Raw genomic sequence first — 72,089 nt, forward strand, 5'->3', positions numbered from 1 at the left:
GTTTATTGGGATTGGAGGAGTCTCTGCAATGACAGGACTCAGGTTTGATGCCTGGACCAGCACAGTGGGTTAAAGGATCTGGCATTGCTGCAGCTGTGATGTAGGTCACAAGCACAGCTCAGATCTGATCCCTGGCCCAGGAACTACATTTCTTGGGGGGTAGAGGGGTAAAAAAAAGGAGAGAGAGAAGACTTGCCCAAGAATCGTCACAATTTGTGCCTTGCCTGTAGGACCTCAGCAGTGTTCCTGAAGTTGCTAGTCATGCTCCATGCTGCCCTAATTCAGTGCCAGCTCAGTCCCCTTTCTTTTTTTCTTGTCTTTTTTTTTTTTTTTTAAGGGCCACACCAGCAGCATATAGAGGTTCCCAGGCCAGGGGTCCAACCCGAGCTGCAGCTGCTGGCCTACGCCACAGCCACAGTAATGTAGGATCAAAGCCTCGTCTGTGGCCTACACCACAGCTCAGGACAACGCCGGATTCCTAAGCCACTGAGCAAGGCCAGGCATCCTCATGGATACTGGTTGGGTTTATTAACCACTGAGCCACTATGGGAACTCCTCCGTCCCCTTTCACATTTGTAGCTGTAGGAGCCACACCATCATCATGCTCTTGCCAAAACTTTGTCCTCTAGTGCTGAATAGAAACTTGGAGACCGAGTTTTGGGTGAAGAAAAAAAAAATAGCTCTTATTGCTTTGCCAAGGCAAAGAAGACTACATCCGGCCAATGACTTAGAGACTATGTCCTCCTTTGGAAGAGAGTAAGAGATGGTCTTATAGTTTGGGAGTAGCGAATAGGGCCACAGATAAGGATCAGAGTATTGCAAGCTTGCATTCTTCAAAGCTGGTGTTTAGTGGCCCTGGGGCTGGTGCTGGTAGTCCTCCTTCTTTCTGGAATGAAGAAGGCTTCATCATATAGTTAACATCTTTCATTTGTTGGGGGTTTTAGTTCTGCAGAAGAACTCAGAGATACTATTATGTATATCCCTTGAGGAGGAACCAGGACCCTGCCCCAAGGATGCACTATTGTTTCTTGACTGTTCCTCCCTTGTCTCAGCACATCCACTTCCTTCCCTGATTAGCAACAGTTTGAACCTGCCCTCTAGAACTCAGGGAAGGCCATGGAGGCTGAAGCTTATTCCCTAAAAACAAGACATGGGGGACACAAAGGCTTTCATGCCCAGGAACCCTACAGGGCCTTGCTTAGTTTCGGTACCCCAGAAAATGACTTCCGTTGTTACAAGCAGAGGAGAAGCTGAGATGGCCTGGGTATTTCCTGTCTATGAGCTCATCCTCTAAGAGGATGAACCTTTATGCAGTTTTTAAGATAGTGAGTCCCTAGCTGATGGTGTGAGAAACATGGAGCTGGTTCTCTAAGAGAGGACCTCCCCTCCTTGACACTGGATGTTTTTGGGCTGGATAATTCTGGTTGGGTGGTAGTGGGGGAGGACTTTCCTGTGCCTTGTAGAATATTTAGCAGCATCCCTAGTTCCTACCATTTTAATTGAATAGCATTTTTGGTAACAATCAAAAATGTCTCCAGATTTTGCCAAATATCCCCTGGGGGCAAAGTCAGCCTCTAAAGGAAATGCTTTGGGTATATGGACTTCCACTTTGTCAGAATGCTGTCCTTGAGACAAAGAACTGGGTGTAAGTAGTTAATTTAGGGGGTCATCTCAGGAAGCATTGTGAGGGATTGGGGAAGTGAGTCAGGGAAGGAGGAGAGCCAATAAAGGTGCGCTAACTAGCAGGCTGCTGCTCCAGACAGTAATAGGTCAGCTTCCTGGGGGCCATGGGGGACTGTGCAGAACACACTCACTGGGGAGGCTGAGCTATTTATTCTCCATCAAACCGTAGGGGAGTATGTCAGCCTCCTGTCCTGACTCACCTGACTCATAGGTAGTTGTAGAAGTCCCGGTAGAGGACCATAGATAGACGGAAACCTAGGGAACTTTGGGAGATCATTGTAAGTTATAATTGCTCAAGAAATCCATCAGAAGGAAGCAGGCTTGCTTAACTATAAAACCGTAAGTAAAAGCATGAGATATGCCTCAGGTCATTAAGTGAAAGATAAAATGAGGCCTGCCTTCAAGTTCAGGAAGATAATGATCCTTAGGACCAAGGATAGGAATTTAAGGGAAAGATGACATTCCAAGGTAGGACACTCTCATTAAACAGAAACCTGAGATGATTCAACACATTTTAGCAAATGTTACCATCCTTCTGCTGATTTGAATAAGTGTCATGAGAGTCCTAGTCTGACCTCATAGGGTCAAATACTGTCTTACTATTATATTGTGAGAATTAACATATGTCTTTTCTATCAAAGGAAGTTTTGGTTACTCCATTTTGTTCTTGCTTTGTCTGAGATACCCTCCTCCAACAGCCCCCCTTCCCTCTTCTCCCAGTAACAATTTGTTTCAAATTAGCCAAATAAGAAGAACATGCGCCCTGACCTGACCAATGGGAAGGGGACAGGGATGCCACCTCATGGATAAATACGGAGGGTCTTTTCTTCTTTGTGCATGCTTTTTGAGTACCTGCACCCTTCTGCAGGAGTAAAGAGCCTTGTCGAGATCCCCCCGTGTTCGTTTGTCTCGCTTTCCGGCACTGGTGATCCAAGCCAGAGTCATTTTAATTCTCCAACAATATGAAGCAAGAGCTAATGATATAAGCCTGATGTCTACTCAAAGAAAGAGGAAGAAGGTGTCCTTTCCCCCTCCCCACTTTCCTTGGTTTATAAAAATGTAGCCTACCTATGTGAGTTCTGTTGTGGCTCAGTGGGTTAAGAACCCTACTAGTATCCATGAGGACTCAGTTCAATCCCTGGCCTCGCTCAAGGGGTTAAGGACCCACCATTGCTGTGAGCTGTGGCATAGGTCACAGATGCAGCTTGGATCTGGCCTGTCCGTGGCTGTGGCATAGGCCAGCACCTGTAGCTCCTATTCATCCTCTAGCCTGGGAACTATCCATATGCCTCAGATACAGCCCTAGAAAGAAAAAAGAAACATGTAGCCCGCTTAATCCTCAGGGCAGAGCTTCTTTGCCTGCCTGCTTGTATCCCTCCACAAGAGTCCTATCTTAATAAATCTATTTCTTGCCTTTCCCTTTGTCTCTCACTGAATTCCTTCTGAGAGAAAGAACCTGAACCTCACTCAGTAAGTTCAGACACCAGGTGAGTGAGTCTAATTTAAAAAACCATGGGTTTAACTCCCAATCTGGCTTCTGGCTGGGTTCAAGTCCTAAGTGTTGTCAATTTCACTTTTTAGCCTTATGATAGCAATGCATATCTTTTTTTTTTGGACACACCCTCAGCATGTGGAAGTTCCCAGGTCAGGAATTGAACCTGCGCCACAGAAGTGACAATGTCAGATCCTTAACCTGCAGAGACACGAGGGAACATCTTTTTTTTTTTTTTCCCAACACCTGGTTAATACAACTATTTTTTTTTGAATAATTCTATTTTTTGGATGTTCAGATCTACTGTAGCTAGGCTAGGAATTCTCTAAGTCTTCCCCAGCACCAGCATTCCAGGACTCTACCCTGGGAACTGAGGCCAACCTGGAGGAAGCTGAAGAATAAATAGAAAGAGCACAGTCTGATCCAAGGTAGGGGGTGGGTGGAAAGTTGCTCATTCTTTGTCTTGCAAATTGAATTCAGAAACAATTGCAAGAGAGCAGGCAAGACTTCCCGCATTGTCATTTCTCACTAAAGGCACTTTTGTAACCCTGACTTCACTTCTTCATTGACACTGCAGTGGCTTCGCTGACAACCTTGAAGAGATACCATCAAGACTTTGACACATAAATTGAACAATTTAGACAGAGCTTAGGTGACAAAAGAATGAACTTCAGCTGGAATGTGGTGGGGGCAGAGGAATAAATCCTCACAAAATTAAGGCTGTGCCAATTCAACCTCCCTGCATCTTCTTCTCTCATAATCTACCTTAAACCTGTTATTGAACCGTTTATCAATTTGGGGCATAAGGAAGACATGTCCGGAAAATCAAATTTCAGTGTGAAAGAGAACAGTAGCTGTCAATCATCTCAGCAAATGATGGACTGGTGAGTATCCTTTTGTTGTTGTTGTTGTTAATGGCATTTGTTTTCTTAACAATAAAACTATTTAGATAATCCCTCGTGAATCATAAAATGGTAACGCTTTCTGGCAAGGAAAGCTTCGATATATAGCCACTGACTTGGCCATGTTTCTTGATTTTCCTCCAAGGAGTTCAAAGCACTTGAACTTATGCATTGTCATCTTATTTAGCTTTGTAAAATTGAGGCAAAAGAGGAGAGGGAGAATGGACACATATGGGTCTTTATTTGACCAGTGGGAATGTGAAAGTACATGACTTGGCCAAAGTAACCCAGAGAGTTCTGAGCACCTGGCCAGGAGTTTCCAGAATATATACTTTCCTTAGAGCCATATATATTCCCTGCATCTGGAACGTGACCCTGGCAAGGTTTTCTTTCTGAGAAACCTTTAAGTGGGAAAATAGGTCGAGGATTCTGAACAGAATGCACTGCCTAACAGTTTGAAAAAAATGCACCCCAGATCAGAGTTGAGGTCTGTAGCATGATTCTTATCGTGGCCAGAACAAAGAATGGAGAATTTAACACTAGCTGAGGGTTTTTTTTTTTTTTTTAATAATGAGAAAACGGGAAATAATCATCCCCTTTCCTGCCAAATATGGCAACGCAAAGACCAGCCAAACCCACCTTTCTTGAAAACCCATGATCTGCTTTTCAAGGGGAAGATGAAAGCGCCAGGAATAGACAATGGTTCTGAAACACGGGCTGACTTTTGAATATTCATGACTATTCTGATGCAAATGAATATTTCAAATAGAGCTGTTTTGTGGAGGTGCTGCTGGAAATGTATAGCTTATGAAACGGCTTTCCTAGTTCTGCAGATCCCCAACACTGACTTCCTTTGCTTATTTATAATTCCCCTAGAAGGTTTCCCAGGTGTCAGCCTTTGGATGGAGTTTCAGCTGATTTCTTGTCACCAAAAACTAGGACTACAGTTTAGCCTAACACACAAGGAAAAGCCCAGCTTTGTTTAATTGGAGCCAGGTCCTTCGAATAGGGCCTCCTTGTTCTGCCGGAGGCCAGAGAATCTTATCACACACATCAGATTGTTTTTCCTTTGAGGTAACCTCAAACCAAAGCTCACTGTTCCCTGAAGAACAAAGAGAGTAAGAACGCTGTGCTGGTGCCTGGGTACACTCAGATAATCAGGAAGTCAGAAGGCCTGTTGGGATGTTGCTGACTTTGCACAAGAAGGGCCTCACTACGGTGGGCACTGCGTGTGCCATGGGTTTTTGCCAGGTCAAAGGACTTTGAAGAAGACAAATAGAGCCAGTGTCTGGTGAAGATTTGACCTCCAAGGCACAGTAAGTGTTCAGAGTCCCCTCCTGGGAATCCATGGGGCCCACTACAATTTTCAGGCTGGATGCAGGCAGTGACTTGGTCAGGCCCAGGAGGAAGTTGGGGGTCAAAGGAGGTGGTCATTGCTGGAGCAAAGAAATGGGGCATTGTAAAATCAAGGTCAGTTTCACAAGAGAGAGGGCAGTTCCTAAGGTCTGTCCAAGGCCAGTGAAGGAAGCTTCCAGGGAGCTTCCTGTCTCTTAGTGGGTGTAGCAAACCTATGCATCTCAGACACTTACCGGGACAGGGCAGGGAAGACCCACTGGAGGAGAGGATGCTCTCTGCTTGGACTTTGACTCACCTGGGCTCCTTGCTCGGCCCACAGTGACCCTCCTGCAAGAGCATGGGCGTGGCCTCTGACACCATTCCTTGGACGGTCCTTGCAAGTACCTCCTGCCAGACAGTCTTCCTTTCTCCAATCCAGCCCTCCACTCACAAATACTCCATGGGTCACTCTCTCCTTATGCCCGCACAGAGGACCCTGACTCATGTTGATTCAGTGAGTGCGGTCCTTCCTATGGCCCAGGCCCTGTGTTGGGCTAGGGCCGTGGACTATTCGGTGCTCTGGTCTGTGGATCCCAGCTTTTTTCCCATCCCCATGACTGTTCTCACTACTACATCTCTTCCTGGAGTGTTTTCTTTACTGAGGGTACCCTCTCCTTTCAGCCTCAGTTTTGCAAAACCTATGCTCACTTTCGTGGTGTGCAGGAGTTGCCTTTTCCACTCAGCCTCTTTTTTTCCTCCCAATCTCTGTAACATCCCTCTTCTGGGTAGTTTAGCAGATAATTTCAGTGGTCTTTGTGACTGTTTTAGGTGTGGGAGCTTGTCTTTGAGGGTCGGAGTCATTTATTACCCTTAGACTGAATCTCTTCCTTCCTACCCCAAACACTCAGCACATATTAAATGTCAATAAATACTGTTGGTTTTTAGAGTCAGAATGGCTCTGATGAAGACAATATACTTGTCCCGACAGCTCTTCAATAGAAGTGGAGATGGGTAGGTGGTGGGAAGTTGAGGAACCTGTCTGTAGCCCAAGCTTCTGGTCAGATAGAGTAGCTCTGTTCCTAAATATGATACAAGAAAGATATCAGCAATTCATAACTAGAAGTTAGAAAACACATTTATATAGAGAATAGATCTCATTCATTTGCATCTAGATCAAGGAAAATTTCCATTCGATAAAAGAAAGTTGTACTTGTCACCAAGGGTGACCCTTGGTTGACCTTTGGCAAATTACTTAAACTTTCTGAACTTCACTTCTCTCATAAAATGGGAATAATAACAACCTACCCAGTAGGGTTATAGGGAGGGTTAAATTAGATTATATATAAACCATTTAGCCCAGAATCTAGAAAAGAGATTCAATTAATGATTGCTGTTTTACTTCATATCATTGTTGTTCCATTAAATCAGTTTTTCCCTGGTCTAATAAATGCATTATTTAGTGGTACATAACACAATTTTAGGTGGTATATTGATTGACTTTTTAAAAATGTTAATGCGTGCTAGGAAAGCTATTATTTTATCACATTTATGATGTCATGGCTATTATTTCTAGGTACTTACTGCTGCATAACATACCGTCCCTAAATTTAGTGGCTTTTAACAGTGATGACTTCTTATTTCTTTTGTTTATGAACTGGGCCAGGCTCAGCCAGTCAGTCCTGCTCCCCTTCATGCATATGGCTGGCAGCTGAGCTGGGGTGGAGGAACAGTGGGGGCTCAGTGGCATCTCTCTCCTTCTGCATGTTCTCTTCAGGCAGGCAGTCAAGACTTCTTTGCATGGTGGCTCAGGGCTTCAAGAGCATGTGTTTCAAAAGGACAAGTCCCATTGTGCTGGTGCATGTTAATTCTCTGCTTGCATCATGCTAGCTAATGCCCCACTGGCCAAAGCAAGTCACATGGCCAAAATCCAGAGTCAGGGTGGGAGGGACTCCATAAGGGTGTGGACACTGGAAGGGGTGGTCCATGGGGGACCACCCATATATTAATCTTCCACAGTCATAATATGCCTGAGCCCTCCCAGCTATTAAGTATACACACTGAGATCTGGAGCAGCCTGGCTCCAGAATCTGTGGTCTTAACCAATAGGCAAATCTCAAGCAGAGTGTTTCAGTTCCATTTCCAAAAGTAATGACTTAAAGCCATGAGCATTTTACTACATTAGTTGATTTTGTGGGCCACGGGTTCAAATAGATCACAGCAGAGAGGTACCAGAAAGACTCAAATTACTAAGAACTGATGAGGATGGTTCAGCTGGAGTCCTATATCTGCGGGCATGGTTCTAACCTTTAGCTGGGTTCTTCCATTCTCCCCACGTGATTAACTTCTAGGCTTCTTCACAGCATGGTGGTCTCAGGGAGGTCAGATTTATTACATAGTTGTTGACTTCTCTTCGGAGAGCAAGGTAGAAGCTCCCTTGGACTCTTCTTCCAAGAGTCAGCCTCTTGGAAGGCAGACTCAGAACTGAAACTATTTCACCCTGCCATGCTGTTTTGGTCAAAGACAGTCACAAAGCCAGTCTAAATGCAAGGGAAGGAGAAATGGACTCTGCCTCTTAGCGAGAGAAGAGCATGAATGTGCACGCAGGGAAGGAATTGAGCGAAGCCATTATTTGGATATTTTCTACCGTAGTATGCTTAAAGTCTAGAAGGACATTAATTTAAGGTTTTGTTCTGTTTTTAAATACAGGGTTTTTTGTGTGTTTTTGTTTTGTTTTGTTTTGTTTTAGAGTATTTTAGGTTCACAGCAAAATTGAGAGAAAGGTACAGAGAATTTTTCATGCACCCCCTGCCCTCACTAATGCGTACCCTCCCCCCACTAATGCATACCCTCCCCCATTATAAATGTTCCCTGCTAGAGTGGTACATTTGTTACAGTTGATGAACCTGCATTGACACATCATAATCACCTACAGACAATAGTTTACACCAACATAACTTTTGGTGTATGTTCTATGGGTTTGGACAAAGGAATAATAACACATATCCATCATTATAATATCTTACGGAGTATTTTCACTGCCCATAAATCCTTCATTATCTGCCTATTCATCCCTCCCTCCTCCAATATCATATAGTTGGAATCACAGAACTTGTAGCCTTTTCAAATTGGCTTCTTTCACTTAGTAATATGCATTTGTTTCCACCATGTCTTTTCATGGCTTGATAGTTCATTTCTTTTTAGCACTGAATACTACTCCAGTGTCTGGATCTACCACAGTTTATTTATCCATTCACCTACTGAAGGACATCTTAGTTGATTTCAGGTGTTGGCAATCATGGGTAAAGCTGCTCTAAACATCTTGTGTGCAGGTTTTTGTGTGGACTGAAGTTTTCAACTCCTTTGGGTAAATACCGAGGAGCACAATTGCTGGATGGAATTTAAAGTTTTAAAGCTAGAAAAACATTAATTAAAAAAATATTATATCGAACCATATGAAACCTCTGACTTTGTAGATCATGCCTAAATTTTTGTAATTTTATATGATTTAACCAAATTACTATTAAATTATAGCAATTCTATAATATGGTAGAGGATTTTTAATGTGATAGGCAAATAACTGAAATTTGGAAAGTATCTTCTAGTTGAAGTATTTAATCTTCTGGTGGTTTTCATTTCCTCATGTCTTTTTGGACAAAAACATGGACGATGCTTATTTGGACAGTTTATTTTGTTGTTGGTGGTGACCCAGATTGTTTGGAAAAGGGTTGATGGGAGCTACAACATGACAATGAATATGTCTATTGAACATACTCATTCATCAAAATGTCCTTGGCCCGAGGGACCACCATCTTCCCAGGCTTATTGCAAATCAGAAATTTGGGAAAGCCGGCAGTACTTTGATCTTTGTAAGGAGAATGTTTTTCGTTCTTCTTGATACCCAAGAACAACAGTATTTTCCACATTATCAGGCACATCAACAGAAACCCCATCAGCTTGGTGGGACATTATGACCATTTTCTCGGTGCAAGACAATTGGAAAATAGGGAGTTCCCTGGTGGCTCAGTGGGTTAAGGATCCAGCATTGTACCTGTGATGGTTTGGGTCACAGCTATGGTGCAGGTTTGATCCCTGGCCCAGGAACTTCAGCATGCCATGGGTATGGTGGGGAAAAAAAGACAGAAATTGGAAAAATTAATCATTTGGAACATTTGGCTATGCTGTGTATACATCTGAGGAGGTTGTTCTCCAAAACAAACTGCCCAGCAATGAGAGAGACTGTCTTAGGCTGAGTTCTGATGATGAATCAGAGATGTTGAAGGTCTGATTTAGACATTTTGCAGAATATTATTTTGTAGTTAGTCTCTGCCAAATCAAAAAAAGAATAGTTTCCCATCACCGCCCTGTTTTTTTTTTTCACCCTGGCAGTCCACTGTGGTGGAAAGATTGTAACCAAATTGGGTAATGTTACCCTGTGGATCTCCAATAAAAATATTCCAGTGTTTGAAGGTTTGGAATTGGTAAATAATTTGAGGGATCCTTCCTTTCATCTCAACTCTTTCCGAGTAAAAGTTGTAGGAGAAAATTTTTCTTCAAAAACAGCATCCAGAAGACTTAAATGTTCCAAATGGAGTCCAAAAAAATAAAACCCCAAACCCCGAACTACTTTCCAGTAGGATTTCCTGAAGGAAAGCTTCAAAAGGTCTGCACATATCCAAGATGGCTTAAGTCACATGCCTCCCTTAAGCCTCAATAAATGTACTTGCCTCACCCTCTCAGTAGCTTCTCAAGTTATTTTGGCTGCTCGGCCCTGACAGTTAAATAAAAACTTGATGATAGAAGAGGTTCCATTATGAGTGCGAATGTATTTTCTTCAGCTCATCAGTGAGTGGCAGACTAGAAGGTATTCAGTGGCCCAGCACAATACCCTCAAAGCTAATTCAGTCCCTTGCAGGTCAAGGCTTGTGACCACGGCTCTAGCCTTTGTCAGACAGACAAATGCATAGCACTTCTGTGTGCATCTTTTCTACACATAAAGTCACACCTTAAAATAAGTGGGCATTGATTTCTCTTGCTCTCATCTGCGTTTATCTTCAGCTCTTTCTCTGGGGATAATGCAGAACTAGTGTTGCCCTTGCCTGGCCAGTGATGCGAGCACGCTTCTTTTTCCTATGACATTTCAATAGCCCATGCTGGGATCACATGCTTATTACTCTGTTGTGGTAGGTTGAATTTTAATATCACATTATTTTTCTCTTATTTGGATACCCTCAAACATCAACATACTCATTTAGGGATCATCTTTTTTAGGAACATACGCTTATACTTAAATTTTGGATCCATTTATTCTTAATTTTTTCATTCTTGATACGAGTTAAATAGAGATGGCAGGTTTTATTTCTTTGGACCATTAAAATGGTCTTAGTGGAGTTCCCTGGTGGTGCAGCGGGGTAGGGTTCCAGCGTTGTCAGTGCTGTGGTGTGGGTTTAACCCCTGGCCTGGGAACTATCGCATGCTGCAGGCATGGCCAGAAAAGACAAAAACAAAACCAAACCAAAAATAAAATGGTGTTAGTTTTGCATCTTCATCCAGAAGAATGTCTACATAGAGACTTATATAACAAAACAAGAGTATGCAGAAAAATAATAACAATAACATTTTCTCAGAAATTGCACGACTAATTATTTTCCAATTAATGGCAAGTAGAACTAAAATTGCCTAGTGAAAAACGGTCTTCCTCTCCATGGCTTTAATTGATGAATCTTATAAACCTAGCAGAGAAAAAATATCTAATTTCTTATTATAAACATATAAGGTGGAGTGGCCTTGCATGCTAAATTTGCAATTAAGAGATGCAAATAAATAGTCACATCATGGTTCATGATACCAGCCATCTGTTCCCAAAGCTTTGCAGATTTTCCTTCACTGTAAGAAACAGTTAAGTGAAAGAGAGGTCTAAAGCAAATTTTCAGTTTTATAGCCAATATCAGATTAGAAACCATTCCACATATATTTTAATGTTATTATTTTTAAATTATTTTATTGCTTTACAAAAATGATTGCAAAATGTTCTTTAATATTTAGGAATCATAAAGTAGAAAGTGAGAGTATTCTGTAATTTCTCTATCCTCATACCCACCTCAGAGGCAGCCACTTTAAACTCTGGCATGTAGGCATGTATGTATATTTATTATCCATTTGTGTCTTTCTCTCTCTCTCTCTCTCTCTCTCTCTTTTTTTTCTTTTTCTTTTTTAGGGTCACACCAGTGGTACATGGAGGTTCCCAGGCTAGGGGTTGAATCAGAGCTGTAGCTGCTGGCCTACAGAACAGCCACAGCAACACCACATCTGAGCCGCATCTGTGACCTACACCACAACTCACAGCAACACTAGATCCTTAACCCACTGAGCAGGGCCAGGGACCAAATTCACATCATCATGGATACTAGTCAGGTTCATTACTGCTGAGCCATGACAGGAACTCCCATCTTATTGATTTCTAAGAGCTTTTTATATATAATACTGAGCTGCATTAGATTTGTAGGTGAGAGAGAGACCATCATGAGCAGTGAACAAATCTTGTGTAAACAAGAAAAAGAATAGAAGTTCCGGTTTTGGCTCAGCTGTTAACGAATCTGACTAGCAGACATTAGGATGCAGATTCAATCCTTGGCCTTGCTCAGTGGGTTAAGGATCTGGTGTTGCTGTGAGTTGTGGTGTAGGTCACAGACATGGCTCAGATCCTGCATTGCTGTGACTGTGGCATAGGCTGGCAGCTATAGCTCCTATTGGACCCCTAGCCTGGGAACCTCCAAATGCTGTGGGTGCAGCCCTAAAAAGCAAAAAAAAAAAAAAAGGATCGACTTCTATGGAGCAGTATCTTTTGTGCAAGACGCCCTACAGGTTTTACTTTGATAAAGCAGTCTGCCCCCATTTCCCCATTGTTAAAGAAGCCCTTTTAAAGGCTGGGTACAAGGATCACATTTCACCCACATCTTGGCTCAGGCGTTTTGGGACAGTAAGGTTTCGAGTTGAACCTGTTCCCTAGTGGACATTGCCTGCATACTTGCACTTTACAAAAATACCTGCTTCCCCATCAAGGAAGTGGAGTACCTGTGGGCTGCACCTTGTGACTTGCTTTCAGAAAGTATAGGGAAAGAGGGAAATGACCTTTCTGTGGAGAAGTGTGGCAGACACTCCCTCAGCTAGGGATCAAGGTTTACATCCACAGTGATAAGGCATGTTGCTAATATGCATCCTTGAGATAATGTGATGAGAAGGACACTTTATTTTTGTGGTCTTCCTCCCTTAAACTGCCTAACCACCACACCAGACAAACCTAAATTGAGGACATTCTACAAAATATCCAATCAGTACTCCTCGAAACAGTCAAGATCATCAAAAACAAGAAAATCAGAGAAGCTGTCATAGACTAGAGGAGGCAAAGAAGGCACAGATGCTCAATGAAATGAGGTTTCCTGGATGGGATCCTAGGACAGAGAAAGGGCATAGGCAAAAATGAAGGAAAGAAAAATCAAGGGTGGCGTTCAGTCAACAGGAATGAATCATGGGCTCATTACTAGTAACAAATTTCCCATAGTAATATGAGATGCTAATAATAGAGGAATCCAGATGTGGGGTATGCAGGAACTCTCTGTACTATTCTTGTAAATTTTCTTTAAATCTAAGACTAGTCTTAAGGTAAAAGTTTGTTTTGAAAAAAAAAAAAAAAAAAAGGAATGGCAAAATATTCCAATTGAACCACTTCTGCCTTGAAGCTATAAAATTCTCACCTGACTTAGACTGGTTGTGACTACAAATCCCCCAACACTGAACCTGAACTTTATTAGACTAAAAGCCACAACAAACAAAATGTAACTTGAGGGGATTTTCCAGGGAGGTTGATGTTGGCTGTCTCAAGCACTGCATGTCCAGATCAGTGGAAATACAGAGCTGGTAGAAATCATAGAGATGGAGCCATCAAACCATTTCATTTTACAGAAGAAACCGAGACACAAAGGGAAGGAGGCATTCATTGCAGGCCTTGCGAATACTGAGTTGGAACCCACATCTCTTGCCTCAGTGTTTGTATTCCTACTGTGTGCTTTTTCCAGAGCCTTTCTGCTTAATTCCAAAGCCCTTTTGGTTACTGCCATTCTTTTGCTTTCCTGTTTCATCTGAAGAGCTATGGGAGGTCCACTATCCTAAATTATTTTGTAAAAGACAGGGAGAGAACACAGGAAATCTGGGATCAAGCGGAGCTGGATCTGAATTCCCAATTTCTTTATTGTCTCTGGACTTCAGTCCTTAGCTAAAAAATGGCTCTGATAACCTCTCAGATTAAGTAGGATCTTGTATATAAACTGAGTCCAGAGTCTGGCCACAATGGGCCCTCAGCAATTGCATTTGCTTTCACAAGAATGCATATTCATTATGTACCAATGGCAGCAGCCAGGATGTCATGGGTCCTTAAATAAGGACATATGAACTGGGTAATAATTCCATTCATGGAAGCTTTTCCTGACCTGGGTTCTTCTGTAGAGTCAGCCCCTTCAGCAGGCCTTCCTTCACACCACAAATTATTCTCCACTAGAGTCAAGGCTGGCAAGTGGGGAGAAACTGCCCTTTTACAAGGCAAATTCACTCATGGGTTCAAGAGACAGTCCCCCTCCTGTAGGGGCCTGGGAGACAGCAGCCTGAATGAAGGCATCATCATTAGGATAAATTGTTTTTAATTGCAGGCTGGGAGAAATGCCTTTTGGAGCTTTGAAATACTTAGCTCAGTCTCTAAATATTACATTGGGATTGGATTGTCTCTTTTCTCCAAAACTAATAAAAACTAAGGTCTGTATTTCAGACGGTCCTAATGAGGATGCTCTGTCTTGTGATTGGATGGGAAAGCCAACAGCAGGTGGTGCAGTCTGTGAGTCCTCTTGTGGCCTGCCTTTCATAGCCAGCCCCCATCACCCTCACCTGTTCCAGGGTTCAGGCTCAGAAGTGTGGAAAGAGAGTTGGTCAACATTTAAAAGATTTTTCCAAAGGAATGAATCAGCAGCTTTCACTGTGGGATCCTTAAGGAATGAAAACCACTCATCTTGGATTGGAATCCTGAAGCAGTCTGCTGTGGGATCGGGGTGCAGGTAGCTTCTGTGATCTCAAGACAGGAGGGAAAGTGAGAAAGGGCAGTAAAAGGCATATGCGATTTCATTTCTGAGGGTCTCTCTCTGGCATCTCTCTAAGAAACCATGTCATAATCATGTCACATGTCTCGGATTTTTCCCACGGGGGTTGGGGGGGACAAGAAGGCTGGACCAATTCCCCCCTGACTTCTGTCCTTCACTGTTGAAGATAGCCTCTGGCAACATCAGCTCTCCATCACAACTCCGTCCTTTCAGGTGTGGCTGCGCGGACTTCACAGCCTCACTGAAGACAGACCAGAGGGTTAGGGTTAGGGTTAGGGTTAGGGACTAGGCTCATGGGGGTGGAACTGTGCACCACAGCTGCACTGGGTCAGATGGAATGATGGGCTTGGGCATCTGCTACCACAGTACATTCTAGAACAGTGCTCTCCAATTCCATAACCATGTTTAAATTAACTAGAATTTGAAACTCAGTCTTCCCTGCACACCAGTCACGTTTCAAGTGCTTAATACCCACCCAATAGCTAGTGGCTATTGTCCTGGACAGAGTGGATATAGATCACTTATTTCCATCATTGCAGAAAGTTTTGTTTAGCTATTCTAGAGGATAGTTGGCTGGGTGGGTATCTTCAGTTCTATAGACTCCTGACAAATTTGTATGGACTGAATAGCTGTAAGTCAGGATAGACTCAGCTTTGCTGAAATAACAAATAACTGCCCCCCCCCAAGCCTTGATGGCTTCAAACAACAAAGGTAAAGCATCAGTTCAACAGATATTTGAATACTTGCCAGGCGTAGTAGTGAACCTAGGGGCACAGAGCCTGCAAATACAGGCATGATTCTTGCCTTTATAGAACTTAGGTACCATTTGCTGGTGAATAACCATTAAAGAGCAGTTTCAGTGAAAGGGGTAAGTCTCCTGGTGAGGATGCTTTCAGTATCATCAAAGCGAGCAGTTTTCATGCCTATCAGTGAGATGACTAGAACTGTATTTGTCCAGTTCAAAACAGTCCCTAGAATAGGAAAGTGAAGGTCTCTGTTTATCTCCCTTGCCTTCCATTTGCACATTCAGTCCATTCCTGAATGGAGCCCCAGAGAGGTGTTTAGCTAGCCCTTGCCCAGTGGTGACCTAGATGCCACGTACCTTGGGCAGGTGCCTGGGGGTTGTGTGGGATTTGCCTATGCAGGCAGGCACACTGGCTCACGCTCACAGATTCACTGTGGCACTCAGTGCTGGTGTCCCTGGCACAGAGCCGGAGCTAGGCAGCAGGACTGGGAGCCAGCAGGCCCTTCTGTGTTTTCTCCTGAGGGGGTCCAGTCAGACCAGCCAAGAGCCCTGGGCCACTAGAGTGAATGTCCATGGCTTGGAGGGTGGAAAAAGCAAGGATTTGTGGTGGGGGGCAAAGGGGGTGCTACCTGGTGGCTGTGGGCACAGTACCCTTTTCTGCTAACCTGCCCATCCTCAGAGCAGGACCTGGGGATAAATGTTCCAGTTCAGTTTCTGTCTTCTGGTTTAGGGGATGTCTACAAAGTGCATGTTCATGAAATTCTGTGTTTTAATGACATACCTTTTTCTTTATTCTTTGCTCATTTAAATCCATTAATTAAAAATAAACATATCAGAAGGTAACATGTTGGTTAAGCTCATGGGCTCTGGGGCCGGACTTCCTGGGTTTGTATCCCAGCTCTGCCATTGGACAAGTTATTTAATGCTCCATGCCTCAGTTTCCTTATCTGTAAAATGGGGATAAAACTTGTCTCTACTTCAAATGGCGGTTGTGAGGGTTGCATTGATCACTAGATATAAAGTGCTTAGAAAGGGGCTGGGCACTCAGCATTCAGTAATGACTCTGACAGTTTTCATAGGGATTGGCTAAGAAGTGCATGGACTTAAGCCTATAGCACTGAGAGAACACTCATTTGGATCCAGCTGTAGAATAATTATAGGGAGAGAAAAGATGGAGTGGACATGAGATGAGAGAAGGCCAAGCAAACAGTAGAGGGTTGTGCTTAAGAAAAGCTGTAGGTCAATAAAAAAAAAAAGAAAAGAAAGAAAAGAAAAGCTGTAGGTCAACAGAAACAAGGGTCCCAGGAAGGAAGCAGGGACAGAGGGTATGGTCTTGGAAAGCTTCTTGGAGGAGGCATCATGGAACATGGGCTTTGAAGGGTGGGTAGGTGTCGACCAGGCAGGGAGGGAGGAAGGAAGCATTCTAGATAGAGGAGGGGAGAGGCCCTGAATACCATCATGTCTTTTTGGGTGGACAGTGGGGGAGCTATCGAAGGATTTAGAGTTGAAGAGTGATTGGGATCAAAGATGAAAGTGGCAAGGTAACTGCACAGAGCAGTGGGGTCAAAAATGTATCTCTAAAAAAGATAAAAGAAAAAATGTATCTCCAATAGAGGAGAGAAAAAGAATATATTGACATTTAGAGCAGTTACTATGTGCCTGGCACTATCCTAAGAACTTCCTTGGATTAACTCATTTTTTTTTTTTTTTTTTTTGTCTTTTTGTCCTTTTTTTTGTTGTTGTTGTTGTTGTTGCTATTTCTTGGGCCGCTCCCGCGGCATATGGAGGTTCCCAGGCTAGGGGTCCAATCGGAGCTGTAGCCACCGGCCTACGCCAGAGCCACAGCAACGCGGGATCCGAGCCGCATCTACGACCTACACCACAGCTAACGGCAACGCCGGATCGTTAACCCACTGAGCAAGGGCAGGGTCCGAACCCGCAACCTCATGGTTCCTAGTCGGATTCGTTAACCACTGTGCCACGACGGGAACTCCGGATTAACTCATTTTAATTTTCATGGCAATCCTATTGGCTGGGTACCGTTGTTATCTTCATGTTACCAGTGGCACAGAGGGGTTAAATCACTTGCCCCCAGTCACGCAGAGAAAAAGTCCAGGTCCAGGATTCAAGCTGCAGACAATCTGGCTCCCAGCTTTTTGAGATGCTTTATGGGCATTAGGGGAGGAGGGGGAGAGACGATGTACAGATCTTGAGAAATGTTGCTGCTCCAGAAAGAAATGACAGAAGAAGAGATTTAAAGCACAGCCGGCATGTTTGTCTTGAGTTGGAGGAACTCTTGTTTTCTGAAACAGGAGAGAAGGAGGACCTCTGAGTATAAGGCAGGGAGAGAGATGAGGGTAGGTAAGGATTCTCCTGGGAATCAGCTTAGATATTCTCACTCATGGAAAAGCTGAGAGGGAGGTGGCAGAGGAGCAGTACTAATTAGGGACTTCTGAAGAGGAAGCAGGTTTTTGAAATAGCGTCCCTGGCCACACAGTCTAATCACAGTGTTATTGTGCCAGACTATAAACTCTCTGCAAAGGCAGTGTAGCTAGGATTAGACAGGCTGGATCCTAGTCCAAGCTCTGCCAATCCTAGCTGTGTGACTTTGGGTATGTTGCTTACCCTCTCTGTGTCTCAGTTTCCTCATTTGACAAATATGGTTACCTACCTCATAGGATTGTTGCAAGGACTGGAGCTGTTAGTTTATGGAGAGGGCTTAGGGGAGATAATCAACGCTGTGCAAGTATTAGCTATTATAATTGCCATTTTCTCTGAAATCCCAGAAATCGTTTTTTTAATTTTGTTTTGTAATAGCTTTATTTATTTTTTTAATGATTTTAATTTTTTCCAACATAGTTAGTATACAGTGTTCTATCAATTTTCTACTGTATAGCAAAGTGACCCAGTCTCTCTCTCTCTCTCTCACACACACATACATATACACATATACATTCTTTTGCTCACATTATCCTCCATCAGGCTCCATCACAAGTGACGAGATATAGTTCCCAGTGCTATATAACAGGATCTCATTGCTTATCCATTCCAAAGGCAATACTGTGCATCTGTTAACCCCAGAAAAATCCCAGTAATCTTGATAGCCCAGGTATCAAGGGTACTGGCAGCTGGTGGTTGTAGGGCTCTCTGGGCCTACCCTCACAGTCCAGTGGCTGGAGTCCAGAGACATTCATGAGGCTTTTGTTTGGACATGTGTAAATAATACATCACCCTTTGGTCAATTAACTTCCTCCTTTTTCTACTGGCACATTCTGGAATCACCACGGTTGTCTTCAGATTCAGGTTCCTATCGTGAGAACAAATGTGTGCAAGAGAGTGCTTGCTAATAAGATACCAAGCCCAGGGAAAACATGGAGGTGCTTAAAAAAAAAAAAAAAAAGCTAGACGTACAGAGAAATTTGGTTCATCTGTGCTTCAAACCACAGATGCTGCCACCCCCTCAATCAAGGTTTCAGTTGGTTTAAAAACTTCCCTACCAAATTTCCCATTTCAGGGCAGACGTTCTGTCACACCAAAACATTCCCCTTCAGTATCTGCCCCAACCCCAGCCCAGGGTCATTAGAGTTTCTGATAACAGACAACACCAAGGATGTCAGGACAGGTCACTTACGAACAAGTCTCCCGTGGTAGAGTAAGTCATAATGATTGCATTTTCATTTGACAGCGTACTGCGTTTTTAGGATGTCACTCAGTTGATAATTGTTCGCTCTCCCAGCACTATTTCTGAGTCAATCTGTCAGCATCTCTGATGAGAATTTCAGAGGTGCATCTTTTGATGCTGGAGAGCATGTTAGAGGGCCCCACCCTCTCTTTGGCCTGGGTCACTGGAATGGGTTAGGTTCAGAGATGGGGGAAAAGACATTCACCCCAGCTCCCTGGTCTATACCCCCACAACCCCAGGCCTTCACAGGCGTCTCCCTCTCATTAGAGATTACTTGGATTTACAGGTTTTTTTTTTTTTTTTTTTTTTTTGTCTTTTTAGGGCTAAACCCATGGCAAATGGAGTTTCCCAGCTGGGGGTCCAATCGGAGCTGTAGCTTCCGGCTTATGCCAGAGCCACAGCCACGCCAGATCCGAGCCTCGTCTGTGACCTACACCACAGCTCATGGCAACGCCAGATCCTAACCCACTGAGCGAGGCCAGGGATTGAACCCATGTCCTCAGGGATGCTAGTTGGGTTCGTTAACTGCTAAGCCACTACAGGAACTCCCAGATCTCTCTTTTAAGAATTCATGCCTATGGAGTTTCTGCTGGGGTGCAGTGGGTTAAGAATCCCACTGCCATGGCTCAATTTGCCGCAGAGGTGTGGGTTCGATCCCCAACCCTACACAGTGGATTATAAGGATATGGAGTTGCCAACAGCTGCGACCTATGCCTCAGCTATGGCTCGAATTGTATCACTGGCCCAGGAACCTTCATATGCTCTGGGTGTGGCCATAAAAAAAAAAAAAAAAAAGAATGCATGCCTATGAGGTTTCTTGCCAGTGTATCTTCCACACCCAGCTGGATGAGGAGTTGCCTGAATACCCTGAAGATGGGGCAGAGGTGGAAAAGGAGTGCAAAGACTGGCAGCTCCCAGAGGCATTTCACCTTCTTTGCAAATTGGCCCATTACATTGTGGCCATCTGCGCTAAATGCTCCTGAGAGAGGACTACTTGGGGAATTTCATAAAGAGGTTACAAAATAGGTGCTTAAATGAGGGAGAGGATTTTAGTGTCTTTAAAAATCAATCCCTAAGAGATGCAGCTGCAAACCACAGAGCAGTAAGGCTTCATGGCCCCCGCTGTAGCTAGGATTAGGCAGGGAAGGGTTCTTCCCTAGAGGCTTCAGAGAGATCGCGGTTCTGCTGACAATTGATTTTGTCCTTCTGGGGTCTCCATAATTGTGAGACAATGCATTTCTATTGATTTAAACATCCCTCAAGTTAATCACTAAGAGGACCATCATTTATTCAATAAAGACTTCCATCAGAGATTCTGCATCTTGGCTCCATACTGAAGTCATCTGGGGAGACTTGACAAGCTCTGATGCCCAGACACACCTCTCCACCAACCCCCAAAATCTCAGTGGGGGTTGGTGGAGACCCAAGCTTCCAGGAGCTTTCATGGCACAGCTGACATACTGGGTGCTTGCCGTGTGCTTTATGCCTTTTCACACCTTGAATCCTTGCAGCTATCTTATAAGAGAGGTACAGCTTCTGTTCCCATTCTATGGATGAGGAGATGGAGGCACAGCAAAGTCCCATGCTTTGTCCAAGACCAGATGGCTGGTAATTTCCAGGATGTGGATTTGAACCCAGGCCATCTGGCTCCAGAGTCCAGGCTCTTAGCCAACAGGTTCATTTCCTCTTGTGACTTGGGAAACATAAGTTCTTGGCAAAGCCACACAGTGTAAAGTATCCATGGAGCCGGGTATGGTGAGCCTGAAGCTGCCTTCTGGGAAGCCCATTATAAGATCTTCCCAAGCAATGCCACATGTATAATTAGCAATTCAAAAAAAAAATTCTACCAGAAAATGCAGACTTTCCCATTCCTCCCACAGACTGAGGATAACATTTCCAAGCTTTCCTTTTCTTCTTCATATCCACCCTCAAAAGGTCGAGAGCTAGATTCCAGCCAGAACTGAGTGGAGGGGGGTGTAAGTGTGTTGGTCAGGTCTTCTCTCATTGGTTGCGTCCATCAGGCTGACACGTGCGCTGGGGTGGGGACTCATCCTCTGCTTGTCTGCACTTCGTCTGCTGCTACGAGCAGGACCAAAAAGCCAGGGAAAGAGGATGGGGTGGGAAGGCACACTGTTTCTGGTCCCAGCCCCTTCCCCAAGCCAGCCAGGGCGGGCGAGGGACTTCACTCCCCCACAGGCCTCTTCCTCAAAAAACGAAGAGAGTTGGATTCCATCTGAGGCCACATCTCAGTTCAGCCAAGAGACATGTTTTTTTTGGCCCTCACTTTCAAGTGCTTTGAGTTAATTGCCAACATTGAAAAATTGGAATCATTTACATGAAGTCTAGATTTCCAGCTTCTCTTGAATAATTGTAAGAGATGCTTTTGCCTTAGGAGGTAACGTGCGTAACCATGGAGCCCTCTCTTTAGCTGTGGGGACCTCTCTTTAGCTGGGGCTCTAGGTCCTCAGGCTTTCACATCCCCCCACCAGCCAACGTCATTGTTTACTTACCTTCTGGCCCCCTCAGGGCCTGGAAACCAGGTCGTCTCCCAAGCCTTCTCCAGAAGTTGAGACTCATTGACTTACAGCCTCTTAAAACCTGGGCGACAGGGATAAAGTCTTAGAGATTCAGGCTCAGTCAATATTTTCATATAAACATAGGGACAATCCAAGTAAAACTAATCAATGGCAGTGTTCTCAGCCAGACACTTGCCTGTGTTTTCTCTCTCACCTTGACACATATAACTTACAATGCTCAGCATACTCCCTGTGCATTTTTATATTCTGGCTCATTTTTTGAAGGCATCAGCAGAGACAAAACAAAAGGCGTAAAAGGTGATGAAATTGCATGGTCAAGAAGGGAGAGGACATGGGATAATGTGTTCTCAGAAGGATAGTCTGAAATTACAGAGGAACTACCTGTTCTTCAAAACAAGATAATCTGAAATAAATTCCAGGAAAATATGTCAGGTGGGTGCTGAGTCTCATGTTGTTTTACACAGACCACATTCAATAAAGCCCTCTTCTCTTGACGGGGTTTGACGTTCTCAGAGAGCTGGGCTATTTATTTAAGAACTTTAAGATGATCACATAGGCGTTTGAAATCACACATAAATTTTAAGTATTCTCGAGCTCTTCATATGGGACATTCATTAATAGAAATACAGCTGGCTGGAGATGGTAAGCGATTTTTAGTCCCTCTGACTACTCACAACTTTCATTCATTTCCTTTATTTTTTACTGGACTAATTATGAAAACAAAAGTATATATGTACAAATATCAAAGAATAGAAATATGAAATGAGAAGGAAATGTCTCTTCTCCAGCTTATGTTTTATTTTTCTTGTGGTAAAATGCACATAACATAAAATTTACAATCTTCCCTTTTAGGAGTACTCCTCAGTAGTGGTGAATATATTCACATTGTTGTGTTTTCTTCCTTAACTCCAATGTTAATCACCTCCGTCATTTCAGAAAATTATATGTACATTATTTGTGAATACAGATGTGTTTTTTCCACATCTTTTAAGGTTTCTACATCAGCATAAATCAATCTCACTTGTTCTTTTGTGGTTGCCTATTATTCCATTTCTACAGATAATTTACTTAACTATTCTTTACTAATGGATACCTCGGTTCTTTTGAGGTTTTGGCTATTACCAAAAAGAAAGAAATCCTGTAATGAATGTATTTGGTATATATATTGGTGTTTGACCTATGTGCTAGTGTATCTTGTGGTTAAATTCTCAGTAGCTTGCAAATGACAGACATGTATCTGGTTGACACTTCTCTATCTGAAAACAGATATATAATAGTTTCCAAGAGTTTTTAGATTGGACAGAATATTTATCATAGACTATAATGGCATAGAAAATAAATTGTAGCAGTAACTGAGACTCTTAAATTAAATGACTAACTCCAAATTTAGGCCCTGTCAGACTGATTGTAAAGCCTTGGGCACCTTGCTCATAACATTACTTGCCTCAACTTGCTAATCTGTAAAATGGGTTAATAGTAATAGCTGCCTCTGAGGGTTGTTGGAGAACTAAATGAATAGCATATATCAGGCATTCCATGCATTCTTATTTTAGTTCTCTTAATTACTAAATTTGAGCCTCACATTTTAAACATCGTAGCTTACAATGTTAAGATTTTATTTATTTATTTATTTAATTTATTTATTTTGCTTTTTAGGGCTGTACCCGAGGCATATGGAAGTTCCTAGGCTAGGAGTCCAATCAGAGCTATAGCTGCCAGCCTACACCATCCACAGTAATGCAGGATCCAAGCCACGTCTGCGACCTAAACCACAGCTCACGGCAACACCATATCCTTAACCCACTGAGCGAGGCCAGGGATTGAACCCACATGCTCATGGTTCCTAGTTGGATTTGTTTCCGTTGTGCCACAGTGAGAACTCCCAATTTTAAGATTTTAAAATCCCACATTCTGTTCTTTAATTCCGTTGTAAAAGTATGGGTAAAATAGACAAAACCCAACAACATCCAAAACTGCCTTATGCAAAATCTTACCGTATATCTCCACAATTCTTGTTTTCCTCCATTTCCTTAGGAGTACTTTGGAGTTCCCTTTCTTTTTTCTTACATTTGACATGGAAATTGCACTTACTTTTCCTGAACTTACTCTGGGTCAAATAAAGCCAGAGCCTAGAGACAATCTTTTGCAAGAACAATTCTTTCCGCTTTCCCAATATCTGCAAATGTCTTCTGTACTTTGTCTAATAATCCTGACTTTCCTTTGTCAGATTACCTGAAGTGATTTATTTTCCTTTAATAAATGAAGTAGAGTCCGAATAATCCCTGAAGTACCTTCTCCCACGGTTGCCCTGACTTGAGTGGGTGGTGTTGGGGGGTGTTGAGGGAGGATACAGTTTTACTAACAGCCCATCACCTGGGTCGCCCCTGGCTGCCTGCCAGGATTCCAAAAATCTTCCTTTGTGTCAAGGAGCCCAAACCACTCATTCTTTGCTCCAGACTAGCTCTTCCTCTTTTTAGCTTTACAGAAGCCTCCTCTTGTCACTCTTCATTGCTCTGATTAGTGATCTTTTCTTAATCTCAATAAAGGATGTTTTGAGTGAAGCAGCAGAAACACTGGCCAGGAAGAGGTTGTTGGCAGGAGATATGTTAACAGGAGGCATGTGGACAGGTCTTTGTTCAGGTGGAACCTGTACAGGGCAGTGGCTGTAGCAACTCTTGAATGAGTCTTCATTCTAAAGAGTCTCACCTGGATGTAATTAATATTCAAAAGGCCCCTCAGCTCTTGCCACTGCTTTGCAGCCACAAGAGGTCCCTCTGCCCTAGATTGTTAGTTAGTGGGAAAAGACACAGTCACGATGGTCAGGGAAGCAGTAAAAGATCTTCTATACCCCCATCTTGGAGCCTGAAATGCATGTTGATTGGCTGTGAATAGCTAGAGGTGGAAAGGGATTTTGTTGTTTGTTTTTGCAATGCCTTATACTATCCCTGAAAAGGTATGCATCCTGGTATGGTGGCCCTGGGTGCCCTGAACTGCTCTAGTGCACCTGTGGCCTTAATTCCAGGTAGTTCTGGGTCTTGAAAGCATGCTGAGATCAGGAGGATGTCTCTTTGAAGGATTCATCCTGAAAGCTAACAGAGAATGTAAATATTTATTGAGCACATACTGCGTGCCAGCCTCTGTTCTAGAAAACCTGGGAAGGCAGTAATAGAAAAGAGGAAGCACCTGCTTTCCAGGAGCTTATATATCAGTAAGGGTCGTTATAAATAGACATCAAATATGTTTGGTAATGGTAAACTCAATGAAAAACAATAGAGGTAAGAAAAGTCAAGAGTAGGGAGTTCCCGTCGTGGTTCAATGGTTAACGAATCTGACTAGGAACCATGAGGTTTCAGGTTCGATCCCTGGCCTTGCTCAGTGGGTGGGGGATCCAGCATTGCCATGAGCTGTGGTATAGGTCACGGACATGGGTCGGATCCCACGTTGCTGTGGTTCTGGCGTAGGCTGGCGGCTACAGCTCAGGTTAGACCCCTAGCCTGGGAACCTCCATGTGCCACGGGAGTAGCCCTAGAAAAGGCAAAAAGACAAAAAAAAAAAAAAAAAAAAAAAAAGTCAAAAGTAGCAGGAACAAGAAAATAAAATTAAAAGACATCATATTGGAAATAAACTATTTGCAGATGACATGATCTTGTACAGAGAAAATCCTAAAAAACCCACTAAAACATGGTAAGAACTAATAAAGGAGTTTTAGCAAGGTTGTAAGATACAAGATATACAAGATATGCAGAAGTCAGTGGTATTTGTGTACACTTGCAATGAGTAATCTGAAAAAGAAATCAAGAAATAATGCCATTTATAATAGCATCAAATAGACTATAATACTTAGGCATAAATTTAATAAGAGAATTTCAAAACTCTAGGAATTATAAAACATTGTTGAAAGAAACAAAAGGAGATCCAAATAAATGGAGAGACATCTCATGTTCATGGACTGGAAGACTTAATATTGTTAAGAAGATAGCACTCCCCAAATTTATCTATGCAATCCCTATCAGAATACTTGTTGGCTTCTTTGCAGAAATTTGTAAGCTGACCATGAAAATGATATGAAACTGCATGAGCCCTGAATAGTCAAAATTATCTTGAAAAAGAAGAACAAAGTTGAAGGACTCATTTCCTAATTTCAAAATTTCAAAAGCAGCAGTAGGAGTTCCCGTCGTGGCTCAGTGGTTAGTGAATCTGACTAGTATTCATGAGGATACAGGTTCAATCTCTAGCCTTGCTCAGTCAGTTGGGGAATCTGACGTTGCCATGAACTGTGCTGTAGGTCACAGATGTGGCTCTGGATCCTGCGTTGCTATAGCTGTGGCTTAGGCAGGCGGCTTCAATTCGACCCCTAGCCTAGGAGCCTCCATATGCTCTGGGTATGGCTCTAAAAAGACAAAAGACAAAAGTATAAAAATAAAATAAAGCAACAGTAAGTAAGACAGTGGTACTGGCTTAGGATAAACTTACAGGTCAACTGAACAGCAATATGTAAGGGAACATATTTGAATCTTTTCCTCCCACCATATACAAAAATTGACTCAAAATACAGCAAAGACTTAAATGTAAAGCTAAAACTTTAACTCTTAGAAGAAAACATAGGGGCATATCCTCTTATCTTGGATTTTGCATTGGATTCTTAGATATGACACCAAAATCACAAGCAATAGAAGAAAAAATACACAAACTTTACTTCATTAAAATTAAAAACTATTGGACTTCAGGGAACACCATCAAGAAAGTGAAAAGACATTATTTTGTTCTTTTTTTTGGCTGAGTAGTATTCCATTGTTCATATATACCACATCTTAATCCAATCATCTGTTGATGGACATTTAGGTTGTTTCTACGTCTTGGCTATTGTGAATAGTGCCGCAATGAACATGGGGGTGCATGTGTCTTTTTCAAGGAAAGTTTTGTCCGGTTATATGCCCAAGAGTGGGATTGCTGGGTCATATGGATAAGCAATGAGATCCTGCTGTATAGCGCTGGGAACTATGTCTTATGATGGAGCATGATAATGTGAGAAAAAAGAAAGTATACAGGTATGTGTAACTGGGTCACCTTGCTGTGTAGTAGAAAATTGATAGAACACTGTAAACCAGCTATAATAGAAAAAATAAAAACTGTTATAAATAATAAATAAGTAAATAAATAAATATGAAAAGCGACTCACCAAGTGGGAGAAAATATTGCAAATAAAATACCTGATAAATATATCTAGAGAATGTAAGGAACTCTTACAACTGAGTAATAAGAAGAAACCCCATTAAAAGATGAGCAAAGGATCTGAATAGTCATTTCTCCAAAAAATGTATACAAATGGCCAATAAGCACATGAGGCTCAACATCTTTTGCCCTCAGGGAAATCAAGCCACAAAGATATCCCACTTCACATGATTCAGAGGAGTTATTATCAAAAAGTCAGATAATGGGAAGTGTTGACAAGAATGTGGAAAAATCAGAAGCTTCATATGTTCCGAGTGGGAATGTAAAATGGTGCAACACTTGAAAAACAGCCTGTCAGCGTCTCAAACAATTGAACACAGAGTTGTGTCTGACCCAGCAATTCTATTCCTAGATATATACTCAAGAGAAATGAAAACATGTCTGCTCAAAAACTTTCATAGTAATATTATTCATAACAGCCAAATGCCCATCAACTGAGGAATGGTTAAACAAAATGTAGTATATCCACACTAGACTATTTATTCAGGTATGAAAAGGAAGCACAGGGACAGGCTACAACATGGAGAAGAATTGACAACATTGTACTAAGTGAAAGAACAAAAGGCCACATATTCTATGATTTTGCTTATATGAAATGGCAAGAATAAGACATTGTAATAAGACATGTCTAGAGACATAAAACAAATTAGTGGTTACTTAGAATTAGGCTTAGGGCTAGAACGGATGGAGGGGATTTGAGAGTGATAGCTAACGTGGATGGGGTTTCTTTTTGAGGTGACAGAATGTTCTATAATTAATTGTGGTGGTTATTGCCCAACTCTGTGAATATACTGAAAAAAACCATTGACTTGCGACTTTCAAGTGGGTGGATTGTATGGTATGTAAATTGTACATCAATAAAGCTCTTAGAGAGAGAGAGTGGGAAAGAGAAGAAAGAATGGAAGGAACAAAGGCAAGAGGGAGGGAGAGAGAGGAAGGAAAGAAGGAAGGGGGAGGGGAGGGGAGGGAAGGGCCATCATCAGAATTTTCAGAAAGGGGCAGCATCTTGGAAGAAAAAAAAGAGTGACAAGGATGGAGAAGAGGGGGTTATTTCACAGAAGAGGATGTGTCCTGAAGGCCCCTTGTAACAGAGTGATGTTTATTTCAGCTGAGACTTTGATGGGTACCTTTGAGCAGATGCAAGCCCTGACTTCCGTTTTGCCAAGGTCACTCTGGCTGCTGTACAGTGAATAGACCCTAGGAATGGAGGGCAAAGGAAGCAGCAGGGTCGGGGGATGTCCTGAAAACAGTCCAGGTGAGATGCCTTTGCGTTTTTTCTATCGTGCTTTAGATTCTCTCACATAACTAAAGGGATAAGACCCATGCTCTGAAAACTGCACAGACTATTTAAAAACAGAATTGCCCAGGGAAGAGTGTGGACAAATGACCCCTCACCCCAGAGTGCACAAAGCTGCTTGCTTTGAATTTCACTTTCGACATCCACAGGTTATTAATTAATTGTGTAAACCTGTATGTGATGTCTTTCTCCCCCATTAGACCAGGAACATTGTGCTCTCTGCTGTATCCCTGTAACCCTAGCATCTAGAAGAGGGTCAGGCACAAAGTAGGTCCTCAAAAAATATTCATCACATGAATCAATAGATGAGCAGTTGTCTGCAGTTGTCTTGTCCCTAGTGGTTTCTGTGGGTGACAAAAGCAGTAAGTGACACCTCACATCTGTGCCTTCCTCTATATTTTCCAGCCTCCCTTGCAATTAATTGTGGCCATATAACTGTTGGCCACTGAAGAGTGAGCAGAAATAACATGTACCAAGGCAGTTAATAGCTGGAATATATCTTCCATCACTCTATTCTCCTTCTGAAATGCTCTTGGAGACCACAGCTTCCAGGTGGCATAGCTGCAGTATGGAATCAGACTGCCTGACCTATGCAAGACTTTGCCAGGGCAGGAAGCACACTTCTGTTGAGTTAAGCCAATGAGATTTATCTTTTGAGGCAGCAAATACTTTGATTATACCCCATTATGCTCCCCCACCATTTTTTTACAAGTATAGAGCTTCACAATACACACCACTGTGCTAGACAATTTTGAATAACAATCATTGGAAATTAACCATCGCCCCTCAAGTTTAATTATCCTTGCTATTGAGATAGTTTTTTGCTTTCTCAAATATTCTCATCATATCTGACACCTCATGATAGTAGAAGGGAACACACATTGGTAGTTGGACCAAAGGCTCTCTAGTAATGGAGACAATATAGAAAAGTTCTAATAAATGGGGCTGGATCTTCTCCCATATTTTTTCCAGTAATTACAGGCAAAAATGTGAAATCTTCATTTAGTGGAGAGGAGGTTTTTGCTGCTGTTTGGAAGAGATGAAATTGACTGAGCTTCACCTTAAATGTTCCTGGCTTTATTTGTTCATTTAATCTCCTTATTCTGCCCACGCAACTCCATTCTCACTTTCTTGCTAGCTGGAAACTCGTCTATGGGATCTAGAAATAAAATGGGGAGAAAGATAGTTAGGATAATCAAGGTCATGTTTTATTTTTAATGCTAAGCCAACAAACCCACTATTTTTACCTATCATATTCTGATTAAAAGAACACATTCTGAAGATCCATGTAACAATAGCACATTTAAGTCGGGAAAGGAACAACCAGGCAGGACAGAATTCAGCTCCTGAAAGCATCTATAGAGCTCGACCTTAATCTAACCATTTGCCCTGTACTGATGCAAATACTTGTAAGGCTTTTAAATAATAATAGTAGCTAATATTTTGGAAAATTTGTATGCCATCCCCTTCCCATGAAGTAACTCACTCCATTGGTTTCTAAGGAGCAAGTGGTTGCTGGGGTCAGTTGGACAGGGTGCTAGTGGGGGTAGCCCCAGGACGGTCACCAGGGTTTAGAGGGTAACCCAAGCTGCAGTCATTCCCAAAGCCAGCACTCAGCTGGAACTGCTGTTTCCTCTCACATCTAGGCAGGCTATTTGGAGCCTTGGAGGGGCCCATGCAAGTGAGGAGCCCACAAGCTTAAACTTCATTAGTTCCAGAGTAAATTTACCCCTGTTCTCAACATATATTATAGTCTTTCCACAGTCCAGAGGTTGGATCTTATTAAGATTTTTATGATCAAGAAACTAAGGACCATGGAGCACAGTCCTGTTGCCCAGGTCCTACAGAGAGTAAGCGGCTAGGAGAGCCACCGTCATCCCTGCCACTCTTATTAGGAGCATTGGGTTCACAGCCACTAGTTTCATTGTTTTGGTCTTTCTAGCTGGGAGACGCCAAGGGGCAGCAGGAGAGTGGTGTGGACAGAGTAGGGAATGGGGGACCTTGGCACTTTGTCCTCACAGCCTTATTCTTGGTGTGACTTACCATCAACTGAAGAGTATCCACTCTTCACAGGCATAGTCTTTCATCCTCTGCTATCAATAGGTCCTTGGTGCAAAGTTTACTTCCTTTGCTCATATAAAATTGTTGGGGGCAACACAGAGCAGGGCCCCTGGGATGGTTACTGTTATACCAGCTTGATGAGGCCATAGTCCCTATGTGTTCAATCAAACCCTGATCTAGGTGTTGCTAGAGGTATTTTGCAGACGTGATTAAAGTCCATAACCAGTTGCCTTTAAGTAAGAAGAATGTCCTCAATACTCTGGGTGGTTTTGGATCTCTTGAAAAGCCTTAAAAGCAGAACTGAGGCTTCCCCAAAGAAGAAAGTGTAATGCAGCTCCAAACTCTTGCCAGTCCCCCTGACAGCCTGCCCTGTGGACTTGGTTCTTGCCCAGCCAGCCCTCTCAATCACAGGAGCCAGTTCCTTGTAAAAAGTCTTTTAATCTGTCTCCTCCTAGTTCTGATCCTCTAGTTAACCCTGAGTGATACACACTCCTTGATATACATGAAGCAATCTGTTCCAGTTATACTCAAGCCTTCAGCTTGCAGAGAAACACAAGAGTCATGTCAAAATGGGCAAAGCATGAGTTCCCATTGTGACTCAGTGGGTTAAGAACCTGACTAGTATCCACGAGGATGCAGGTTTGATCCTTGGCCTTGCTCAGTGGGTTAAGGATCTAGCGTTGCCACAAGCTGCAGCACAGATCACAGATGCTAGTTGCATCTGGCACTGCCTGTTGCCTGCAGCTGCAGCTCTGATTTGATCCCTAGCCTGGAAACCTCCATATGCTGCGAGTACGGCCCTAAAAAAAAAAAAAAAAAGATTGACAAAACAACTCAGCCTCTCTGGTGATCCAGCCCACAGTAGAATCTGAGCTAGGGATCACCATTTTATTTGACTTCAGAGTTTCTGGGGGTTGGTAGAAAAATGGAGATAGAATTCAAAATGGAAAAATTAGATGCTATTCTCCAGGTTTTGATAAACCACCAGGAGGCAACAGGGCCTTGAATAGCAAAGTCCCCATCAACAAAACAGAGTGTGGGTTATACCAAAGAGGGCTTGTCTTAGTTGCTTTTAGGTACCCTGTGTTTCTCTATTTTAGACATTAAAAGTGATACCTGGTTATATACCATTGAGACCTTCACGGACATCAACCTAGAAGTTGTATAGTCAGGATCTATTCTGGGCTCTTAAATCCCAGGTTTCCATCTCCTGATGTATAAACTCTGAGGAGTGGGCTTTCCCAAGTTTCTTTCTAAGGCCAGCGTTCTATGATTCTCTTTGATAAACCTAACAGCTTGCACTATGAATTAGAAAGTTTTTCAAAAAAAAAAAAAGGTCATGGATTTGGATGGGCTCTCCTCAGAGAATCTATGTTATAAAAAAAATCAGCCTTACCAGGGTATGTGTGGGCTGCAACCCCCACTTCCAACATTTTACAAGTCTACCTCCTGAGAGACATTTGCACAGTGATGGGAATTCATCTGAATCTGAAAACTCCACCAATTACTGTTTATCACTGTTTCTCTAATTGCTTTTTTTTTTTTTTTTTTTTTGTCTTTTTGCCATTTCTTGGGCCGCTCCTGCGGCATATGGAGGTTCCCGGGCTAGGGGTCGAATCGGAGCTGTAGCCACCAGCCTACGCCAGAGCCACAGCAACGCAGGATCCGAGCCGCGTCTGCGACCTACACCACAGCTCACGGCAACGCCGGATCATTAACCCACTGAGCAAGGGCAGGGATCGAACCCGCAACCTCATGGTTCCTAGTCGGATTCGTTAACCACTGCGCCACGACGGGAACTCCTCTAATTGCTTTTTGAATACCAGATTGTGAGAGAGATATCTTTGTTGCTGAGATAACATTGGTTTTCACAGATTCTCACTGAGTAAACAGTAACCTAAAATCTAGAGTAAATATGTAGAGAAACTCCTAGAAAAGGAAGGGCTGGGAGTTCCCGTTGTGGCTTAGTGGTTAACGAACCCAACCAGTATCAAAGAGTTCATGGGTTCAATCCCTGGCCTTGCTCAGTGGGTTAAGGATCCAGCGTTGCTGTGAGCTGTGGTGTAGGTCGCAGATGTGGCACAGATCCTGCACTGCTGTGGCTGTGGTATAGGCCTGTGGCCACAGCTCTGATTTGACCCCTAGCCTGGGAACCTCTATATGCTGCAAGTGTAGCCCTAAAAAGACAAAAGACCAAAAAAAAAAAAAAAAAAAAAAGGAAGGTCTGTGTGAGGGAAAGGAAAAAGTCATCCTCTACAAACAAAAGAAATAAAAGCTACCAAATTGGAAGAGAAGAAGTAAAATTGTCACTGTATGCAGGTGACATGATACTATATACATATATAGAAAACCCTAAGGACTCTGCAGAAAAACTACTCAACGGATCAACAAATTCAGCAAAGTAGCAAGATACGAGGTTAACATTCAGAAATCAGTTATGTTTCTGTATACTAACAATGAAATACTAGAAAAGGAACATAAAAATACAGTACCTTTTAAAATTGCACCCAAAAGAATTAAATACCTAGGAATAAACCTGACCAAGGAGGCGAAAGACTTATATACTGAAAACTATAAAACATTAATCAGGGAATTAAAGAAGTTTCAAAGAAGTGGAAAGATATTTCGTGCTCTTAGACTGGAAGAATTGGTATCATTAAAATGGCCATATTACCCAAAGCAATCTACAAATTTAATGCAATTCCTGTCAAATTACCCATGAGATTTTTCACAGAATTAGAACAAATAATACAAAAATTTATATGGAACCCAGAATTGCCAAAGCAATCCTGAGGAAAAATAAAACCTGGAGGCATAACTCTTCCAGGCTTCAGACAATACTATAAAGCTACTGTAATCAAGACAGTGTGGTACTGGTACCAAAACAGACATATAGACCAATGGAACAGAATAGAGAACCCAGAAATAAACCCAGACATTTATGGTCAATTAATTTTCAATAAAGGAGTCAAAAAGGTAAAATGGGAAAAAGACAATCTCTTCAGTGAATGCTTTTGGGAAAACTGGACAGCTGTATGTAAATCAGTGAAACTGGGAGACACCCTCACACCCTGCACAAAAATAAACTCAAAATGGCTTAAAAACTTTAAGCATGGAACAAGACACCATAAAACTCCTAGAAGAGAACATAAGCAAAACATTCTCTGACATCAACTGTATGAATGCTTTTTTCCAGTCAGTTTCCCAAAGCAATAGAAATAAAAACAAAATAAATCAATGAAAACTATTCAAACCTAAAAGCTTTTGCACAGCAAAGGAAACCATAAAAAAACAAAAAGACAACCTGCGGAATGGGAGAAAATAGTTACGAATGATGCAGATGACAAAGGCTTAATCTCCAAAATATACAAACAACTCATACAACTCAACAGCCAAAAAACAATCCAAAACAACCCAACTGAAAAATGTACAGACGACCTACATAGATATTTCTCCAAAGAAGACATAACAGATGGCCAACAGGCACATAAAAAAAATGCTCAACATCACTAATTATTAGAGAAATGCAAATCAAAACTACAATGAAGTACCACATCAGTCAAGTTGGCTATCATTAATAAATCTAGAGATATCAAATGCTGGTAAAGGTGTGGAGAAAAGGGAACACTCCTACACTGTTGGTAGGAATGTAAACTGGCACAGCCACTATGGAAAACAATATGGAGATTCCTCATAAAACTAAATATAGAACTACCATATGATCCAGCAATCCCACTCCTGGGCATATATCTAGACAGAACTTTCATTCAAAAAGATACATGCATCCCTATGTTCATTGCAGCACTATTCACAATAGCCAAGACATGGAAACAACCTAAATATCCATTGACAGATGAATGGATCAAGAAGATGTGGTACATATAAACAATGGAATACTACTCAGCCATAAAAACGAACAAAATAATGCCATTTGCAGCAACATGGAATTCGAGATTCTCATACTGAGTGAAGGTAGTCAGAAAGAGAAAGACAAATACCGTATGATGTCACTTATATGTGGAATCTAAAATATGGCACAAATGAACCTATCTAAAGAACAGACTTGTGGTTGCTGAGGGGAAGGGAGTGGGATATATTGGGAGTATAGGGTTAACAGATGCAAACTATTGCATTTGGAGTGGATAAGCAATGAGTTCCTGCTGTATAGCACAGGGAACTATATCCAATCACTTGTGATGGAACATGGTGGAAGATCATATGAGAAAAGGAATGTGTGTGTTTATGATATATATGTGTGTGTGTGTGTGTGTGTGTGTGTGTGTGTGTGTGTGTGTGTATGTTCTGTCAATTTCTGCTCTACAGCAAAGTAACCCAGTTATACAAATATATGTGTGCGTGGGTGTATATATATATATATATTTTTTTTTCATTGTATATGTATATATGAAGGAATAAATACAGCAGAAATTGACAGAACACTGTAAATCAACTATAATAAAAAATTTTTTAAAAAAGGTATCCTCCAAATTTGGATTGAGATTAGTTCAATTAATGAAAAATAATCAAGACAACTGATTAATTCTCTTTCAAAATCTGCCATGGAGGCACATATCCAAAAAATGGAGATCAATGCACCTAAAATCAGGGCAAGAGATACCACAGCAGGTGGTTTCCAGCCTCAAAAGCCACAGCAATCCCACAGGGGCATAAATAATGCAGTTTCTAATCAGCCCGTCAACACGGAAGTCAGAATCCCTGATCAAATGTTCTGTCTGTGCTTGGAATGACCAGGGGACCTCTAATCCATTTGTAGACTGAAAAAAATAACTTGGTTCCCAGAATTTATATGACTTGTTCCCCAAACCCTATAGATGGTGTGGTGAGGAACAAAATACAAATAATTTTTTAAAGCCTTATGAATTCCTAGTGGCTTTCAGTCTTTCAACTACTCAGAGTATAAGTACTCACATGTGCGGAGTCCTCAGCTGTCCTTGACTTTGGAAGAGGGTCCTCTGTGCCTAGCCATTGGACTGGATGCTCTGGTCTCCACAGGCCTCCTCTCAGGTTGTCCCTCTGGGATCTGTGATGTCAGGCTCTGTCCCATTGGCCGGTCCTCAGCTTCATGGAGAGTTGCCAAGTGCGCAGTTGCTGGTTCTGTCCACACACTCCCCCACCCCAGTTGTCAGCAGTGAAGGACATCACCAGCTGTCCCCACTGAGAGGCGCCTGGGCCTGCCCAAGTGTGGCCTTCACCGTTAAAGCCTCGCCCTGTAACATCCTGGTGGTTTAACGAAAGCCTCTCTGGAGCTTAAGTTCAGCTCTTTTCTTTTCTCTCGTTCTTTATTCCACTTTATGGTTCTTTCCTTTCTTGCTGGGCTGTGTTTGCATTTCTTCAGAGTGTGTGGCTTGCATCTTGCCCAGCAGAAACATCAGTTTTGTTTCTAAAAATGTCATTTTCTGTTCCCCCACACCCCCATCTTTTCTCTTTGGAAAATAAGGACATTTAGCCACATAACACACCTAGACTCTCTTCCTAATGCTCTCTTTTGGAATCACCTGGTCCAGATCAGAGTCAAAAAAATCCTCATCTCTCAGTCTTTCGCTCTACTATGAAATTTGATAAATGAGTGAAGGTACATTAATGTGAAGAAGAATGATGAGCCTCTGCCAAGTTTTTTGCCTGTAAAAATTTTTTTTTGGTATGAGAAAAGCATGACACTGAATTTTGGCTATGCTCTTCTATTTCTTAAACAAATTCTAACAGGTGGTACCTGTCAAACCAAGGGCACTTCAAACACTGATACATGATGCTCTCAAAATGATAACATATATATCTGGAAATGTTCTCGCCTTTATTTCATAAAGGCACTCATGGTTTCATGCTGTCGACATTGGAATGACCATATACTGGACCTTGTGTTTCTCGATTCTCAAATATTCTTGAAACTAGCTCAGTACATTAAGCTGGTTATGTCACTGTCAGATGAATTTCCTGAATTGCTGGTATCAAGTACTTTGCTCCCTTTTCCTGACACCCTGCTTCTATTTATAGCCAACAGATGATCAGAAACCAGGGTCAAGGGCAGCTGTTGTGTGGCCAAGCCCAGCTGTTGAATGCTGATTGGCAACTGGCAAGGTGTGGCGACAGCCATCTGGTCATGCCAGGACCTGATAGCACTGCCAGCATTTATTTAATTGAAGCAAAAGCAGTTAACTTCAGCTTATGTGCGGAAGCAAACCTAGTTAACTTTTTTTGAACGCTCCAGGTAGTAAAATTGGTTCCCAAGTTTAGACACAAGTTGAAAATTAAAAATAGCTCTGTCTGAAGTCATGGGGTCTACATGATACATTTTGCCTTTCTCTGCTGTTTAGGATTCAGAGACCAAAGGGTGTGCATATTTCAATTCTTTTCCAACAAATAGCATTGTGTACTTTTAACAGAACATAACAAGAAAACTGGCTTCTGTAGCTCAGAGGGATGACTATTTTCATAGCTCCCCAAGTCCTGGAAGAGAGAGCTGCATTACATCACATGGAATTAACATGGCATAATGGATTAGTACTTCTCAGAAATTAGGTCAGCTCTATAAGAAATCAAGCTATGGATAAGTTACACATATGTTTTATAAATAAATGCTAAAGCTCAAGTCATTTTTTTTTGTTTATTTTGTTTTGTTTTTCCTTTTTAGGGTCCCACCTGTAGCACATGGGAGTTCCTAGGCCAGGTGTCAAATCAGAGCTGCAGCTACTGGTCTATACCACAGCTACAGCAACGCCAGATCCGAAGAACTGGGTCTTTGACCTACACCGCAGCTCACGGCAACATTGGATCCTTAACCCACTGAATGGGGCCAGGGATTGAACTGCTGAGCCACAGGGGAAACTCCTCAAGTCATTGTTTTTAAATGGTGGATTATAGGTAACTCTATTGCGTGTTCCAGCACTTTAGAGACTGAAGGGCAGGTGGGGTGGGGCGGGGGAGGGGGATGCCTACTCTGGTGGTTAAAATTCTGCTGGGATTGATATGCAGAATTCTTGGCAAGACTTATGCAGAGTCTGCTTTATATTTGCAAATGACTTTCACAATCATTTCAATCATCATTAATCAAAGGCATTGTGAATGGCAGATGTTACACAGTAAGTAGGAAACATGGTTCTAGGATCTGGCATTCCATAATCATCTTCCTCATCCAAGGACTAACAAAGGCTGACATCTTCACCAACTTTCTCTGGGAGGTTGGTGTCAGTTCCCCTTTTTCAGGAGGGAAAACTGAGTCCCCATCAGAATAAGTTCCTCTCTGAGAGCCAGGATGACCCTTGACCTCAGTTTCCCTCTTGAAAGTGGAGGACCCCAGCAGGTGATGTGCCAGGAATCCATCCATCCTTCCCTGGGGAAGTTCGCAGGGAAATGAGGCTCCCTGCCTGGAGATGGTCATTTTACATTTTATTGTTACTCATAAAAGTTTTGCTTGAGGCAAAATATAAACTTTGGACATTCTCATGTCTAGAGACCTGTTTTAAGAGAAACTGTGATTTGGTGGCTGGAAGTGTTCTCAAGTGGCTATGGGGTGAGAACACTGAACCCTAACCACTTGATGTAGGTCCCCAATACTCGTCCATTTGGAGAAAGAATTCAGCAAAGAGACTGAGAGGAGTGAGGCAAATAAAATGTTCGTTAAGAGAGAAGATAGGTGTGGAGAAAGCACAGGCAGGCTCTGGTGTGGGGGTGGGTGTGCATGAGTGGGCAGAGAGAGAGACAGACAGAAAGAGCAAGAGAGGAAGAGAGATCCCATTTAAATCACTTGTATGGGGGGGGGGTCCCTTCCGGGCTTCCTCTGGCTAATCCTCTTGCTTCATCTGGCCTTGAGCCCACATTTGGCCTGACTCAGAGCTGCCCCCCACCCTCGTGTATGCCCATCTTTTAGCCAGCATGGATTCCAGAGCAAGAGTCTCTGGGAAGTTGATGGTGGATTATAGGTAACTCTATTGCGTGATGTCTACAGTCTGGTGCCCCTCCTTTCTCTGACTCCCCCTGGGACCTTTCTGCAATGTGTAGTTCTGGAGGTCTCCTTGACCTCGGTAATGAGAACTATGTGGTCTCTATCTTTTATCCAAGCAGGACATGGCTCCTCTTTGCTCCTGCTATAATCTTTACCTTGAAGTATTGGTCCACAAGGGACAGGTTCCAGTTGCTCAGCCTGGGACCCATCTATCTCCTACCTCAAAAGCATCTGCTTGGGGGTCCACATGGCCCAAAGTTGAATCCTTGTTCTGCCACTTACTCTGTGACCTTAGGCAGCTTATTTAACCTGTTGGAGCCATGGTTTCCTCATCTGTAAATGGAGATGGTGAGAGATGATGGGGTGATGTGGCAATCCCTGACATACAATATACTCCATCATGTCATCAACCACTCTTAGCCCAATCCCAGGGTTCCAGCTGGAGAGCAGGGTGTGTTCCCTATGGGTTCTGAGAATCTCTTTGCCTGGCCTGGCTCCGATGCTGATTTGGTGCACAGATAAGTTGGGCTGCTGGATGCATGCAGCTGCTTAGCCTCTGGCCACGGCCCAGCCTTCCTCTCCCATCAATCCTGGACAGAATCTGCATTAAAGACTACTGCACGGGTATATACAGTGGGCCTTTGCCAAATACTTATTAGTTGTATGATTAAATTTATTTATTTATTTGTCTTTTAGGGCAGCACCGGTGGCATATGGAGGTTCCCAGGCCAGGGTTCGAATCAGCCTATGCCAGAGCCACAGCAACCTGGGATCTGAGCCACGTCTGCAACCTACACCACAGCTCAGGGCAACGCCAGAACCTTAACCCATTGAGCAAGGCCATGAATCAAACCTGAGTCCTCACGGATGCTAGTCAGGTTTGTTAACCGCTGAACCATAACTCCTCTATGATTAAATTTAGAGACATGTCTTCAGTGCTAGCCTTTCCAGCTATGTGCAGGAAGAGAAATAAAAAAAACACACATAAAGAAAATGGGGAGTTCCCTGATGCTGGTTAAGGATTCAGCATTGCTACTTCTGTGGCGCAGGTTCAGTCCCTGGTCTGTGAAGCTCCAATGCTATGGGGCATGGCCAAAAGAAAAAAGAAAAAAAGAAAAGAAAGAGAGGAGTTCCCGTCATGGCTCAGTGGTTAGTGAATCTGACTAGGAACCATGAGGTTGCGGGTTCGATCCCTGCCCTTGCTTAGTGGGTTAACGATCCGGCGTTGCCGTGAGCTGTGGTGTAGGTCGAAGATCGGATCCCGCCTTGCTGTGGCTCTGGTGTAGGCCAGCGGCTACAGCTCCGATTCGACCCCTAGCCTGGGAACCTCCATATGCCGTGGGAGCGGCCCAAGAAATGGCAAAAAGACCAAAAAAAAAAAAGAAAGAAAACCCAAATCATGAGCATATTTGATTGATAAAATATTTTTCATTGTAAGATCTTGAAGAGATAATTCATAGAAGAGGCAATACAAATGGTTAATTAATATGAAAAATATTTCTATTTCATTTGGTAGTTTTTCAAAATGCAAAATCAAAGAACAATGAGGGATAATTTTCACCTATCAAACTGGCAGATTTAAAAAAAAGAAAACTTACTGCTAGTGAGGTTGCAGAAAGACTGGTAATCCCATTCATGGCTAGTGGGAAATTTGGTACAATCACCAGGAAGTTATTTGTCGATATAAATAAGCCTTTAAGATGTTCGTACCATCCAATGTAGTCGCCCATTTTAAAGAAATACTATTTTTAAAGTGAATAAAAGTCTATATTTAAAGAATATCTGTTCTAGCTCTACAATTTTAAATAGAAAAATTTATAAATAAGCTAGTACAGAGAGTTCCTGCTGTGGCACAGAGTGGGTTAAGAATCTGACTGGGCAGCTCAGGTTGATACAGGAGCATGGGTTCAGGCCTCACTGTGGGTTAAAGGATCCAGCATCCAGCGTTACCTCAGGTGTGGTGTAGATTGCACCTGCAGCTAGGATTCAGTCTCTGGGAGGGGAACTTCCATATGCCATGGGTATGGGCGTTAGGAAAAAAAAAAAAAGAAAAAGAAAGAAGCTCGGTACAGTAAAAGGGTAGTTAAATATACTACTTAGAATGAAATATTATGCTGGCATTAAAATGAGATTTTAGTAATAATGTATGACCAAACCAACCATTTATGAAGAGTTTTCTGTATTCCAAGTCCCAGGCTAAGCATTTTGAATGTACATTATCTCATCTAAACCTTATTATGAATGTGTGTAAATATATATATATATATACACACACATACACATTTTTTTCTCATATTATTTTCCATCATATGCTATCCCAAGAGATTGGATATTATGCAGTAAGATCTCATTGCCCATCTATTCTACATGTAAGAGTTTGTATCTACTAACCCCAAACTCGAAGTCCATCCCCCTCCCTCTCCCTCTGTATTTTCCAGTTTTTCTACAATGCACATGCCAAAGTACCACACAAAAAATAAAATGCTTCTAAAAGCATAAAAAAAATGAAAATACAATTTATTTTATTAATTTTTAAAATAAGTGAGCCATTCCGTCTTTCCTACAGGCCCTTTAGTGTTTTTTTGGGGGGGGGTGCACCCACAGCATATGAAAGTTCCCAGGCTAGGGGTTGAACTGGAGCTGTAGCCACTGGCCTATGCCACAGCCACAGCCACGCCAGATCTGAGCTGCGTCTGCGACCTACACCACAGCTCATGGCAATGCTGGATCCTTAACCCACTGATTGAGGCCAGGGATTGAACCCAAGTCCTCATGGATACTAGTCGGGTTCATTATTGCCAAGCCATAACAGGAACTCCTCCCTTTGGTTTTGACGCTTGAATAACTGAAGCAGGAAAGGGAAAAGGCAAAGCCCAGTGGTCAAAGGGAAACTTGCCGAAATATCGGCTGCCCCTATACACTGATGCCTGATAGAAACTTGGAGACAGAGTTGGAGGAAACAGAAGAAGTAGCTTTTCTTTTTTTTCCCTTTTCTAGGGCTGCTCCCATGGCATATGGAGGTTCCCAGGCTAGGGGGTCTAATCAGAGCTGTAGCTGCCGGCCTACACCAGAGCCACAGCAACGTGAGATCCGAGCTGTGTCTGCAAACTACACCACAGCTTACTGCAAAGCAGGATCCTTAACCCACTGAGCGAGGCCAGGGATCAAACCTGCAACCTCATGGTTCCTAGTCGGATTCGTTCACCACTGTGCCATGACAGGCGCTCCCAAGAAAAAGTAGCTTGAATTGCCAGGCAAAGAGGGGAGCACGGCAGGCTAGTGTGTCACCCCCACCCTCCTTGGAGGGGGTAGTGAAGAGGCTTAATAGTGCTTAAGGACCATGGTGTGGTCAGCTCATGGACATTTTCCTGACTGGCTGGTGGTGAGGTGATTGGGAGTCAGTGTCATCAACATTCTGGTTCCAACTGGTGTGGGGTCTATGTGCTTATGGGCAGCAGACAGTTAACTTCTTCTACCTGTGGGGGCTTTAGCACCTGCCGAACAGCTCCAAGAACACAGCCCAGAATATTATCTTTGAAGAGCTGAAGTCTCTTAACTTTGTTGAATGGGTGAATTAGTGTTACTGTTTTCTTTTTTCTCTGTATTTTCTCCCTTCTCTGATTAGATTGGTTCTTTGACTCAAGTTTATCTATAGATTAAAAAGGCCGATGGAGGACATGAGTGGGGGGCCCCTCCAGGAAGGCCTCACAGGGTCCCGCTTGGTTACGAAACCAGAGGCGTGTTTCCCACCCAGCTACAGGGAGTGAGCCACATGAGGCTTGCGGTGACATCTGTGGTCACATATGTTACAAGTGAAAGAAATATCACAATGAGGTTGGCAAAGCCTTGGGTATTACCCAACCTCACGTATCTACCAAAAGGGCTTAAAACAAAACAAAACCTAGGAACAAAAGAAAGCCAACCTTAAGAGGTAAAGCCCCTTTTCCATGTTCTCTAAGAATAGAGACCCTCCCTTAGGTCATCATGAGAGGCTATAATTAGGGGGCGGTCACTCTCTGGGAAGAAACAAGAAACAGATTCAGAGCTCCTTTCTATTGTTTACAGGATCTTTGAGAAAGACCAGCATCTGCTGCCTCTGAGGTTCTGAAACTGCCCCCAGAGCAGGGTGTGCCCTCAGCGCCTGCGGAAGCCCAAGTGACAGGGCAAAGGCCTTGGCGCTCTAAGCACGGGGAACCCCCTGTAGGATGGGAGGCCTACTGGGTTGGGCCCCACAGGAAGTGCCCCGTTTTATTGAGGTGGCTGTGCTGAGCAGCAGAGGGCCTGCCCTTGTTTGCTGGGGCTTTCCTGCGGGTTCTGTGACTGGGTGGTAGAAAGCAGAAGGCTGAGTGAACCCCAAACCTGGCTCAGGCCTGAAGGCTGATGGTAGGGCCATTCAGGGAGGTCATTCTCCCATCTAGGAAGTGGCCCAGACAGCCTGGTGGGAGGAATGCCAAGCACATGGTTTCAGGTGGGCTGCTGGCCATATGAAGCTAATTTCTCAGAGTGCCTTCACATTTCTTCAGAGCTATTCATTCATTTGTTCGGCTGGTGCCCACCCATCTGTGCTTCAGGCATTCGTAGCATAGTGCCTGGTTCACAGGAACAGCTAATGCTCACCATATAGTGAGTTTGAGATGAATGAATTAATGAATCAATGAATGAATTAGTAATCTCTCAGACTGGGCTGAGCCGGAGAAGAGTGGAGAGGTTAAGAGCAAAGGCACTGGAGCTAGAATGCTTGGGTGCAAATCATGGCTCTGCTGTGTGCTGGCTCATGAATCTGGCCATATCCTGTGACCTCTCTGTGCCTCAGTTTCCTCATTGGTGAAACGAGGATGATGGGAGTACCTGCCCCAAAGGGCTGTTGTGAGTCTTACATGACATAATACGTATCAATTGCTTTTAGCAATTGTAGACATTCAGTAAACATTACTTGTTATTTTTATTAAGAGCTGAAGTTGACATTTGCCAGCCCAGCCACATTTTGACTGAGTTAGTTTGGTGAGGATGGGCGTATTTGTCTAAGATAGGGCTTATGAGTGAACACCATTTATTTGGCCATGGGTACCCTCAATTAACATGCATAATGACAGGTATTATATTAGTTTTTATGAAAGTTTTTCTTGAACCTAAAATAGGAAAATGTACATAACAGAAAGAAGGGCAATGGCAAAATACTTCACTAGGACCCTTAGGTATGAGCTGGTTTCTTGAGACCACCCTACTTATTAGGGGGTGTCCTGTGGGAGAAGTTCATTCTGTCTCCCTATGAGATCACCTGAGCTGGGCTTCTGGAGTTACAGTAAACATGCAAATAGGAATATTTGGTGAGCAGACAGCCAGTAGATGTAGACCGTGCTGGTGTTGCCGTGAGCTGTGGTGTAGGTGACAGACACAGCTTGGATCTGACGTTGCTGTGGCTATGGCTTAGGCCAGGAGCTGTGGCTCTGATTCGACCCCTAGCCTGGGAACCTCCGTATGCCGTAGACCCTAAAGAGCAAAAAAAATTTTTTTTAATTAAAAATCCGTGCAGAATAGACTTGTAGTTTCCAAGGGGGAGGGGGAGGGAGTGGGGTGGTTGGGGAGCTTGGGGTTAATAGATGCAGACTATTGCCTTTAGAATGGATTAGCAGTGAGATCCTGCTGTGTAGCACTGGGAACTATGTGTAGTCACTTATGATGAAGCTTGATAATGTGCGAAAATAGAATGCGTACTTGTACATGTAACTGGGTCGCCATGCTGTGCAGTAGAAAAAAAAATTGTACTGGGGAAATAACTATTAAAAATAATAGTAATAAAATGAAAAAAAAAAACTTAACCATTCTAATAGGCAAAAAAAAAAAAATTAAAAATCCAGTTCCACTAGACACATTCCAAGTGCTCAGTGGCCACTTGTGGCTAGGAGTTGGCAAAGTGGACAGCACAGACATATATATGTAGGACATTCCATTGGATAACACTGACTTTGAGCGTAAATTTTTTACTTTGTTGCAGATTGTAACTGAGATACCCAGGGATGGCAAAATCCAGAACTCATGCAATGAGGATGTTGCAGAATTGAGTACAAAAATTAGGAAATGTAAAGTGTTAGTTTACTTTTAGACAAGAAAGTTTGACTCTCCTTTTTTTTTTTTTTTTTTTTTTCCCAATAGCTATTAAGTCACTAGTCACTTACTGTATATATAGCTCTAAACCAGGGGTTCTGGGGAAGATAGCAACATCAAGCAGATGCAATCACTGATCCCAAATCACTTGCCATTGTGTTGGATAGACACCAAGAATGTAAAAGAACATTATATAGCAGATCAAGCAGATGTGTGAGGAAAACCCAGTGAGATGCTGTGAGACCAGAGTGGATTTGAAAAAAAAAGTAATGCTTGACTTTGAAAGGACAGGAGACACAAGCAGAATTGAGTCAAGGAGGCAGAGATGGGTATAGGATGATGGGGAATTAGGAGGCAGGTACTCTTGACATAAAAGTATTAGTTGGCAGTCCGATTGGAAATGGGGTTGGGGTCAGACTTTGGAGGACTTGAATGTTAACATAAGATGATAAGACTTGATCCTACAGACAATGGGAGCCATGGAACAGTTGTGAGCAGAAGAGCATAATCACACAAGTAGTATTGGTGAGTCTCACAGGGGTGAAAAAGCTGGACTGGAGGAACCTAGCCATCATTGCTCAGATATCAGGCCGGAGGTTATAGGAAAAATCCAGGCAAGAGAGGAGAAGGACCAGAAAGAGGTCAATGAAAGGGGAAGTGGAAAGGGAGGCAATAAAAAGGAAAACTTAATAGGTTTTGAATGAACAGGAAAGAAAACTGGTAGACATGTAAATGAAGATGGCTTTCCTACTTTAGATATTTGGGGTTTAGGAAATACCTGTTGATTTGGAATTTGGGAAGGGAAATACCTATTGATTTTGGAATCTGTAGCTTCATCAGATCCCTTCACACACTCCTTCAACTGCTATTTACTATTCTTCTCTGAATTGAATATTTATCTAACTCTTGGCCGTGATTACATGTTCTAGGCTTTGCTTCCTTCCCCAGAGCCTCTAGTTTAAGTATCATGCAAGGAAAAAGTGCCCAGTTAGTGAACCCCCATTCTACAGTTAACTGTCAAGTCAAGCCCTGTGGCCTAAACTTACCCTTTACATTTACTGAGGTAAAGAGAAGAATGGATCATTTTTTCAAAATAAAAATCCTGAAAAGATGATAGGTTATTTTGGTGAATAGAGATGCATGTCTACAAAATGCCAGGTGTCTGCAAAATGGAGCTGCAAACATCAGCCTCATAGAGTGCTGAGGATTAAGTGAGGTGCATGCAAACTACCTGGCAAGCTAAGCCCTCGATAAATGTCCTTTGACTCTAATCTCATGAATTGAACAAGCACACGTGGCATAGAAACCCCGTCCATAATTTTATGACGTCCACTATCTCTCCACTCACTCATTTGTTGGGGGCCATAAAATGAGGGAGGATCTAGTGCTTTTCCAGATCACTCCAGGCAGAATTGTTAAAATTGTCTTATTTGCTCAGTGAGGCAAAAGCCAGGAAGGGCCCAACCAGAGGGATAATCACACACTTAGGTTTCTGGTGTGATTATCAGAATCCTCCTTTGTTCCTGCTTCTTTTACTCTTTGGTAATGGGATTGTTGTCAGTGTGGCATGGGAAGGTAAGACTTATGACAATATTAAAGAGAGGTTTCCAGGAGTTCTCGTCACCTCATGGCGCAGCAGAAACGAATCCGACTAGGAACCATGAGATTGCGGGTATGATCCCTGGCCTCACTCAGTGGGTTAAGGATTCGGCATTGCCAAGAGCTGTGGTGTAGGTCGCAGACGCCACTCTGATCTGGTGTTGCTGTGGCTCTGGTGTAGGCCAACGGCTACAGCTCCGATTGGACCCCCAGCCTGGGAACCTCCGTGTGCCTGGGGTGCGGCCCTAAAAGGACAAAAAAAAAAAAAAAGTTTCCAGGAGGGAATGACATAGCTATTTGCATTATTTGCATGTGATATGACTAACTTCCATGAATCTGAGAAAATCAGTGTCATTGCATTCAAATTCAATACTGCTAGCACCTACCTCAGGCTGGCCACAGCACCATGAGGTGAAGCCACAGCCTCTTCCCCAGGTGCCTTCCCCCAAGTTCTCTCCTCTGTGTCTCACCCTGCATATCACAGTCAGACAAAGCTACTTCATAGACCACCTTCAACTTGTCAAGAACCCTCAGGGAGTCCCATTTACCTGAAGATGAGTCTAAACTCCACTGCTTGGTTTTCCTCCAAAAATCTCATCTGCTGTGTTGATTCAACCATATTTTCTCATTTTCCAAATGTATCCTTAGCTCCAGTAAGGAAGAAGGCCTATTTACTGGACGGAAGAGCCATACTCATTTCCCTTCTGTGCTTTGGCCACTGCTCTTGTCCAGGACGACCACGCTGTTGCCCTCTGCTTTGCTAAATTTTACTTATTCTTAAGACACAGGCAAGACCTATTTTCTCCACAAAGTCCCTTTCTGATTATTCTGGGCTCACCTTTCTCTGGACTCCTACTGCACTCACTTACCCATGACAAAACATTGACCACTCCATTGGTTCTTGTCTCTTGTTTCTTACTTGTTTTTTTCCACCCAGACTAAAGTCAGGGTTTATGTTTTCCCCTTCAGATCAAGGCTGAAGTAAGGGCTCTGTAACATTTAAAAATCGTAACTTGTCCAAAAAAGACATACAGATGGCAAAAAACAAACAAACAAACAAAAAAACCACATGAAAAGATGCTCAGCATCAATAATTATTAGAGAAATGTAAATCAAAACTACTGTGAGTTACCACCTTACACCAGCCAGGATGTCCATCATCAAGAAGTACACAAATCAACTATAATAAAAACGATTAATTTTTAAACAATCCACAATAAATAATGGAGAAAGTGCAAAGAAAAGGGAACCCTCTTACACTGTTGGTGGGAATGTAAATTGGTAAAACCACTATGGAAAACAGTACAGAGATTCCTCAGAAAACTAAAAATAGGAGTTCCTGTTGTGGCTCAGTGGGTTAAGAACCTGACTTAGTGTCCACAAAGATGTGGGTTTGATTCCTGGCATTGCTCAGTGGGTTAAGAAACCAGCATTGCCAAAAGCTGTGGTGTAGGTTGCAGATGTAGCTTGCATCTGGTGTTACCATGGCTGATGGGCAAGCTGGCAGCTGCAGCTCCAATATAACCCCTAGCCCGGAACCTCCAAATGGTATAGGTGTGATCTTAAAGAAAAGAAAAGAAAAAGCTAAAAGTAGAACTACCATATGATCCAGCAATCCCACTCCTAGGCATATATGCAGACAGAACCATAATTCAAAGGTACATGCACCCTGATGTTCACTGTAACACTAGTCACAATAGCTAAGACATGGAAGCAATCTAAATGTCCATCAACAGAGGAGTGGGTGAAGAAGATGTGGCACATACATACAATGGGATACTACCTGCCATAATAAAGAATGAAATAATGCCATTTGGAGCAACATGGGTGGACCTAGAGACTCTCATACTAAGTGAAGTTAGAGAGAGAAAGACAAATATCAAATGATATCACTTACATGTGGAATCTAAAAAAAAATACAAATGGACAGAACAGAAACAGACTCGCAGACTGAAAACAAACTTATGGTTACCAGAGGGGACAGGTGAGGGGAAAGGATGGACTGGGGATTTGGAACTGGTACATGGAATGATTGGCCAATGGGGACCTGCTATATAGCACAGAGAACTCTACCCAATGTTCTATGATGGCCTATGTGGGAAAAGAGTCTGAAAAAGAATGGGTATGTGTACATGTATAACTACATCACTTTGTTGTACAGCAGAAATTATCACAACATTGTAAATCAACTATACTTCAACAGAACTTTAAAAAATTGGAAAATAAGTGGTAAAAAAAAAAAAAAAAGATAAAAAACTTGGTTTAGGATTTTCAAAATGACATCTTAGAGACCTGAAGAAAAGATTCCATGACTAAAGCTTGAGCACTCCAGATCCCAGCCTTTGGAAACCTGGCTGAGAGCTGACCAGTTACGGTGGAGAGCAACACTGTAGACTGGCCCCTCCTCATTCATGACTACCTGAAATCTCAGCTGCTTAGGGGAGGTGGAGTAGAGGACGGGGCTCAGGCCTTGGAAAATCCATCCCCGCCCCACAGAAGAAGTAATTTGCTCCTTGTAGGAAATTTGGAAAGCACTGAAAATTTCAAGAAAATAAAAATCATCTCTAATCCTACCAGCCAGAAAGAAACACTGTTAATCTTGGTATACTTTGCAGTTTTCCAGTCACACACACTCACATAAATATAATTTGTCTTCATTGAAATCATGCCCTATGTTGAAATGGATAACCTCCTCTTTTTGTATACAATTACAGCAGAATCACTAAGACTCCTCTTAAATACATTTGTTCATTGTTGCTGGTTGGTTCCCCAGGAAGCAGACTCTAAGATGCATGTTGGCATTTCTTAGGTAGTGCCCTTGAAATCAACAGCTGCAAAAATGAAGAGAAGGAAGAAGGACTAAACAGAGGGATTGTTTGCACTGTGATATAGGCATGTCACCAAACTCAGGTCCAGCTGCTCACTGCTCCAAAGCCGATACTCCAGAGACAAGCATTGATAGCAGAAGAAAGGTTACTTTATTCAGGAGGCCGGCAACCTGGAGAGAAGGCAGACACGCGTCTGAAAGCCAACTCCCCCCTGTTGATCGAGGCAAGAGCTTTTACAGAGGAGTTCTGGGAGTTCCCGTTGCAGTGCAGTGGTAATGAACCCTACTAGTATCCATGGGGACTCGGGTTCAATCCCTGGCCTCGCTCAGGGGGTCAAAGATCCAGTGCTGCCCTGAACAGAAACAGCTCGCATGCTGCGTTGCTGTGGCTCTGGCGTAGGCCGGCAGCTACAGCTCTGATTCGACCCCTAGCCTGGGAACCTCCATATGTTAGGATGCGGCCCAAAAAAGCAAAAAAAAAGAGGGGAGTTTCAGATTGTACATAAGCGCAGGGAGAGGGCTATGCGCAGAACAGTACCACCAGCTCTGAGAGTCATCTTGAAATTGGTCATGTGGTGATTGTTGATTGTCTCATGTACAGTGAATCTTCAGTTCCAGGGTCGGTTTGTTCCCTTTTCCTTGAGGCTAGTTCTCAGAATGGTGTAAGATGAAGCCGCTTCTGTCATGGTCATCATCTAGTTGACACCTTCCACATGGTGGGGGTGTCAGTAGCTGCAAAACAGCTCCAACAACATGGCTGAGGATATTATCTGTAGCCCTTGAGGAGGAACTAGATGTCCTTGACTTTGTTGCGTGGCTAAACTGTTATTTCGTCCTGTTTGACTGCTTTTCTTTGCTTTTGCACTTTTTCATTTCTCTGATGAAATGTATTCTTTGGCTAAAGTTTTCTTGGAGACGAAAGGCAGGTGGAGGACATGGGGGGGTGGGGTCTCTCCTGGGAAGGCCCACTGCAGGCCTTCGCCAGTTCCATTGGAAATTCTGGAGCAGAATTTCCTCCTGCGCTGTCCTAAGCTGGAGTGAAAGGGCTGGGCCTTTCCATCCCAGGGAGACTGCTCATGGGTTTCAGGCTGCCCCTGGAAGTTCACATGATTTAGGCTAGACACTGTTCTTTAGTCAAGGCCGTCGTCAAAGAAGCTTCAGAGCTGAAGGCTGTCTTGGAGCAGCATTTCCAGAAGCTAGGAGAATAACTCCTTCACTCCCAAAGAAGGATCTGGGCAGCATGTTGCAGCCTCTACACTCAGAAAGCTGCACTGTGTAGCCATAATAATAGTAATGGCTGAAATCATGAAAGCATTGAGCTAGGTGATCTCAGCCCACAGCTGCTCAAAGAGGTGATAATGGTGGATTATTAATGGTATCCTCTTAACCAATGAAGAAATAAGACCAGGCACTAATGGGCCGCCACATCTGATAAACGAGGGAGCCAGAATTTGAGCCCTAAGTACTTGTTTTATTTATTTGAGTAAGTACTTAAAAGCATTTTCAGGGTAAGAATTTAAGTTTCCAGGCAAACTTCTTCCTACTTATTCAAGTGATAAAAGTATGCTGCATTTTCATCTTCATGATAAACTAGAAGGATGGTTTTCAGGAAGGGCAAAAGCGATCATTACTAGCCCCCAAATTAGGAACACAAATAATTACATGAGGATACGCATATTTAAAAGTTGTGAGTAAAGGACAATAGAGACTGCTCCATTCAAACTCTTTTAATCAAAACGCAAAGCAGCAATTACAGGTAGGTGTGAAACCTGCCCAGTCAACCTGCCCCATTTTTACTACCATGCGTGTCAGTGATTATTTCTACTGCATGTGAAAAGGGAGGGGATGTATGTGGCCTCCCAGAATCCATTTGTGCATACTACATTGAGTGTTAGTTCCTCTTTTTGAAAAGCTATTTCAATTAAGGGGCAACAAAAATTAATATTTAATTCTTGATTATGGACATTATAATTTTTTGGTGAAATTCATCCTTCATTCTTAACTTCATACAATTATTTGACTAAGGTTATCCCCAGGCCTACCCCGACTTTTCATATTTTTCAAACAAAATCTTCCTGAAAAGAGAAAGGCTTTACCCATTTTTGATACCACTCTATTTGCCATCCTGTAATCGATGCGTGCTGTTTTATTAGTCAAAATGAATAGTGTTCCCGGGGGGATCGCATTTATTTATTTATCACACTTAAGCATTAGTGCAGAAATTAAAATGCAGGGTCAGTTATTGCTGGGAGGGTTCTCAGCGTTGTAATTTGGTTGCCAGGCAACCTGTGGGCGGGCGTTAGGTAGCGGAAGGGAAAGCTCTTCAGCCAGAGCTTCAATAGCAGTATTGGCTTTCATTTCAAACGTGCTAAATAATAGGGCCGTGCAATTCGCCTCCTTTAGCCCAATTTGCTTATTTTACTTCTTGAATGGAAAATTCATCTGGTTTAGTGCCTGGTAACATTTGCAACCATACCTCCTCTGCCAGGCACTAAAAACAAAACAAAACAAAACAAAAAGACAAAGTGTTTCCCACTTTGGGAAAGAAAGAAGAGCTGTGTTTTCTTCATGTTTTATGATTTCTCTCTTTCTTTCATTCTTTCTTTTCTTTCTTTCTTTCTTTCTTTCTTTCTTTCTTTCTTTCTTTCTTTCTTTCCTTCCTTCCTTCCTTCCTTCCTTCCTTTCTTCCCTTTCTGTTTTGTTTTCTTTTTCTGTCTTTCTTTCTGTCTTTCTTTCTTTCTTTCTTTCTTTCTTTCTTTTCTTTCTCTCTCTCTCTTTCTCTTCCCTCCTCTCTTTCTCTCCCTTTCCCTCCCTCCCTCTCTCACTCTCTTCCTTTCTCTTTCTCTCTTTTTTGGTTAGGAAAATACAGGATCAAGGCAAGAGATTTAATAGCTCAGGAAAAATAGGCAGTCCCAACAGCATTTTATGTGCAGTAAACCCCCTCACACATCTTCTCAAAATGCATCTTTAATAATTTTAATGTTACATACTGTTCTTGAGCTTTTGGAGCACATGCACACACATAGACATTGGTGAGTCAAAACCCCTGCCAGTATCAAGTGCCTCAAGTGAAAGATAGTGGTTCAGGGGTGTAGGGCAGGGTTGGGGTAGAGGGGTTCCTCCCAGGTCCTGAGGGAGAAATGCAAGAACTGAGCTAGGCAATAAGCAATGCTGGGGAAATTTGGCAGGAGGTCAAGGGGGACTCCATTTCCATCGCAGTTCAGAGCCAGTGATCTCCTCTTTTAGCTTAGGCTCACACGTAAGGCTGAACACAGCCCTAACAATGTACCTTGCACAGAGTAGGTGCTCAACAAATATGTTGGCAATGCACATATCTTCACGAGCAGAGCCCGGATACAGGAAATGCTGTTGGAACAGCTGCACTCAGTCATGGCGTTGTAGGGGAGCGTATTTTGGGCCTTGTGTAATTTCCTGTCTTAGGGGTGAAGAAAATGGACCAGCAGCCAAGGCTGGCAAGCTGTTCCTGGCTCAATTCAAACCAGGCTTCAGCTCTGCATCTTCAAAAACTCCCTTGGGCTTTTTTCCCCTTTGAATAATTTAATTTTCATCTGCCTGCTCTAAGTTTGCAAGAGCTACTGAGAGTGGGTTCAGGGCTACCTTCAGACTAGCTCTAACAAGATTCCCATGCTTTTGCAGATTTCAAAAAAAAAAAACAAAAACAAAAACAAAACTGGTCCAGGCCAAGGATGCCAAGATGTTGACTTGAGGTTCTTCTTTGGAAGCACTTCTCTCTTTCTTCTTTTGTGTTGCTATAGGTAGTTTAGATCCTTACTGTCCCAGGGCTGGGCCCTGGTCCAGCCTGCTAACTGGGCTTCCTGCTGGCAGACTTCTACCCATCCAGTCTACCCTCAGTGTCCTCACAGCCTTCTTCCTTCCATCAGCTGCCATTTGCTGAATCTTCTTGTGTTGTTTTGTCCTTTCTTTTGAATACCACATTCGTCTACTATTGCACCATAAGATCATATCAGCTCTTTTTACAATCACAGACAATAGAGCTCCCAGGCCAGTGTGTCTTAGAATGGAAGCCAAGCTATCTTGGAGGTCTGCAGGAATTTTCATCAAGGTCCAGGAGCTCTCAGTTTGAGAAACAAGTGCCCTGTAACTTTTCACTTGAACAGTTTACCCTCTAAGGTGCTTGTGCAGTTGAACTTTCGAACACAACATAGTGTTTTCATTGAGCTTTTTAATTGGCAGTCACAGAGAGGAGGCACAGCCGGGGGAAAAGAGAGAGAGAAAAAGAAATAGAGGCAATGAGAAGTTTAGACATCAGAGGGAAAGAAGGAGAAAAGAAGGAGCCATCAGTAGAAAGAGGGAGAAATAGAATCAGAGATGAAGGAAATCCATCAGGGCCCTCAAGAGAGGATTTAACAACGGGCTTACAGGTGATTTTTGTTGATTAATCAGAGGTAATAGGTAGCAAAATAAGGGAATCAGAGGTACTGGGAGGAGATGAAGGCCCAGGGCAGGGGGACTTGAGTCAGACTTTTGGGTGGGAGAAGTGCCCCTTAAAATCAGCAGGCACTGACCTGATCAAGACAGGTTGGAGGAAGTGGGACCCCTCTTCCTCCCCCTCTTTCTCCTACTTCTGACATTTTCCAGCCTTTCCACCTTTCTCTTGGCTATCTTATCTTTTTCTCTTTCTTGAGTCAATCAATCAATCAACTGATCAACCTCCCTTCTCCCATTTTTCCTCTTACCTTAAAAGTGTTTTGCAAGTTATAGTTCTTGACCTGTTAATAGGTTAGGACACCAGCGCTGTGAGTTATAACAAGCAATTTCAAAACTCTAAAATAGGATAGTATATACAGAATAATGTACAACAAAATAGAAAAATTTAGGGTGCATCTTAGAGTAGGGGTGGTAACATTTTGTCTTAGTTATACATGTGGGTATGAATGTCTATATGAATATAAAGTTATTTTAGTATGGTAAATCCTGGTCAGGAAAATTTTGAAGGCCACTAGGATATACTTTACAACTGAAGAAATCTATTATTTGATATAACTAATCGTCTTTTTCTGATGAGAACTTTTAAGATCATATTGATAAAGTTTTCATATTTCTTTTTCTCAACTTCTACCCCCTCCAAAAAAAAAATCAGGAATTTTTAAATTACTTTTTCCTGGAATTTTTTTCTCCATGGAAAGGAGATGCATTCTCTAACTGAAAAACCAGAGTTCACATAAAATAGTGGCTTCAGTAAAATATGGAGGCCACATTCACCTGCTAGGTACAAATCAGTTCTGATGGTTGAGTTGTGGCCTTAGAGAGGGTGAATTTCATTAGCTACTCTCAGATACAGTAATGGCAGGCAACAAAATGTTGAGACATGTAATTAATTTTTCATTAAATATGGCAGTTTTGCTTAGAACTAGGAGAGGTAAGCGGAGAGGACCCAAGCCTACCTTCAAGAAAGTTCCCTCCTTAGAGAATAACTATGAGGAGCATGGTTTCTCCCCTCCCTGGTTGGCCCAGCTCAGCAAAGTTGATGAGGGCATCCAGTGTGACTTTAGAAAGGATGCAGAGCAGATGGAGAGGGAACCAGGATGAAGATGAAGATGAGGAAGAGATTAACTCTGAGGAGCACAGTGTCTCCCCTACCTGGGAGGGCCAATTCAATGAAGTGGATGAGGGCATCCAGTATGGTGTGAGTTGGTTTGAATCACAGCTAGAGAAGTATCCCCACCAGATGCCCTCCAGAGGGAAAGAGACATTACCAGACTCCAAAACCAAGAGATCATGGAAAAAACCAGTCGTGAATAGGAAATTAAGTACAGATGAGAGATCATGAAAGATGAGATTGGGGAGGTGTATAATGAGAACTTCAAAGGGAGTGAAAAGATTTAAAAGACTGTGAGAGGCAGGAAGCTGAAAGACCTGAGCAGCTTCTCAAATGTTAGGACAGTCTGTTGAAGAAAAGTGCTGCCTTGAACATTGTGATTCCTGAGGATTCGGGAGACTCTGAGTTGGGAGAGGAAGGTAAAGATGAAATGGATGAGGTTGAATGCCTCCTTGAAGAAGTGAGTCTACAGAGCCCTCTTGACAGCTTCCAAAGGAAGTTCTTATCAGAAGGCTGGAAGGATGAACAGGGTGCCACCTGAGAGCGCTGTCCCTCCCCAGCTTATTGCCTGGCCCACAAGAAGTAAGTACGAGCTACTGCAAGTTCATGGTGGATGTAAGCACATCCCTGAGGTTTATCAGATGGAACAACAGGATGGCTGTGAGAGCAGTGGTGACAGGCTCCAAAGCAAACACACCATGGCCAGGCTGAAAGGCCTGGAGCCCAGGAGAGCCTCCCACAGCTCACGGCAACACTAGAGCCTTAACCCACCGAGTGAGGCCAGGGATCGAACCCTCATCCTCTTGGATACTGGTCGGGTTTGTTAACTGCTGAGCTGCAAGGGGAAGTCCCAGTTTTGTAGATTTTGTATATGGTAGTGTGTATATGCCAATCTCAACCTCCCGATTATCCCTCCCCCCAACATTTGCACTTTGGTAACCATAAGTTTGGTTTCAAAATCTTTGCGTCCGTGTTTTTTGTTTGTTTGTTTGTTTGGTGAATGAATATCATTTTTATTCTAAGATTATTTAATGATGTAGGAATGTAATCTCCAAAGTTATGTATTTTTTCTGGGTGTTGAGATCGTGGGTGATTTTTGTATTCTTTATACTTTCCCATATTTTCCACATTATTTACCATAGACATGTTAGGTTTTTTCTCTTTGCCCATAAATATTTCAGCACGTATTGTCTAAGACTGAGGACATCCTCTTGCAGAACCACAGTAAAATGATTGCAATCAGGAAATTTAACATTGATATAGAACTATTATCTAATCCATGATAGATATTCAGATTTTTACACCGATCATGCCACCTCCCCATCCAGGATCAAAATCAGTATTACATGTACTGTATTACTTTTTAATTACAAATAATGAACAACCTTTTTCTTTTCAAGTCAGAGGAATTTGCATGTAAACAATTGTCAGGGCAAAGGTGAGTGATATTCTCTTACAGGCTACCTATGATTTTTCCTGCCCATATCATATATATTTCCTCTTTATCACCCTCAATATTTATTATTATTATTTTATTTCTATTATGTAACTATGTATAGTATAAGGCCAGGTATAATTTTTTGGTGCACACCTGACAAAATATTTATAATGAGTGAAAGATGCGGATTCACTCATTCACTCTTTTTTTTTTTTTTTTCTTTTTAGGGCCACACCTGCGACACATGGAGGTTCCCAGGCTAGGGGTTGAATTGGAGCTATGGCTGCTGGCCTACACCACAGCCATAGCAACTCGGGATCCAAGCTTCGCCTGCAACCTACACCACGGCTCACAGCAATTCCAGATCCTTAACCCACTGAGCGAGGCCAGTGATTTAACCTGCGTCCTCATGGTTCCTAGTCGGATTTGTTTCTGCTGCACCACGACAGGAACTCTGAGGATTCACTCTTAATCACTCATTTATTAATAACAGTTGTTGGGTAACTGCTATGGTCCAGACAAAACAATAGGCCTCGAAATCAAATTATTTGAAATTGTAAACTGGGAGCTCAAAATTTGTAGCCTAGCTCCATATCAGTGGAATTGTCCATCTTTGATCTATAGCTGTCTATCAGTTGCTTAAGGAAGTATACTCACAGACACATGCAGAGACACAGACATGCACATGCGCAGATATACGCAAACACATACATACAAAGCAGGGAGGAATGAGGGAATGAGATCCCTCAGTCTTAAGAGGATGCATCTGATTTAAACCCATGCCATGAAATTGTAATTACATGAAATCCTCCTATGTGCCCAGACAGAAAGACTCAGACCTTAATCAGTGGCTTCCATGAAAGGTATATTCTTGTTTTTGAGTTATGCAGGTTTTATTTTTAGAAAGTACGTAAGTACCATAACTTTTTGTTATTAATCAAATTATTGAGGCATAATTTACTTATAATAAAGTACACAGACTTAAAACATATTGTTTGACGGGGTTTGACAAATGTACACACCTGTGCATCACCGCCCACTTGTGATGTGAATATTCCCATCATCTAGTAGAGTTCCATTCTGCCTCTTTGCAGTCAAGCACACCTCCCACTTCTTCCTCTCACTGCCACCCTGTGCAGCCATTGTTCTGATTCCTGTCACTGTAGATAAGTGTTATGGGTTTTGGAATTTTATGTAAAGGGAACTATACAGTGGATACTCTTTCACATCTTTCGCATAATGGTTTGGAGCGTCATCCATGTTGTGGTGTCAGTATTTTGCTCCTTTTCATTACTGAGTAATTATCCATTGTATAAAAATGCCACGCTTTTGAGTTCCCACTGTGGCGCAATGGGATATATGGCATTTCGGCAGGGCCAGAACTGAGTTTTGATCCCCACCTGTCTCAGTGGGTTAAAGGATCCAGTGTTGTTGCAGCTGTGGCAGGGATCTGATCTCTGGCCTAGGAATTCCATATGCTGCCAGGCGACCAAAAAACAAAAAACCCCAAAACGAAAACAAAACCCACAATTTGTGTATCCACTCATCTGTGATGAGCATCTAGGTTGCTTTCACTTTAGGGCTAGACTATTAGAATAAAGCTGTTTAACACATTCACATACATTTCTTTTTGTGGATGTATGTTTTCATGTCTCTTGGATAAATACCTAGAGGTTATTAAGTTATGGAATAGGTAAACATTTAACTTTATAAGAAAATACCAAATTACATTTTAAAATGGTTGCACCATTTTACATATCCACTGATAATGTGTGAGAGATTGTTTCTCTACATCCTCATTAACATTTAATATTATCAGTCTTTTTACTTTTACCAGTTCTAGTGAGTGTATAGTGGTATCACATTGTGATTTTAATTTGCATTTCCTTGATCATTGCTGTTGAATACCTTTTATTTCTGAGTTCTTTGGCTGTTTGCCTAGCTTCTTTTTGAAATGGCTGTTCTGGTCTTTTGCTTATTTTTTTCCCAGTGGGTTGCTTTTTATTAATGAGTTGTAAGAGTTCTTTACATATTTGGGATACAAGATATTTGTCAGGTAGCTGTGTTGCTAATGTTTTCTCTCAGTCTGTGGCTTATCTTTGCATTTCCATAATGGTATTTTCTGAGGAGCAGAAGTTCTTATTTTGATTGAAAATGGTTTTCTATTTTTTTCTTTTATGGTTAAAAGTTTTTCTTAAGAAATCTTTGCCTAACCTGAATTACAAAGATATTCTCCCGAAGTTCTTCTTTTAGACATCTAAGACTATAAATAGTTTTCACTCTTACATTTAGGTCTATGATCCATTTTGAGTTAAAATTTTTTGTATGGTGTGAGATAAAGGGTTGAGATTCAGTTTCTAACATATGAATGTCCAGTTTTTACATCATTTCTTTAAAAGACTATCCTTTTTTCCATAGAATTATCATAACACCTTTGTCAAAAGTCAACTGATTTTTTTATGTCAATTGTGTATGTATAGGTATAATTAAGCACTAATGTCTTTAAGCGCTGATATATTTTGTATTTTTTTCACCCTATATTTATAGAAACATCGAAAAACTAAACCATGATCTGTTATTTTACTAGCCAAAGGAAAGTGTTTCATCTCCAATTTAACAGGCTGATCATGAATATTGGTGAGATTTGTGGCTCTGTTAAGAGGACAATACATGTAACCCATAACATTTTCATTGTATTGTATTGTTTACTTATATGCTTACAGATGAATTTTTAGGGATTTTTATTGAATAACATATCATTTTAAACAGTCAAGACAGAATATGTACTTTTGGAACATAAGCTATTTTTCCTTAAAATATACATGTAGGCAATCCATTGTAAAAACTGTGGACTGGGGTTGTTTCAGTGTTTTGGCTTATGTCTTGAATGTATTCAGGCTTGGGTAGCTGACTGGGACTGACCTAGGAGATAACAGTCAAGTAGTGTGCATTGCAGTACATTTCCTACTAAATGCCTCATTCCATGTTGCTCTTCAGTGATTCCATAATAGTCTGAAACCCTGTGGTCTCATCTTTTCACCTTTCACCTCATCTTGCCCCTCCTCTAAATCCTAAAAGTACTGCAGAAGAGAACCCAGCATGCTTTGAGGCAGAGCACACCACACTGGTAGCAATCACCTGGAAGGAGCCTTTCTAATGGGTCTGCAGGCCACCCCCTGCGGCACCTATGGCTCTTTCTGTGGGGCTGAAAGGGATCAAGTAGTGTAGGAGAGACTGGGGCTACGTTTATCTCTGCTCCATAGCAAGCAAAGGTTGTACGTCATGGTTAATTGCTTTAGTTACTTCACTCATGCTGAAAATACTCACTGATTGTATTTAGAAAGGAAGAATGGTCCAAAAAAAGAAAGAATGCAAAATGTGAAGTCAGAGTCTTGTGTTGGAGTATCACTTCTTTCAATTGCTTCGTGTGTACCCATAAATAATAGGAATGATGTCAGATGACACACAGGGTGGCTGGAAGTGTCAAGAAAGAGTACTCTGCCAAGTGTGATACTCAAATGATATATATATATATATTATTTTTTTTTTTTGTCTTTTTGCCATTTCTTGGGCTGCTCCTGAGGCATATGGAGGTTCCCAGGCTAGGGGTTGAATCGGAGCTGTAGCCACCGGCCTACACCAGAGCCACAGCAACGCGGGATCCGAGCCGCGTCTGCAACTTACACCACAGCTCACGGCAACACCGGATCGTTAACCCACTGAGCAAGGCCAGGGATAGAACCTGCAACCTCATGGTTCCTAGTCAGATTCGTTAACCACTGCGCCACGACGGGAACTCCCCTCAAATGATATTTGAAGTATCTTTCCTTCAGTAGCCCCCAAAGTTGCTGATTTTCAGATCTGAATCATTACTTAAATAGGCTCTGTTGAAATCAAGTGCGTAAAAATGCATCAGCAAACATTTGCATGGTGGATGATTCCCCTGTAGGCTTGAAATCCATTAAAGCTTGTTCTACAGAAGGATAGTTGCTAAAAGCCTAGGTCATAGTCAACTTGTCATTTGTTAAGGGTTAGTACTTTTGCTGAGGAAGCATTGAAAATACCAGGTATATGAAAGCCTAGGAATAGTGTACCATTGTCTATGGCATGTATACAAAACCAAAATTCTTCAAGTATTACGAAATAGATATGATTACCTCTTTCCCTGTATGAGCTAATTTCAATAAATATTTTGTTGGTAACCATTCTTCTTTAACTACAATAGTGATGCAAATTCATAATTGAAAACTTGAAAAACTTCAGACATATATAAAGTTGAGACTGAAATTTGTCTACAATCATTGCCCTAGAGATAACTGTTAACATTGTAATGAGCATTTGCCAGTCATTTGGACTCATGTATGTCTGTATTTTTAGAAAATGTATAAATATTCTTTTTTTTTTTAATTCTTAGGGCCACATCCATGGCATATGGAGGACCCCAGGCTAGGGGTCAAATTGGAGCCACAGCTGCTGGCCTATGCCACAGCCACAGCAACGCAGGATCCGAGCCGTGTCTGTGACCCACACCACAGCTCACAACGCTGGATCCTTAACCCACTGAGAGAGGCCAGGAATCAAACCCACAACCTCATGGTTCCTAGTTGGATTCTTTTTCCACTGCACCACAATGGAAACTCCTACAAACTATTCTTGATATAGTTTTACATGTTGCCTTTCCCCCACTTAATAGCATAGACAAATGCTGATGCCAACAAATATTCTCAAAAATAGTTTTGAAGTCTGCCTAATATTTTATCTGAACTTAGCATATCTAAAAAAGTTATTCACTTTCCAAGAAAGTTTTGTCCGGATATATGCCCAAAAGATCATTTTCCCCAGATTATTCTTAAGTTTAATCTATAAAAATTAAATTTTATCTGCTTAAATTTGTAAATGTTAAATTTGTGTTGCTGAAAGGATTCTAAATTCATATGGAGGAAGGAGAGTAAAATATGTACCTTCAGATAAATACATGAATTTTAAAGGTACAGCAGGTGTACCTTTATCACTGTAAAGGGAATGAAAATTGGTTTTGTTGGCAAAAAAAACCTAACATTTTTTTATGGATAAAGCATAGATATATGGTATGTAGAATATATCAAGAGATACTCACTATAGCTGTAGAATTAAAATTCATGAGGGAGAGGGGCAATTAAGAGAAAAGTGTCTAAAAAGGTTTCTTAGGGGGCAATAATGAAAATAAAAAATAGGTTGAGAAACAGTGTTAGGGGGAGATAATGAAAAGAGGCTGAGATAATCTGGAATTGAATCCTGCAGGGCAAGTCACTTACTTTAAACCTAAGCTCAAATCAAATAAATCCGCTTCCTTTCTAGCATGTAGAGTCTTCTGATGTAGCACTGTAAGTTCTACCTGATAGTAGGCTGTCATTTCTTTTTGAGTACAGGATGCAGAAGAAAGAAAATATCAAGTTAAAGTTGAAATTCCATATATCACAATTATGTTACATAATATCACTATAACACTATTCATTGTCAAAGGGAAAACTCATTTCTTCTACCTTAAAAACCCAGAATTAATCATTTACCTCTTAAAAGAAAATACCAGTTATTTCTCTGTATTTTAATTTGACAAACATCAGTGGTTTTCCAAGAGTGTGAATTCTCATTTCATACACAAGTCTAATAATTAAAGAGATTTACCACAAAAGCAGAAGTGGTAGCAAGATGCATGCCTTAGACTATTTTTTTAAGTAAAAGCTTTACTGAGATATAATTCACATCTGATAAAATTTACTCTTATTTTTTAAATTGAAGTAGAGTTAATTTACTTGTGTTAGTTTTAGCTGTATAAGTGATTCAGTTACACATATACACATATATCTATTCTTTTTCAGATTTTTTCCATTATATATTATTATAGCATATTGAATATAGTTCCCTGTGCTATATATATAGTAGGATGTTGTTGTTTATCTGTTTTACAAACTCCTAGTTTATCCCTCCTACCCTTTCCCTTTTGGTAACCATAAATTTGTTTTCTATGTCTATTAGTCTATACAAATGTACATAAGTTCATTTGTATCATATTTTAGATTCCACGTACAAGTGATATTGTATATTTGCCTTTCTCTGTCTGGCTTACTTCACTTAGTATGAGAATCTCTCAGATCCATCTATGTTGCTTCAAATGGCACTAATTCATTCTTTCTCTGTGTGTGTGTCTCTTTTTGTCCTTTTAGGGCCGCACCCACAGCATTTGAAGGTTCCCAGGCTAGGGGTCGAATCGGAGCTATAGCTGCCAGCCTATGTCAGGGCCACAGCAACCCAGATTCAAGCCGAATCTGCGACCTATACCACAGCTCACAAGCAGTGCCGGATCCTCAACCCACTGAGCGAGGCCAGGGATCAAACCCACAACCTCATGGTTCCTAGTCGGACTCGTTCCGCTGCACCATGACAGGAACTCTCATTCTTTTCTTATGGTTGAGTAGTATTCCATTGTGCGTATGTACTACATCTTCTTAATCCTTTCATCTGTTGATGGACATTTAACTTGTTTCCATGTCTTGGCTATTGTGAATAGTGCTGTTACGAACATAGGGCTGCATGTGTCTTTTTGAATGAAAGTTTTGTCTGGATATATGCCTAGGAGTGGGATTGCTGGATCATATGGTATTTCTATTTTTAGTTTTCTGAGGAACCTCCATACTATTCTCCATAGTGGTTGTAAAAATCTACATTCCCACCAAGAGTGTAGGAGGGTTCCTTTTTCCCACACCCTCTCCAGCATTTATTATTTGTAGACTTTTTGATGATGGTCATTGTGATTGGTGTGAGGTGATACCTCAATGTAGCTTTGATTTGCATTTCTTTAATAATTAGTGATGTTGAGCATCTTTTCATGTACTTTTTGGCATCTATATGTCTTCTTTGGAGAAATGTCTGTTTAGATCTTCTGCCCATTTTTTGATTGGGTTGTTTGTTTGTTTGTTTGTTTGTTTTATCTTTTTTTGTTGTTGTTGTTGTTGTTGCTATTTCTTGGGCCGCTCCCGCGGCATATGGAGGTTCCCAGGCTAGGGGTCGAATCGGAGCTGTAGCCACCGGCCTAAGCCAGAGCCACAGCAACGCGGGATCCGAGCCGCGTCTGCAACCTACACCACAGCTCATGGCAACGCCGGATCGTTAACCCACTGAGCAAGGGCAGGGACCGAACCTGCAACCTCATGGTTCCTAGTCGGATTCGTTAACCACTGCGCCACCACGGGAACTCCTGTTTGTTTTTTTTTAATATTGAACTGTATGAGATGTTTGTATATTTTAGAGATTACTCTCTTATTGCTTGCATCAGTTACAAATATTTTTTCTCATTCTGTAGGTTGTCTTTTTGTTTTGTTAATGGTTTCCTTTGCTATGAAAAAGCTGGAAAGTCTAATTAGGTCCCATTTGTTTATTTTTGTTTTTGCTGTCATTAATCTAGGTGGTGGATCCAAAAAGATATTGCTGCAATTTATGTCAAAGAGTGTTATGCCTGTGTTTTCCTCCAGGAGTTTTATAGTATCTGGTCTTACATTTAGGTCTTTAATTTCGAATTTATTTTTGTGTGTGGTACTAGAGAATGCTCTAATTGCATTCTTTTGCATGTAAGCTGTCCAGTTTTCCCAGCACCACATATTGAAGAGATTGTCTTTTCTCCATTGTGTATTCTTGCCTCCTTTGTCACAGATTAATTGACCATAGATGCATGAGTTTATTTCTGGACTTTCTATCCTGTTCCATTGATCTGTAGTTCTTTGTTTATGACACCACTAATCTTGTTTTTTATCTCCATGAATTTGCCTTTTCTGGAATTTCTTATAAATGGAATTATATGAATGTGGTCTTTTGTGTCTGGTTTTTTTATTTATTTAATGTTTTCAAAGTTCATCCATGCTTTAGCCCAAATCAGTATTTCATTCCTTTTTTTTTTTTTTTGTCTTTTTGCTATTTCTTTGGGCCGCTCCCGCGGCACATGGAGGTTCCCAGGCTAGGGGTTGAATCGGAGCTGTAGCCACTGGCCCACGCCAGAGCCACAGCAACGCAGGATCCGAGCCGCGTCTGCAACCTACACCACAGCTCACGGCAACGCCGGATCGTTAACCCACTGAGCAAGGGCAGGGACCGAACCCGCAACCTCATGGTTCCTAGTCGGATTCGTTAACCACTGCGCCACGATGGGAACTCCTCATTCCTTTTTATAGATAAACAATGTTCTATTGCATGAACATACTACATTTGGTTTATCCATTCATCAGTTGGATATTTGAATTGTTCCTACTTTTTGGCTATCATGAATAATGCTGCATAAACAGTTGTGTATAAATTTTTGTATAGACATGTTTTGAATTCTCTTGGGCACATATGTAGGAGTGGTATTGCTGATTTATATGGTAATTCAATGATTAACATTTTGATAAACTAGCAAACTCTTTTCCAAAGTGGAAACCCCAGTTTACAACCCCATCAGCAGTTTGTAAGGGTTCCAATTTTCCCAAATCCTTGATAACGCTTGTTATTATCTGTCCTTTTAATTTTAGTCATCTGGATGGGAATGAAGTGGTATCTTACTGTGGTTTGATTTGCATTTCCCCAGTGAGTATTCATGTTGGGCATCTTTTTGTTGTTGTTGTCCTTTTAAGGCTGCACCAATGGCATATAGAAGTTCCCAGGCTGGAGTTCCCATCGTGGCGCAGTGGCTAACGAATCCGACTGGGAACCGTGAGGTTGTGGGTCCGATCCCTGGCCTCGCTCAGTGGGTTAAGGATTTGGCGTTGCCGTGAGCTGTGGTGTAGGTTGCAGACTTAGCTCAGATCCCGAGTTGCTGTGGCTCTGGTTTAGGCCAGTGGCTACAGCTCCGATTCGACACCTAGCCTGGGAAACTCCATATGCTGCAGGAGTGGCCCAAGAAATGGCAAAAAGACAAAAAAAAAAATTTCCAGGCTAAGGGTCAAATCAGAGCTGCAGCTACATGGCCTGTACCATAGGCACAGCAAAGCAGAATCTGAGCTCTGTATGCAGCCTACACCACAGCTCACAGCAATGCCGGATCCTTAACCCACTGAGTGAGGCCAGGGATCAAACCTGCATCCTCATGGATGATAGTCAGATTTGTTTCTGCTGAGCTATGATGGGAACTCTAAATGTTAGGCATCTTTTAATGTACCTATTGCTCTTTTGCATGTCTTCTTTGAGGAAATGTGTGTTCAGATCTTTTCCCATTTCTAAACTGGGTTGTTTGTCTTTTTATTGGGATTCATATCTTTTACTGAAACTCATTATCAGTGATAAGGGGATGGACTATTTTAACAGTTATTTCTCCATTGATAAAATGCAGCATTTGGACCTGGATTTCTCTGTGGTCCCTGGGGTCTTTGTTAATTCAATTTAGCACCACCTTATCCATGTATTGTCACTTTTGAAATAATTGCCATGCTATAAAATTTCTATAGTGTTAAAATGGTTTTCAAGAAATATGTTTTTTTTAAAAGGCTGTATTGGAAACTAGAAGAAACACTTAACTAGGAATAATTGGTATAGGATGGATCGTGATCTAGTGTGGCGGGAGGGTTTAAAAGGAGGGACAGTGAACCCTGTCAAGTGCAACAGAGAATGAGCTCCAATAAAGGGGCTCTGGATTTAGCAGCCAGAACATCATTGGCAAACTTTGAAGGGAACCTCAATAGTTAGTCATTGCAATGGTTGGTTTATGTGCCAATTTGGCTAGCTATAATACTCAGTTATTCAATCAAACACTAATTGAGATGTTGCTCTGAAGGAAATTTTATGTATATACAACAGATTGACTTTAAGTAAAGGAGACTATCTTTGATAATCTGTGTAGTCTTTATCTAGTCAGCTGAAAGAGCCTAACAACAAAACAGGTTTTGTAAAGAAAATATCGAGCTTGCCAGTTTGCCCTACAGATTTTGAATTTGTCAGCCCCCACAATTGCATAAGCCAATTCCTTGAAATAACTCCCTCTCTCTCATTACATATATGTATATATATGTATGTGTATGTATTTATATATATTTTATAGTTATATAACTCCAAAATATGCTAAGTACTCTCATAACTCAACAATGAAGAGTTCAATGATTCCATCCACTCAAACTCCTTGCAGTGAAATACAGAGAGATTTAATAACTGTGTGTGCAGTTTCTCTTGAGGAGGATCAGTCTGTTTGACAGTCTGACTATTATTCCCATATGATCAACTGACTCTTTTTCTAGCTTTGTAGAGAAAAGCTTTTTTTGTTTTTGTTTGTTTGTTTCTTTGTTTTTGTCTTTTCTAGAGCCACATTCACAGCATACAGAGGTTCCCAGGCTAGGGGTCTAATGGGAGCTGTAGCCACTGGCCTACGCCACAACCACAGCAACATCAGATCCGAGCCACATCTGCAACCTACACCACAGCTCAGGGCAATGCCAGATCCACAGCCCACTGAGCAAGGCCAGGGATTGAACCCACAACCTCATGGTTCCTAGTCGGATTCGTTAACCGCTGAGCCACCACAGGAACTCCAAGATCTCCTACTTTCATCAATCATTTTTTTCTGCTAATATTACCTTTGCCCTGAATCCCAGCCCTAGAAATGGGTGTTTCATAGGTGATTTTATTGGATTTTGAAAAAAATTAACAACTTAAGATCAAATCTTGTAAGCTTTTCATTTGATACTTTTATTTAGGCAAATTATTGCATACAGTCGCTTAATTGTTAGTCACAGCAGGTCTAAAATTGTAAAACCTGCTTGAGGTGTGTTTATCTAGAAGCTATTAAATTTCAGTTGTCAGCCTCCAACAGTAATGTTTCCTGAATAATCATGATTTATTTCCAATACATCAAAGCTAATCTATAGTAAAACTGACTTCACTTCCAGAAAAAGGTAATTTTTATTTAGTCCTTTCACTCAACAAGTGGGCATAGCAAATGAATGGATAAATACAGTAGGAAATAAAGTATAAGAAATATTTCCTGCCTTTAAGGCGTTAAGAGTCTAATTGGTTGATTTCTCTTACCTGCAGAGAAATTGGGCTAGCCTCATTAATAAGCAAGTCTATCAAAAGAAGTATAATTTATATCTGAGAATATGATTGTAAAATGGGAGAATCAGGTATAATTTAGGGATGTTTGCTATTATTGGTAACTTCCATTATTCTAGAAGTCCAAGCCAATGTAATAAGATAAGAAAAAATATATAACACAATGTTAAAAATTGAAATATTCCTCTATCTTTGAATGTTGACAGAAAAACTATCTGAGGGGATACATGCTAAACTATTAAAAGTAGTTGTTTTGAGAGGTGGGACCATGAAGTGAAGAGATCTGTTTCCTCTCTACATTTCAATATGGACTGAATTTCCTATTTTACCACAAATGTGCATTAAATTGTTGCGTATTTGAGTTAAAAAATCAAAGATTAAACAAAATCATGAAATAGGATCTCAATAAGCCAGAAAGAGCAACTGTATGGATTATCAAAACAGAAGTTATGTGAGAAACATATTTTTAAGATCTGGATGGTATAGTCATAGGACAGGAAAGCTGATGAGATGATAGTATGAAACGGTGACTAAAACAGACACATGGAGGAGTTCCCAATGTGGGACAATGGGTTAAGAACCTGACTTCAGTGGCTTGGGTCACTGTGGAAGTGTGGATTCAATCCCTATCCCAGTATAGTGGGCAAAAGGATCTGGCATAGGTTGTAGCTATGGCTGAGATTCAGTCCCTGGCCAGGGAACGTCTATAAGCTACAGGTATGGCCATAAACAAACAAAGAAACAAAAGGCAAAAAACCTCAGATACGTGGAAATATTGACTGAGAAACCATTTGTGACAGTGAGCTTTCATGTGCACTGTTAAGTATGGTGTCCATGGAATTAAATGGTCACTATAAGATTGAAATGTGAAAGGGCACAGGTAACTTCTTTTTAGTGTTAAGCAAGGAGATGATGCAATCTAATTTACATTTTCCTCTCATTTTTTTAATTTAAAAACTTCAAATCTATGAAAAACTTGAAAAAAATGCTGCAATAAACATCTGTATACTCTTCATCTAATATCACTATTTGTTAACATTTGTATCTTTCTCCCTATATGTATATATATATTTTTTCTTTCTCAAACCTTTGAATGTAAGTTGCAAACATGATGACACGCAACCTCTCAATGTTTCAGCAGGTGTATAATACATATAACTGTCCAATTGTAATAATAGATACTGGTTTTATACCTCTTGCTATGTGCCTGGCCCTGTGCTAAATGCTTTGCATACATTAGCTTATTAATCTTTAAAACAACTTTTTGTGGAAAAAAAGTTGTGCTTGCTCTTTTTTATTGATGCCCACCAAGATGAGATTCAAACCTATCTGCAACTGACTCCAAATTCCCTGCTCAAAAACAAGACAGGATATAGTTAAGGGCCAAGATGAGTGAAACGTGAAGCTTCCATTGAACTTCAGAGGAGGGAGCAGTTATGGAGACCAGAGTGGTTCAGAAACATTTCCCAGAAATGAATACCCTTGAGCTAGACTCCCAGGAGTAGTTTTCTTTCTTTTACTATTGTTTGGAAGCTATGTCCTGATAACACTAATGTTTATAAATCCATTTTTCCCTTTTTATTTCCAAAAGTAAAATTAACTTTAAGTAAACATTTTACTTCTCATCAACTTCTCCTTATCTGTAATGGCAATGTCATACCCTCAAATAAAGTGTATTACTATATATTATATGAAGTTTATTTTACTTTGATGGCATTAAGTATTTTCATAGTGGAAAGGAATAGATTGCTATAAAAGAAATTTCTGTGGGTAACCATATAGAGAATTTTTAAATCATAGGAACTGTCATAGAAGGCCTATTTCTAATGTATATAGAGATGTTATGTGTGCAAATACATCAAGATCATAGGCGTGAAACTAAACACAGTTCATAACTCAACCAAACAAGAGTGAAGTTTTGCCAAAACAACTTTGCTCTTCATATTTCCCATGGAAGCAACATTTAAAGAAGGATTATTTCCGAAAATTTGCATGAGTCAGAAGTGAGGAATGAGTAATACTGTGCTTTGAACTTTATGAATGTTTTACTGCTGAAGGGACATTATCTTTTTTTTTTTTTTTCAGTAAGGTGTTGAGCTATTGCCTCATTCTCAGATCCCTAACTAGCTTATTTGGAAAAACTTGAATATAGTTTGAACAGCATAATACTGGCATCTTCTGAGTTTAGCTAGTGCTGCAATTTCTTTAAATGTTCTAATTTAGTGAATAATGCTATAATCTCATCTTTACTTCAGTAGAAATGACTTCTGGGGGCTAAGGGTTACAATAACCTTAGGTTAGGTTGACAGATTCTTTAGCAAGTAAAAAAGCAAGGTTAGATTGACTCATTTGAAATCAGAATATGCATGAAAATATATTCATGTCTTGACATTTCCACTTTCTTTGAGGATTTAAAAGCTCTATCTTGCTGAAAAGGTCAATGAAAAATATTCACGAGGGCCACAATGGGGATGAATTTTATGTCTTTCAATGTGTACATTCCGATGGGATTTGAAAGTTTCTACATTTTGTTTCTCTGTGTATTCCTTATCCTCATTCCAAGATTTCTCCCACTGAATCTAACATTTTAGGCTCTTATGATGAATGAGTCAAGGACCTATCTAAAAGGCCTGGGATTAGGTTGAGGATCATTTAAGCCAATAGGGCCATGTTTTTTTTCTTTTTCTTTTTCTTTTTTGCTTTTTTAGGGCTACACCTGCGGCATGTGGAAGTTCCCAGGAAAGGGGTTAAATCAAAGCTGCAGGTGCTGGCCTTCACCACAGGCACAGCCATGCAGGATCTGAGCTGCATCTGTGACCTACATCAAAGCTCACAGCAACTCCAAATCTCCAACCCACTGAGTGAGGCCAGGGATGGAACCCGTGTCCTCATGGATACTAGTCGGGTTCATTACCCACTGAGCCACCACGGGAACGCCAGGGCCATGTAATTTTAATTCCTTAGTTAGCCACTTTTTATGGAGCATTAGCTGTGTTCCATCAGTGGAGTTGGAAAATGTGCAAATCACCCATTTCCCCCTCTTTATCTCTTAGATCTTATAAACAAAACTTGTTTGCCCATTTGACACACCCTGAATTTGGTACAGTGATCTTGGTACACCCTTAACAATGGGAAGGACAATCACAACCTTTTCAGAGGGGCCCCATTTTTAAGCTACTAAAAGAGAACAAGGTTTTTCATCTTACAGTAAGAGACATACTCTGAATTGCTTAAAGGGACAAGATTTAATCTATAGTCTAACTATGCCATTTTAATCTATAATCTGTGTGTTATTTATGACTAAATAACACAAAGCTCTCTCTCTTTAGAGTTATGTTAAGAGAAAAATGCATAGCTAAAATGCGACATGGGGAGGGGAATTGCACCCTGGCTTTAGGAAAGAACCAGCAACACATTAATGAATAATATTTTTCTCTTCCCAATTAGTTCAGGATAAGACTCATGTCATCATTGTGGGCTGAGCATGGGATCAAGAATAAAGATAAGATTTTGAAATATGCTTTTTGAAAATCTAAGAAAATTGTCACTAATTTATATCCCTAAAGACAGTAGAACCTCTTCTTTAAAACAAATATGGAGCTTAAAAGAGAGACCCACTGTTCTATCACGAAAGAAAAAAAATTATGGATTGGCTAGTTTTTCAGTGATGCTAAGGTAAGGAGATGATTGGATGTTTTATAGTAGCACCCTAGGGATGTTGCTTGTTGTCTTAGCATCTGTAAGGTGGCTGATGGAGAAAGTTATGAGTTGTTGGCCCAGTTCTAGTCATCAATTTTATCAGTAATTTATTTGAAGACGTAGAATTATCCTTTTCTGGTATGAGTGGTACACATGGTAAAAAACTGAGACAGAGCTAGTTAACAGATAAGAGGATTTAAGATGGGACTTTGTTATGACTGATTATAAATCTACAGATAGAACTTTTGTAGGGAGAAATGCAAATTTCTGTTTTCAGGTTCAAAAATGTAATTGTATATTCAAAGGGTTAAGATGTCCTTAAGAGATCTTAAGAGAAGTATAATGATTCAGAGGGGGATTATTATGCTGATGAAGGTTTTGAAAAGTATTTTATACCCGTTGATTTTTCATTCATGCATTCATTTACTCACATACTCAATTATCGTCTGCCGAGAGTAAACCAGAATTCCTTGCTCTCAAAGGCTTGCATTCTAATTGGGGAGGTAAACTCACAAGTAATCATTACTGAACAATCATTACTGAACAAAACTCACAAGTAAATGGTAAAAGAGAAGGACGAGCAGTTCTGCAGAAGCAGAGAAGGGGTTACCTTCACAAAGGGGCTGACTTGAATGGGTTCACAGGTTAAATAGGAATTCACTAGAAAGACAGAACAGGCACAGCAGAAAGTGAGGACAATATGAATGAAGAAAAGAGGATGATGTGTTTTGTTTGTTTGTTTGTTTTTGCTTTTTAGGGCCACCTGCTACATATGGAAATTACCAGGCTAGGGGTAGAATCAGAGCTACAGCTACTGGCTTACGCCACAGCCACAGCAACTTGGGATCTGAGCTGTGTCTGTGACCTACACCATAGCTCATGACAACCCTGGATCCATAACCCACTGAATGAGGCCAGGGATTGAACTGGCATCCTTATGGACATTACTCAGGTTTGTTTCCGCTGAGCCATGACAGAAACTCCCAAGAGGATAATGTTTTGATCAGAGAAGCGGTGGGAGTTGGGGCTCAAACTCTAGGTAGGAGCCCATCTTGAAGGGCCTTTTGTGCCATGTTAGAGATTGGGATCTTGGGTTCACACAAGTTGTGGTGTGGGGGTAGGATGGGGAGTGACTAGTATATTTGCGTTTTAAAAAAATAATTCTGGCCTGTAATGTAATGGATTCTCGGAGGGCAGTTTAGAGCTGTTGGGAACAATAATGTAAGGCTAAGACCTGAATTAAGTCAAGGAATGATATGGGGACTGGACACAGGGGAAACAATAGGAAGAGACTTAGAAGATAGAATCCTCTGAGCTCCAGTCTGAGGAAGCGAGGATGTTTAACCTGGAGGAGAGGAGATTAAGATGAGTGAATATCTTCTGCTACCTGAAAGATATGGTACCTGGAATTGCTCAAGACATCAGGACTAGGGTCAATGTGTGGAGGTCATTGGTAGCAATGGACGTTATCCCATATTGGAAAGGTGGTTCTCTCTGGTGAATTCTCTGTCCTTGGACAGGTAAAGCTGAATCACCACATGTCAGAGATACTGTAGTAAGGATGTCTCCCAATAAGTAATCTTGAATGTCTCTTCTGGGGCTAAAATTCCATGACTCTTTGATCCCAATAAAAAGTCAAGTCATCCAAATGCTAAGAGACTCAGATCTGTATCTTTCGTAAAGGAACCCTTGAAGTTAAACTCCAAAATGGAAAAAGGGCAAACAAACTGG

The 72,089-nt window shown here is 41.6% G+C and overlaps 1 long non-coding RNA gene across 4 annotated transcripts; it reads right to left on the bottom strand.

Moving 5' to 3' along the window:
• Window positions 1–4,627: 4,627 nt before the first annotated feature.
• LOC146397196 (uncharacterized) lies at window positions 4,628–35,108 on the bottom strand. 4 transcript variants are annotated; one of them, XR_014825072.1, is made up of 5 exons: window positions 35,036–35,108; window positions 29,106–29,204; window positions 21,490–21,577; window positions 17,387–17,600; window positions 4,628–6,491 (listed from the first exon to the last, which is right to left on the bottom strand). It is a non-coding gene; the product is annotated as an uncharacterized LOC146397196 (long non-coding RNA). The 4 variants fall into 4 exon arrangements; XR_014825071.1 differs by lacking the exon at window positions 4,628–6,491 and having other exon boundaries at window positions 17,289–17,600; XR_014825073.1 differs by lacking the exons at window positions 4,628–6,491; window positions 17,387–17,600 and adding an exon at window positions 18,090–21,058.
• Between the last annotated feature and the right edge of the window lie 36,981 nt (window positions 35,109–72,089).

Source organism: Sus scrofa, chromosome 13 (assembly GCF_054392235.1).
Source record: "Sus scrofa isolate SSC_HxYL_T2T_F1_AM1 chromosome 13, Sscrofa_HxYL_maternal_Yorkshire_Landrace_v2.0, whole genome shotgun sequence".
Classification (NCBI taxonomy): Eukaryota; Metazoa; Chordata; class Mammalia; order Artiodactyla; family Suidae; genus Sus; species Sus scrofa.